This window comes from Rattus norvegicus, chromosome 17 (assembly GCF_021556685.1).
Source record: "Rattus norvegicus strain SHRSP/BbbUtx chromosome 17, alternate assembly SHRSP_T2T, whole genome shotgun sequence".
Classification (NCBI taxonomy): domain Eukaryota; kingdom Metazoa; phylum Chordata; class Mammalia; order Rodentia; family Muridae; genus Rattus; species Rattus norvegicus.
In genome coordinates, this window is record NC_141550.1 from 29,505,519 (window position 1) to 29,577,607 (window position 72,089).

General features: G+C 42.1%; 1 pseudogene across 1 annotated transcript; it reads right to left on the minus strand.

The window, feature by feature from the left end:
* Positions 1-26,024: 26,024 nt before the first annotated feature.
* Erp29-ps1 (endoplasmic reticulum protein 29, pseudogene 1) lies at positions 26,025-31,531 on the minus strand (annotated as a pseudogene). Its single transcript, XR_015641365.1, has 2 exons — positions 31,524-31,531; positions 26,025-26,821 (listed from the first exon to the last, which is right to left on the minus strand). The product of XR_015641365.1 is annotated as an endoplasmic reticulum protein 29, pseudogene 1 (transcript).
* Between the last annotated feature and the right edge of the window lie 40,558 nt (positions 31,532-72,089).

Below are 72,089 nucleotides of genomic sequence, written 5' to 3' on the forward strand. Positions count from 1 at the left end.
AGATAATAAATAGATTAGTTAAAGGATAATAAAAAAATCTGTGTGTCTATGTTATTCCTCTGTCCCATAAACACACACAAATATAAAATTTGTTAAATGTATCATTCAGCCCTGTAATTGTAGATCTTCAAATGGCTGAAGAAAAATGACCAAGGTCAGCTTGCAGAAATTAGTGAGGCATTGCCTCAAAATTTAAAAAGGCAGGTGTGTGTGTGTGTGTGTGTGTGTGTGTGTGTGTGTGTGTGTGTGTGTTAGAGAGATTTCCTTGCATGCATGAAGCCCCTGGGTTCAATTTGTAAACAAAATATGTGTGAACACAAAACACAGCAAGTAAATGATCCTCAGAGCCTAAAATGAAACAGAGCTGAAGTGAAAAAGAATCTATTCCAAGCCAACAGAACATCCTTCCCGACGGTAAAAGGCCCTCTTATTACAGAGACTCATTTCATAGAACATTCTTACTTTTCCTCATTGATGTGTGAAGACTTATGTGTCTATATTCAAGACACAAGTCTGAAGTGTGTTCCTTTTTGCTGGGCTTGGTTTATCTCTCTTCTAGCACTACCTTCTGTCCCCAAAAGATTTTAGCTGAGTCTGGGATCCTGCCTCCTCCAAAGGTCTCACTGCTGTGCATCCTGCTGGAGGTCTGCCCCCAGGCCAGGAAGATCACTTCCTGTTGTTCTCAGATGCTCTTTGTTTCCACATCACTTGTAAAACCGCAATCCACTGGAAACTCATTCTTCCTAGGAGGAGCCTCGAGGGCCTTTAGGTTTATTTTTATAAGAAAAATATCCTTTTTGCCTCTAACCTGTAAAAGAATAAAAGTAGGAGAATCTCACGTTAACAACATGAGCAACCAACACACTTCCTGGTGCTCCATTTCTCTTATATCTGTACATTTTGTATTTGTCCTTGCTCACCTTGCTGTCTCTCATTACAGATCTGCATAAACGAGATCATCAAGAACCAGGCAACACAGACAATACTAGGCTACCTTGAAACCTCTGCTAAAAGCCTGTAAGGACTAGCAAACTGTGTACTGGAGGTTTGCAGAGCTTTCTAGAATTCATTATGGATTGAAGACACTTCTCTATCTTGTACTTTTCTTCTTAGTTTTCCGAAAGCAAGCCTGAACAGAAACACTCTCCTATTGTCTGAATCTAGGACTCCTTCAGGCAGTTCTACATGGAGCCATGGGTCACCGCCTATTAGAGTCTCTGAAGACAATAGATGTTCTGGTTGGTCAGCATGTGAGTGCATTGCCTCTGGCCAGGGACAGCCCTCCTCTGGGCAGATTACTTACTCACTGGATAATAAAGCTGTTTTCTTCTTAGGATAGGAAGTTCCAACCTAGCTCTCAGCCAGCATAGATCTCAGCAGCTGAACTGGCTGCGTGTCCCTGAGGAATGGGGAGCTGTTCTCAGAATTTGTCCCCCTTTTCCTTTCTTCTCAGCCCTGCTCCGTGTGTTCTCTGCAATGATGCCCACTTTCTTTGTTATCCTGATGGGCCCAGCCATTGTGGGGTTGTTGGAAATTACTTTTCCTTTGACATATAATGACACTTTCTGCTTCATTTCTCTTTTTATGTCAGTTAAATGTAAACTTCAGTGGCTTTACTGGACAGCCATTTTGAATGGAAATAGCTCTGTTCATTTGAAAAAGTAGATTTAGCATTGAGCTTGGTGGTTGAAGTGGAAATTTCTGGTTCATTGGAAACTCAATTGTGTAATGTGATTTTTTCGAAAGCTGTCTTATGAAAAGATGTTATTGAGAATAGGCATGTGGTGCTTTTCTGGAAGCTGCTTGGTGAAAAGGTATGTGGTATTTTGCTGGAGCAGACACTTGAGAGAATACATGATATCTGGAAAGAGTATAAATATATTCCAACAGACAGTCTTCGACACTTTGGCATTGTTTCATCTCATTGGTCTTCTTTGGGTTTCTCTGACACTGATCTTCACTGACAACATTCTGGCATTGGTTCACCTTGCTGGTCTTTGTTGGACTTTGCTGGTGCTGGTTTTCACTGACAATGCTTTGTCATTGGTTCTCCTAGTTTTCTTCACTGATCTTTGCTTGTTGTGACTTTGTAGTAAACAACACACCAAAGAACATCTGGTGGTGTTCTGGCTGTGTCTTGCTGCTCCAGCAGACTTGTGCAACTCAGCAGAGCCTCAAAGATTCTTCTGGAGCAAGCTGCTGATGTTGATTCCTGTTTAGTGCTTTGCTAGTGGACTGGACTGCAGACAATGAAGTTTGTAATTGCCCCAAGAAGCTACTTCTAATAGGTCCATGTCCTCCTTGTCCTATTAGCCATATTTCTCCCCTACCTTTGGTTGGTGGCCTATAAGGAAGATTGAAACACTTAAAACATTTATTAAAGTAGGTTTTGAAAAATATAAGCCTACAGGGGGTATTGCCTATGATCCCAGTACAGTCTATAACAGCCTCCATACTTTAAAAAAAAAAAACCCAAAGTTCAAAGTCTCTTCTGAGACTCATCACAGTCTCTTAATTGTAACCCTATAAAATCAAAATGAAAAAGTAGATTACATACTTCCAATATACAATGAAACACTGAATATACAATATCATTACAAAAGAACCATAGTAACTACTAGATTAAAGCAAGTTCAAAAGCCAACAGGGCAAACTAAACTCTGCATCTCCAGGTCTGATGTCAAAGGACTCTTCAGATCTCCAAATCCTTTCAGCTTTGTTGACTGCAACATACTTCTCTCTCTTGGGCTGCAACCATGAGTCCTTGGCAGGTATCCTATGATTTGTCATCTCCAGCATTTTGGGGTCTCCAAGGCAGTCTAGCCTTCACTTTCACAGGTTCACACAATGGCCTCTCTGAGTCTCCATGCAGGGACACCCCTGCCACTTACCTGCCCTCAATGGTTTTCCTTGGCCACAGAGGGAGCTTTCATAACCACTTCCTTGCATCCTTGATTCTAAAAACAGAATCATGTGACCAAAGCTGACAAATTATTCTGCTTGCTGAACCTGGAACTTGGCCCCCTCACTCAGAACATTTTCTTCAGCTTTCTCTTCTAGATGGTACCTTTCACTGCTTAAGCTTTTCTTTTTTTTTTTTTTCTAACTTTTTTTTTTTTATTAACTTGAGTATTTCTTATATACATTTCGAGTGTTATTCCCTTTCCCGGTTTCCGGGCAAACATCCCCCTCCCCCCTCCCCTTCCTTATGGGTGTTCCCCTCCCAACCCTCCCCCCATTGCCGCCCTCCCCCCATAGACTAGTTCACTGTGGGTTCAGTCTTAGCAGGACCCAGGGCTTCCCCTTCCACTGGTGCTCTTACTAGGATATTCATTGCTACCTATGGGGTCAGAGTCCAGGGTCAGTCCATGTATAGTCTTTAGGTAGTGGCTTAGTCCCTGGAAGCTCTGGTTGCTTGGCATTGTTGTACTTTTGGGGTCTCGAGCCCCTTCAAGCTCTTCCAGTTCTTTCTCTGATTCCTTCAATAGGGGACCTATTCTCAGTTCAGTGGTTTGCTGCTGGCATTCGCCTCTATATTTGCTGTATTCTGGCTGTGTCTCTCAGGAGCGATCTACATCCGGCTCCTGTCGGTCTGCACTTCTTTGCTTCATCCATCTTGTCTAATTGGGTGGCTGTATATGTATGGGCCACATGTGGGGCAGGCTCTGAATGGGTGTTCCTTCAGTCTCTGTTTTAATCTTTCCTCTCCCTTCCCTGCCAAGGGTATTCTTTTTCCTCATTTAAAGAAGGAGTGAAGCATTCACATTTTGATCATCCGTCTTGAGTTTCGTTTGTTCTAGGGATCTAGGGTAATTCAAGCATTTGGGCTAATAGCCACTTATCAATGAGTGCATACCATGTATGTCTTTCTGTGATTGGGTTAGCTCACTCAGGATGATATTTTCCAGTTCCAACCATTTGCCTACGAATTTCATAGACTCGTTGTTTTTGATAGCTGAGTAATATTCCATTGTGTAGATGTACCACATTTTCTGTATCCATTCCTCTGTTGAAGGGCATCTGGGTTCTTTCCATTTTCTGGCTATTATAAATAAGGCTGCGATGAACATAGTGGAGCACGTGTCTCTTTTATATGTTGAGGCATCTTTTGGGTATATGCCCAAGAGAGGTATAGCTGGATCCTCAGGCAGTTCAATGTCCAATTTTCTGAGGAACCTCCAGACTGATTTCCAGAATGGTTTTGCCAGTCTGCAATCCCACCAACAATGGAGGAGTGTTCCTCTTTCTCCACATCCTCGCCAGCATCTGCTGTCACCTGAGTTTTTGATCTTAGCCAATCGCACTGGTGTGAGGTGAAATCTCAGGGTTGTTTTGATTTGCATTTCCCTTATGACTAAAGATGTTGAACATTTCTTTAGGTGTTTCTCAGCCATTCGGCATTCCTCAGCTGTGAATTCTTTGTTTAGCTCTGAACCCCATTTTTTAATAGGGTTATTTGTTTCCCTGCGGTCTAACTTCTTGAGTTCTTTGTATATTTTGGAAATAAGGCCTCTATCTGTTGTAGGATTGGTAAAGATCTTTTCCCAATCTGTTGGTTGCCGTTTTGTCCTAACCACAGTGTCCTTTGCCTTACAGAAGCTTTGCAGTTTTATGAGATCCCATTTGTCGATTCTTGATCTTAGAGCATAAGCCATTGGTGTTTTGTTCAGGAAATTTTTTCCAGTGCCCATGTGTTCCAGATGCTTCCCTAGTTTTTCTTCTATTAGTTTGAGTGTGTCTGGTTTGATGTGGAGGTCCTTGATCCACTTGGACTTAAGCTTTGTACAGGGTGATAAGGATGGATCGATCTGCATTCTTCTACATGTTGCCCTCCAGTTGAACCAGCACCATTTGCTGAAAATGCTATCTTTTTTCCATTGGATGGTTTTGGCTCCTTTGTCAAAAATCAAGTGACCATAGGTGTGTGGGTTCATTTCTGGGTCTTCAATTCTATTCCATTGGTCTATCTGTCTGTCTCTGTACCAATACCATGCAGTTTTTATCACTATTGCTCTGTAATACTGCTTGAGTTCAGGGATAGTGATTCCCCCTGAAGTCCTTTTATTGTTGAGGATAGCTTTAGCTATCCTGGGTTTTTTGTTATTCCAGATGAATTTGCAAATTGTTCTGTCTAACTCTTTTAAGAATTGGATTGGTATTTTGATGGGGATTGCATTGAATCTGTAGATTGCTTTTGGTAAAATGGCCATTTTTACCATATTAATCCTGCCAATCCATGAGCATGGGAGATCTTTCCATCTTCTGAGGTCTTCTTCAATTTCTTTCCTCAGTGTCTTGAAGTTCTTATTGTACAGATCTTTTACTTGCTTGGTTAAAGTCACACCGAGGTACTTTATATTATTTGGGTCTATTATGAAGGGTGTCGTTTCCCTAATTTCTTTCTCGGCTTGTTTCTCTTTTGTATAGAGGAAGGCAACTGATTTATTTGAGTTAATTTTATACCCAGCCACTTTGCTGAAGTTGTTTATCAGCTTTAGTAGTTCTCTGGCGGAACTTTTGGGATCACTTAAATATACTATCATGTCATCTGCAAATAGTGATATTTTGACCTCTTCTTTTCCGATCTGTATCCCTTTGATCTCCTTTTGTTGTCTGATTGCTCTGGCTAGAACTTCAAGAACTATATTGAATAAGTAGGGAGAGAGTGGGCAGCCTTGTCTAGTCCCTGATTTTAGTGGGATTGCTTCAAGTTTCTCTCCATTTAGTTTAATGTTAGCAACTGGTTTGCTGTATATGGCTTTTACTATGTTTAGGTATGGGCCTTGAATTCCTATTCTTTCCAGGACTTTTATCATGAAGGGGTGTTGAATTTTGTCAAATGCTTTCTCAGCATCTAATGAAATGATCATGTGGTTCTGTTCTTTCAGTTTGTTTATATAATGGATCACGTTGATGGTTTTCCGTATATTAAACCATCCCTGCATGCCTGGGATGAAGCCTACTTGATCATGGTGGATGATTGTTTTGATGTGCTCTTGAGTTCGGTTTGCCAGAATTTTATTGAGTATTTTTGCGTCGATATTCATAAGGGAAATTGGTCTGAAGTTCTCTTTCTTTGTTGTGTCTTTGTGTGGTTTAGGTATAAGAGTAATTGTGGCTTCATAGAAGGAATTCGGTAGGGCTCCATCTGTTTCAATTTTGTGGAATAGTTTGGATAATATTGGTATGAGGTCTTCTATGAAGGTTTGATAGAATTCTGCACTAAACCCGTCTGGACCTGGGCTCTTTTTGGTTGGGAGACCTTTAATGACTGCTTCTATTTCCTTAGGAGTTATGGGGTTGTTTAACTGGTTTATCTGTTCCTGATTTAACTTCGATACCTGGTATCTGTCTAGGAAATTGTCCATTTCCTGAAGATTTTCAAATTTTGTTGAATATAGGTTTTTATAGTAAGATCTGATGATTTTTTGAATTTCCTCCGAATCTGTAGTTATGTCTCCCTTTTCATTTCTGATTTTGTTAATTTGGACACACTCTCTGTGTCCTCTCGTTAGTCTGGCTAAGGGTTTATCTATCTTGTTGATTTTCTCAAAGTACCAACTTTTGGTTCTGTTGATTCTTTCTATGGTCCTTTTTGTTTCTACTTGGTTGATTTCAGCTCTGAGTTTGATTATTTCCTGCCTTCTACTCCTCCTGGGTGTATTTGCTTCTTTTTGTTCTAGAGCTTTTAGGTGTGCTGTCAAGCTGCTGACATATGCTCTTTCCTGTTTCTTTCTGCAGGCACTCAGCGCTATGAGTTTTCCTCTTAGCACAGCTTTCATTGTGTCCCATAAGTTTGAGTATGTTGTATCTTCATTTTCATTAAATTCTAAAAAGTTTTTAATTTCTTTCTTTATTTCTTCCTTGACCAGGTTATCATTGAGTAGAGCATTGTTCAATTTCCACGTATATGTGGGCATTCTTCCCTTATTGTTATTGAAGACCAGTTTTAGGCCGTGGTGGTCCGATAGCACGCATGGGATTATTTCTATCTTTCTGTACCTGTTGAGGCCCGTTTTTTGACCAATTATATGGTCAATTTTGGAGAAAGTACCATGAGGAGCTGAGAAGAAGGTATATCCTTTTGCTTTAGGATAGAATGTTCTATAAATATCCGTTAAGTCCATTTGGCTCATGACTTCTCTTAGTCTGTCTACATCACTGTTTAATTTCTGTTTCCATGATCTGTCCATTGATGAGAGTGGGGTGTTGAAATCTCCCACTATTATTGTGTGAGGTGCAATGTGTGTTTTGAGCTTTAGTAAGGTTTCTTTTACGTATGTAGGTGCCCTTGTATTTGGGGCATAGATATTTAGGATTGAGAGTTCATCTTGGTTGATTTTTCCTTTGATGAATATGAAGTGTCCTTCCTTATCTTTTTTGATGACTTTTAGTTGGAAATTGATTTTATTTGATATTAGAATGGCTACTCCAGCTTGCTTCTTCTGACCATTTGCTTGGAAATTTGTTTTCCAGCCTTTCACTCTGAGGTAGTGTCTGTCTTTGTCTCTGAGGTGTGTTTCCTGTAGGCAGCAGAATGCAGGGTCCTCGTTGCGTATCCAGTTTGTTAATCTATGTCTTTTTATTGGGGAGTTGAGGCCATTGATATTGAGAGATATTAAGGAATAGTGATTATTGCTTCCCGTTATATTCATATTTGATGTGAGGTTATGTTTGTGTGCTTTCATTCTCTGTGTTTTGTTGCCAAGACGATTAGTTTCTTGCTTCTTCTAGGGTATAGCTTGCCTCCTTATGTTGGGCTTTACCATTTATTATCCTTTGTAGTGCTGGATTTGTAGAAAGATATTGTGTAAATTTGGTTTTGTCATGGAATATCTTGGTTTCTCCATCAATGTTAATTGAGAGTTTTGCTGGATACAGTAATCTGGGCTGGCATTTGTGTTCTCTTAGGGTCTGTATAACATCAGTCCAGGATCTTCTGGCCTTCATAGTTTCTGGCGAGAAGTCTGGTGTGATTCTGATAGGTCTCCCTTTATATGTTACTTGACCTTTTTCCCTTACTGCTTTTAATATTCTTTCTTTATTTTGTGCGTTTGGTGTTTTGACAATTATGTGACGGGAGGTGTTTCTTTTCTGGTCCAATCTATTTGGAGTTCTGTAGGCTTCCTGTATGTCTATGGGTATCTCTTTTTTTAGGTTAGGGAAGTTTTCTTCTATGATTTTGTTGAAGATATTTACTGGTCCTTTGAGCTGGGAGTCTTCACTCTCTTCTATACCTATTATCCTTAGGTTTGATCTTCTCATTGAGTCCTGGATTTCCTGTATGTTTTGGACCAGTAGCTTTTTCCGCTTTACATTATCTTTGACAGTTGAGTCAATGATTTCTATGGAATCTTCTGCTCCTGAGATTCTCTCTTCCATCTCTTGTATTCTGTTGGTGAAGCTTGTATCTACAGCTCCTTGTCTCTTCTTTTGGTTTTCTATATCCAGGGTTGTTTCCATGTGTTCTTTCTTGATTGCTTCTATTTCCATTTTTAATTCCTTCAACTGTTTGTGTTTTCCTGGAATTCTTTCAGGGATTTTTGCGATTCCTCTCTGTAGGCTTTTACTTGTTTATTAATGTTTTCCTGTGCTTCCCTAAGTGTGTTCAGGTCTTTCCTGAAGTCCTCCAGCATCATGATCAAATATGATTTTGAAACTAGATCTTGCTTTTCTGGTGTGTTTGGATATTCCATGTTTGTTTTGGTGGGAGAATTGGGCTCCGATGATGGCATGTAGTCTTGGTTTCTGTTGCTTGGGTTCCTGCGCTTGCCTCTCGCCATCAGATTATCTCTAGTGTTACTTTGTTCTGCTATTTCTGACAGTGGCTAGACTGTCCTATAAGCCTGTGTGTCAGGAGTGCTGTAGACCTGTTTTCCTGTCTTTCAGTCAGTTATGGGGACAGAGTGTTCTGCTTTCGGGCGTGTAGTTTTTCCTCTCTACAGGTCTTCAGCTGTTCCTGTGGGCCTGTGTCTTGAGTTCACCAGGCAGCTTTCTTGCAGCAGAAAATTTGGTCTTACCTGTGGTCCCGAGGCTCAGGTTTGCTCGTGGGGTGCTGTCCAGGGGCTCTCTGCAGCGGCAGCAACCAGGAAGACCTGTGCCGCCCCTTCCGGGAGCTTCAGTGCACCAGGGTTCCAGATGGTCTTTGGCTTTTTCCTCTGGCGTCCGAGATGTGTGTGCAGGGAGCAGTCTCTTCTGGTTTCCCAGGCCTGTCTGCCTCTCTGAAGGTTTAGCTCTCCCTCCCACGGGATTTGGGTGCAGAGAACTGTTTATCCGGTCTGTTTCCTTCAGGGTCCGGCGGTGTCTCTGGCAGGGGTCCTGCCGCTCCTGGGCCCTCCCCCACGGGAGCCCAGAGGCCTTATACAGTTTCCTCTTGGGCCAGGGATGTGGGCAGGGGTGAGCAGTGTTGGTGGTCTCTTCCGCTCTGCAGCCTCAGGAGTGCCCACCTGACCAGGCGGTTGGGTCTCTCTCTTACAGGGTCTGGGAGCAGAGAGCTGCTGCGGGCCGGGATCCGCGGGTGTGGGACTTCCGGTAAACACAGAACGTGCCCGGTCCTAGAGAAATTCTGCTTCCGTGTGTCCCAAGCTCACCAGGCAGCTTTCTTGCAGCAGAAAATTTGGTCTTACCTGTGGTCCCGAGGCTCAAGTTCGCTCGTGGGGTGCTGCCCAGGGGCTCTCTGCAGCGGCAGCAACCAGGAAGACCTGTGCCGGCCCTTCCGGGAGCTTCAGTGCACCAGGGTTCCAGATGGTCTTTGGCTTTTTCCTCTGGCGTCCGAGATGTGTGTGCAGGGAGCAGTCTCTTCTGGTTTCCCAGGCCTGTCTGCCTCTCTGAAGGTTTAGCTCTCCCTCCCACGGGATTTGGGTGCAGAGAACTGTTTATCCGGTCTGTTTCCTTCAGGGTCCGGCGGTGTCTCTGGCAGGGGTCCTGCCGCTCCTGGGCCCTCCCCCACGGGAGCCCAGAGGCCTTATACAGTTTCCTCTTGGGCCAGGGATGTGGGCAGGGGTGAGCAGTGTTGGTGTTCTCTTCCGCTCTGCAGCCTCAGGAGTGCCCACCTGACCAGGCGGTTGGGTCTCTCTCTCACCGGGTCTGGGAGCAGAGAGCTGCTGCTAAGCTTTTCTTTAATTCTTTTTCACAAGTTGGAAACATAGTTACATGGGGCCTTGCCCTGAGGGCACAGTGCCTTTGCTCCAATTTTAATCAGTCATCTCTTTAAACTTATGTCTCCTTGAGCATGGAGCTTAGCTCCATTCCACTTCCTGGTGCTCCTTTGTCTCCTTGAACACTACATATTGTATTTTTCCTTGCTCAACTTGCTCTTTTTCATTATAGATCTGCATAAAAGTGGCCACTAATAATCATGAACACATCGGGAGAGGGCTGTCTTGAAGTCTCTGCCAAGGGCCGTTAATCCAAAACTCATAAATTTAGTCTCAGGCAGATTTTTTATTTGACAAGGGCAAAAAGTAACCACACACCCTTCGCCAAAATACCACAATGGCCTCTAGGCCACTTATTAATATTCTTTCCCACTGGAAAGGTTTGAGCTGAGCCCCTACAGTTCAGTTTCCCCTCAGTTCTGTCTTCCATGTTCCTACTAGTATGGCCCATTAAAACCACATTAAAACATCCTATGCTTTTTCCTAATTTAAAGTTCCAAAGTCCACATTCCACCAACAAGGCAGCATGAGCAGGCCTGTCAAAGCAATATCCCGCTCCTACTGACTTCTGTCTTAGCCACTGTTGTATTGCTGTGAAGAGGCACTATTATGATCAAGGCAACTCTAATAAAAGAAAACATTGGGGACTCGCCTACAGTTTCAGAAGTTTAGTTCATTATAGCAGAAACCATGGTGGCAAGCAGTCAGACACCGGAGCAGCAGTGGAGAACTACATCTTGATCTATAGGCAAAGAGGAATTCTGAGTTTGGCTTGGGCTATTGAAACATCAAAGTCCACCCACAGTGATACGCTTCCTCCAATAAAGCCCCACCCCCTAATTCTTTCAAATAAAGCCACTTCCTGGTGACTACGCCTTCAGATCTTTGAGCCTGGAGAAGCCATTCTCATTCAAACCACCACAGTGACTTTCTCCTACAATGAAAAACAAGTTTCTAAAGCTTGCTTCCAAGAAGGAACTAATAAATAACTGGGTTGAGGCAGGATAGAAAGGCAGGGAAAATTCTGGAGCCTTGGGAAAGGAAAGAAGCCCCGTACTCCAGTGTCTCGTTGAAGCCTCTCCCAGAACTCCCAACAATTAGCAACATTTGCTTCATACCCTTTAAAGTTAATGGACGTATCCTAACCTCTGTAAAAACCTAGGGGCTCCTGGTTTTATTTTATCACACTTTAATCCCATTCAACCCTAGGATAACTCTAGAAACTCAACTCCAGGAGAGATATTAAAAGTAAAGGCAAGGAGGGTTGCTTGAAAACTGGTTAAACAGAGAAATTACAAAATCTTTCAAACTCTTACAATCTTCAAAATCCTACATAAAAACACTAGGATATTGAAGCAGATCGAGCTTAGAGACGGCTACACCCATACTCTCAGGTTTGTCTTTCTTCCTGAAATTCTCCTGCTTAAAATCTATTAAAAACTCTTTCGATAAACTCCACCTCTGTTTCACACTGGTTCATCCTGAATTTTTTTCCTCTGGGGAAGACAAGAATTCCACTTTACTGGAATACCTCACTCTAAGATATCAAGGGAACTCCTTGAGCTGTTACTAGGGCAGTGCTGGGCCACAACTTCACCCTCTGATAAAGTCAAAGAGCGGTTTGTGCTGCCTCAGAACAAAGGCAAGAGAACTTCCCTGGGATGATTCTACTTCTAGCCCCCATCACAACTATGTGACCGGATCTTACCAGTCAGCAGCACAGCTTCCTCACAAGTTAGATGAAGGGACAAGGCAGCTTAAGTACCGAGACGATGGAGAAGCATTGCCAGGTGGCTGATGAAACCTCAGAGTTGTGGGATAGTAAGATATCATGTGACCAATAAAAGAAGGAGGGAAGGGAATCAACCTGAACCAGGTAGTACCTACACAGTTAAGCACTGCTAACTAAGTCTTCGTTCATTACACTGGCTTGTACATATGTCAGCTTTGGAAACTTTGCTTTCTTGTGCTAGAAACATGAGAAATCAGAACAGCTAGAAAGCCAAATACAGGGACAAAAGATGAGAGTGAACTCTGTTTGGGGAAACCTTGATCCATTCCTATATTTCCCCACCTCTCCTCTGCCTTAACTGAATAACTCTCCCTACCAAGAAAGTTTGCCTCCAAGACAAGGCATCCAGGACCAGCCATGCCAGTCTCTGCAGATGCCTGGCTTCCCCCTTGAGTGTGTACTTTGGCCATATATATGATAAACCTCCTGTAATTCTTGACTTTATCTCTGTTCTGAATTCTTTTGGATAGAGACAAGAATCTGAAACTCCAAACCTCCCAGACTTCAGGTTAGACTTTCAGTTCCAACATGGTAAACTCCTCAAAGAAGGGTACACACTGAAGACTAAAAAAGACTGACCCAGCCACACAGATTCATTTCAGTCTTAGCATTTTCCTGCTCAAATTGTACAAATATTCATGTTTTGTGTATGCGCATGGTTTTTGTTTTGTCTTCTTGTATATGTGCATTGGCATGTGTATGGGTGCCTGTGTACATTTGAGTGCGTGTGTGAGTGCATATGCATGTGTGAGTGCAAGTGTATGTATGAATATATGTATGAGTGCATGCACATGTGGAGGCAAGGCTCTCATTTGAACCTAGGGTATGCAATTCAGCTAGTCTAGTTAGTTGGCCTGCTCTAGGGATCCCCTGTCTCCACCCCTCAAACACTGAGATCATAAACAGACCAGTGCTCACATGAAGCGTTTGTGTGGGTGCTGGAGATCTGAACTCTGCTCCTTACACTTGTGGAGCATGCACTTTACCCACTGAGCCATCTCCCTTACCCCAGGAGGCATTCTTTTTAATAAGTTTACCATTGTGTGTGTGTGTGTGTGTGTGTGTGTGTATCATTTACAGTAATATAAAATCTGAATTGAAGCTTATTGGTAAAACTCAACGCATCAGGAAAATCCAAGTACAGAAAAATAAGTTGGATAACTATTGCTTGAACAACTTCAGATTTCACTTATTAATTTATTTTGTTTAAAACCAAATAAAATTCTGGGTTTGATGAAAATATCTATTGAAGTTCAATGTATAGTGGATATCATAGGGTTTCACCGCTGTGGAGAGACACCAACCATGACCACGGCAGCTCTTAGTTTTTGGTTGTGAGCCTACCCTTTAACAGCTGAGCTATCTCTCCAGCCCTACCATGCCAACTCTTACAAAGGAAAACATTTCGTAAGTTTCCTTATAAAGGAAAACTGGCTTATAGTTTCAGAGATTCAATCCATTAGCTTCATAGTAAGAAGCATGGTGGCATGCAGGCAGACGTGGTGCTGGGGGAGCCAAGAGTTCTTCACCTTGATCTGCAGGCAGCAGAAGCTGACTGTCTCACTTAAGCATACATATAAGACCTCAAAGCCCACCTCCACCGTGACACACTTCCTCCAAAAAGGCCACATCTACTCCAACAAGGCCACACCTCCTAATACTGCCACTCCCTATGAACCTATGGGGGCCCATCCAACAGCAAGCATTTTTGTTTCTTCTTCTAATGGAGAGTTTAAACACATTTATTTTTTAAAGGTCTCTGAAGATGTAGACTTCTGGGAGTGGTTATTATGCCAACACGCTCACTATGCATCTTCTGTGTGCCAGGGGTTGTGAATACAAAGACATACAAGAAGTGACTATTGTCTCTAGGAAGTCTACAGCTCATATGACAAATAACGCTTAAGAGACTAAAAAATATAAATGAATAAAAAGTGCAAATAATGGTTAAGACTATGCATTTTCTTTTCCTAATCATTTCTTTTCCTTTTAGGAATGTACTAAAGGGATTCTAAATTTTATAAGCAGTAATTGCCAAGAAAATATTTAAAAGAGACTAGATGTTGATTAAAGTGAGCGGACACCTATGCTTCTGTCACTCAAAAGCATAAAACTACTGCAGTGATAAAGTCAACTTGAAATCAAAGAAAACAGAAATGTGTGTGTGTGTGTGTGTGTGTGTGTGTGTGTGTGTGTGTGTGTGTTAGATGTGTCTATGTGAATAGGATAAAATAATATTGGATAGTTGGTAAAGTTGGAAAACAGTAATAGAGTGAATACTCCCTAAGTGACATTAAAATAAATACCAGATGAACTAAGGTTTAAAACTACCAGAGGACTAGGAAAGTTGTTTTCTGACCAACACACACACACACACACACACACACACACACACACACACACACCACCACCACCACCACCACCACCTCCAACAATAATAACAACAATGAATAAAATAATAGAGAACACAGACAAATATATTTAAGTAATCGTTGATGTGACCTTTTATACTTTAAAAGGTTTATCTATATTTTTACTCCCATGTGTGCATTTGAGTGAGTGTGTGCCCTGTGTGTGTAGGCATACTGGGCTGGTTAGAAGAGGATGCTGGAGTTCCTACAGCTAGGGTTACAGGTGATTGTGAGCTGCCCACACTTGGGCTCTGTAGGAACTAAATTCATGTTCTCTGAAAGACCAGCAAGTGCTCTTCAGTGCTGAGACACCTCTCCTGTCCCTCCTATGTGGCCTTCGACACAAATAAATTAAAGGAAAACTGATTTGACATCACAAAGAAAAATACATTTTAAGTATCAAGAAACCTAGATATTCCTAATATGTCCTAGAATAGGCAGATGGGTAGTTTGCTGGGCCTAAGAGTTGTGTCGAAAATGACTAAACAGGGGAAAGGAGGAATTGCCTGAGTGACAAATGCTGAATGTAGGTTGTGTTGGTGTGGGCACAGGCACACACATTTGTCAAAGCTCAAGGGACTTTATGTTTTGAATGGGTGCATTTTATTATGCTTTGGTTGACTATTTAAAGCCCTCTGAAAATAATTAAAAGGTGAACTACCAGGGAAGAGGTTAGTGGCATCTGAGGCCGAGATACATAGCCTTGTGACTAATAAGAACAGAGAGAGACCATGTGTCAAATGGGTCAAGTACATAAACAACAAAACCCAAAACTGACTGTGAACAATAATCACATGATAACAGATTAGATGCCAGTGATGATCTCACTATGCAAGCAGGCATGCAGATGTCAGCACCATCATGTTGGTGCAGAAGAAAAAAGTAATATCTCTCTTGTTGGTAAGTGGGGAGTTTAGTTCTGTGAGTGACATTTGGCATCACACAATATATAGAAGAATAATGTTCCAATTTGGAGTATTGTCAAATTTATAGATTTTATACCCTTAGTCTCCATCTCATCTCTGCTCTGACTCTATGGCCTGAACTTCTAATCTCCTATAATTCTTCCCTGATTCCCCTTGGTTCCCCCTCTTCCTTCACCACATTCCACATCTCTGTCTTTCACTCCTCCTGTAAATTTTTCCTTGTGATTCCTCCAACAGTGTCAGCTCAGTCCTCTGGTGAGTCCTTTTGAGTTTCCTGTTTTTGATGTCTCATTGGCTGGTAGGTGGATGGCCTAGGATGTCCTCTTTCCAGGTTTGGTGGTAGGGGTAGGGAGATAGAAGCCATAGGACCAACTTTTTCTCATCATTCGGGAAGCTAGCCTGGCTCCTTCAGATGATAGCAAGGGAACAAGCCCTGGTGTGTAAGCAGGTGGTGTCTCTGCTTGTACTTATGGTATGAAGGTTTAGATGTTTTTACCAAGAGCCCTTTCAGTTTACAATGTGGCAATGTTGGGAGGGAGCTTCATGGGCAATGGTCAACTTGAAGACTGGGCCTTCAGGAATAAGTTTGAGCCTTTCAGCCTAGGATATCTCTCTCCCTGTGCTACCTTTGCACTTTCCCTTTCCTTGTAGTTTGAAGCAGAGTAAAGGCCTCAACCAGATGTGGCCACCTTAGTTTAGACCTCCCAACCTTTCATAAAAATTTGTCAAAATAAACCTTTGTTTCTGTACACATTCTCAAGTGTTTATTTGTTTGTTTATTTTTGTACTGATGGTAGTCACTGAACTGCCTGGTTCTTATGAGGTGGTATAGCCTGACTACTTTTGTGTGGTGGCTGAGACATGTTGTCAGTGCTGGCTTGAGAACCAACTAAATGTCTTCATGAGAGAGAAGAGTGGAGATGGGTTTGGCAATCTCCCACACAGCATCCTTCATAATATATACTAAAAACCACCAAATACCCAAATGAGGAATGATCCAATCAAATCGAGTGCAGCCACATGGTAGACAGCATATTGCAGAAGGGCATCTAGTGAGATGTAGATACTTAATGAAAATGCAAAACAAGATGTTCTGCAGGGAGAAGCATTAGAGCCATGACAGAAAGACAAATGAAAAATGTTCCCTTTCCCCGCATCTGATAGAAACGTTGTAAGAAACACACTGTCTGACCCTCTCCACTTTTGTAAGCTTTGGACAGAGGCCAGAAGGAACTATTGTCTGTAATTAAAGTGCAAGTTTGTGTTGGCTCTGCTCTGTTACCCGTTACTGGGCTGACAATAGGTAAATTACTAAAGTTCATCAAGCCTGGTGTGTCTAGAAGGGGAATTAGAATCATACCTGCCTTGGAAAATTGCATGAACACCGAATGATATATTTATGTGAAGGGCTGTATGCAGTGCGGAACACAAAACTGCTTAATAAATGTTAGATAATAAGTCATGATTTCTATAAACAGAGAAAAGTAACAGATAATATTTTATTATGTTAATTTATGTGTTTATGCACACGTGTGTGGTTGTGTACATTTCACAGTACATGTGGGTTTTTTTTTTTTTTTCGTAGCTGGGGACCAAACCCAGGGCCTTGCACTTGCTAGGCAAGCGCTCTACCACTGAGCTAAATCCCCAACCCTCACAGTACATGTATAAAGATCAGAGCACATGTTCAGGATTTGGTTCCCTCCTTCCACAGTGTGAGCTCTGGGGATCAAACTCAGGTCACTAGGTTTGGGGACAAGCACCTGCCCTGGCTAAGCCATCTCATCTGCCCTTGATATTTTTTTAACCCATAGTTTGAAGGGTATAAATTTATAACAACATTTGAAGCCATTGATTGAGGAACTAATTGTATGACAGGGGTGGTTATAGCCATGGTTTCAGTTAGGCTTGTATTTTACAAATGCCAACAACACAATAGTGACAGATATTCTAGGGGCACCTCTCATTAAGACACCATGAGAAGCATTTATCAAACCAACAGGTGACATATGCCGAACAAAATGATCCAAAGTCCTGCCAGGGATTCTGCTTCTGGTTACAGGAACCAATTGTCTGGGACAACAATGCAAAACTGAAGCCACACACACCAAGCCTGGTCAACGGCCAATCAAGTTATCTAGTCAGGAACTCAATAATTTGGGTAGCCTAATTTTTTGTTGTTGTTGTTTGGTTTTTTTTTTTCTGTTTTTGTTTTTGTTTGTTGGTGGGGGGGTGTTTTTTTGGTTTTTTGTTTTGCTTGTTTGTTTTTGTTTTTGTTTGTTTTTTGAGACAGGGCCTTGTTGTGTAATGCTGGCCAGCCTCAACTAACTATATATAGTTATATAGAGACCAGTCTGGCTATGAAGTCACAGAGTTCTGCCTGCCTCTTCCTTCTGAGTACAGGGATTAAGGGTGTCTGCTACCATGCCTGGCAGTCTGACATTAAACATTCTTCTTTCTTTTTTTTTCTTTTTTTTATTAACTTGAGTATTTTTTATTTACATTTCGAGTGTTATTCCCTTTCCCGGTTTCTGGGCAAACATCCCCCTAATCCCTCCCCCTCCCCTTCTTTATGGCTGTTCCCCTCCCCATCCTCCCCCCATTGCCACCCTCCCCCCAACAATCTAGTTCACTGGGGGTTCAGTCTTAGCAGGACCCAGGGCTTCCCCTTCCACTGGTGCTCTTACTAGGATATTCATTGCTACCTATGAGGTCAGAGTCCAGGGTCAGTCCATGTATATAGTCTTTAGGTAGTGGCTTAGTCCCTGGAAGCTCTGGTTGCTTGGCATAGTTGTACATATGGGGTCTCGAGCCCCTTCAAGCTCTTCCAGTTCTTTCTCTGATTCCTTCAACGGGGGTCCCGTTCTCAGTTCAGTGGTTTGCTGCTGGCATTCGCCTCTGTATTTGCTGAATTCTGGCTGTGTCTCTCAGGAGCGATCTACATCCGGCTCCTGTCGGCCTGCACTTCTTTGCTTCATCCATCTTGTATAATTGGATGGCTGTATATGTATGGGCCACATGTGGGGCAGGCTTTGAATGGGTGTTCCTTCTGTGTCTCTTTTAATCTTTGCCTTTCTATTCCCTCCAAGGGTATACTTGTTCCCCTTTTAAAGAAGGAGTGAAGCATTCACATTTTGATCATCTGTCTTGAGTTTCACTTGTTCTAGGCATCTAGGGTAATTCAAGCATTTGGGCAAATAGCCACTTATCAATGAGTGCATACCATGTGTGTTTTCTGTGATTGGGTTACCTCACTCAGGATGATATTTTCCAGTTCCAACCATTTGCCTACGAATTTCATAAAGTCATTGTTTTTGATAGCTGAGTAATATTCCATTGTGTAGATGTACCACATTTTCTGTATCCATTCCTCTGTTGAAGGGCATCTGGGTTCTTTCCAGCTTCTGACTATTATAAATAAGGCTGCTATGAACATAGTGGAGCACGTGTCTTTTTTATATGTTGGGGCATCTTTTGGGTATATGCCCAAAAGAGGTAGAGCTGGATCCTCAGGCAGTTCAATGTCCAATTTTCTGAGGAACCTCCAGACTGATTTCCAGAATGGTTGTACCAGTGTGCAATCCCACCAACAATGGAGGAGTGTTCCTCTTTCTCCGCATCCTTGCCAGCATCTGCTGTCACCTGAGTTTTTGATCTTAGCCATTCTCACTGGTGTGGGGTGAAATCTCAGGGTTGTTTTGATTTGCATTTCCCTTATGACTAAAGATGTGGAACATTTCTTTAGGTGTTTCTCAGCCATTCGGCATTCCTCAGCTGTGAATTCTTTGTTTAGCTCTGAACCCCATTTTTTAATAGGGTTATTTGTCTCCCTGCAGTCTAACTTCTTGAGTTCTTTGTATATTTTGGATATAAGGCCTCTATCTGTTGTAGGATTGGTAAAGATCTTTTCCCAATCTGTTGGTTGCCATTTTGTCCTAACCACACTGTCCTTTGCCTTACAGAAGCTTTGCAGTTTTATGAGATCCCATTTGTTGATTCTTGATCTTAAAGCATAAGCCATTGGTGTTTTGTTCAGGAAATTTTTTCCAGTGCCCATGTGTTCCAGATGCTTCCCTAGTTTTTCTTCTATTAGTTTGAGTGTATCTGGTTTGATGTGGAGGTCCTTGATCCACTTGGACTTAAGCTTTGTACAGGGTGATAAGCATGGATCGATCTGCATTCTTCTACATGTTGACCTCCAGTTGAACCAGCACCATTTGCTGAAAATGCTATCTTTTTTTCCATTGGATGGTTTTGGCTCCTTTGTCAAAAATCAAGTGACCATAGGTGTGTGGGTTCATTTCTGGGTCTTCAATTCTGTTCCATTGGTCTATCTGTCTGTCTCTGTACCAATACCATGCAGTTTTTATCATTATTGCTCTGTAATACTGCTTGAGTTCAGGGATAGTGATTCCCCCTGAAGTCATTTTATTGTTGAGGATAGTTTTAACTATCCTGGGTTTTTTGTTATTCCAGATGAATTTGCAAATTGTTCTGTCTAACTCTTTTAAGAATTGGATTGGTATTTAGATGGGGATTGCATTGAATCTGTAGATCGCTTTTGGTAAAATGGCCATTTTTACTATATTAATCCTGCCAATCCATGAGCATGGGAGATCTTTCCATCTTCTGAGGTCTTCTTCAATTTCTTTCTTCAGACTCTTGAAGTTCTTATTGTACAGATCTTTTACTTGCTTGGTTAAAGTCACACCAAGGTACTTTATATTATTTGGGTCTATTATGAAGGGTGTCGTGTCCCTAATTTCTTTCTCGGCTTGTTTCTCTTTTGTGTAGAGGAAGGCTACTGATTTATTTGAGTTAATTTTATACGCAGCCACTTTGCTGAAGTTGTTTATCAGCTTTAGTAGTTCTCTGGTGGAACTTTTGGCATCACTTAAATATATTATCATATCCTCTGCAAATAGTGATATTTTGACTTCTTCTTTTCCGATCTGTATCCCCTTGACCTCCTTTTGTTGTCTGATTGCTCTGGCTAGAACTTCAAGAACTATATTGGATAAGTAGGGAGAAAGTGGGCAGCCTTGTCTAGTCCCTGATTTAAGTGGGATTGCTTCAAGTTTCTCTCCATTTAGTTTAATGTTAGCAACTGATTTGCTGTATATGGCTTTTACTATGTTTAGGTATGGGCCTTGAATTCCTATTCTTTCCAGGACTTTTATCATGAAGGGGTGTTGAATTTTGTCAAATGCTTTCTCAGCATCTAATGAAATGATCATGTGGTTTTGTTCTTTCAGTTTGTTTATATAATGGATCACGTTGATGGTTTTCCGTATATTAAACCATCCCTGCATGCCTGGGATGAAGCCTACTTGATCATGGTGGATGATTGTTTTGATGTGCTCTTGGATTCGGTTTGCCAGAATTTTATTGAGTATTTTTGCGTCGATATTCATAAGGGAAATTGGTCTGAAGTTCTCTTTCTTTGTTGGGTCTTTGTGTGGTTTAGGTATAAGAGTAATTGTGGCTTCATAGAAGGAATTCGGTAGTGCTCCATCTGTTTCAATTTTGTGGAATAGTTTGGATAATATTGGTATGAGGTCTTCTATGAAGGTCTAATAGAATTCTGCACTAAACCCGTGTGGACCTGGGCTCTTTTTGGTTGGGAGACCTTTAATGACTGCTTCTATTTCCTTAGGAGTTATGGGGTTGTTTAACTGGTTTATCTGTTCCTGATTTAACTTCGGTACCTGGTATCTGTCTAGGAAATTGTCCATTTCCTCCAGATTTTCAAGTTTTGTTGAATATAGGCTTTATAGTAAGATCTGAAGATTTTTTGAATTTCCTCTGAATCTGTAGTTGTGTCTCCCTTTTCATTTCTGATTTTGTTAATTTGGACACACTCTCTGTGTCCTCTCCTTAGTCTGGCTAACAGTTTATCTATCTTGTTGATTTTCTCAAAGAACCAACTTTTGGTTCTGTTGATTCGTTCTATGGTCCTTTTTGTTTCTACTTGGTTGATTTCAGCTCTGAGTTTGATTATTTCCTGCCTTCTACTCCTCCTCGGTGTATTTGCTTATTTTTGTTCTAGAGCTTTTAGGTGTGCTGTCAAGCTGGTGACATATGCTCTTTCCCGTTTCTTTCTGCAGGCACTCATAGCAATGAGTTTTCCTCTTATTACAGCTTTCATTGTGTCCCATAAGTTTGAGTATGTTGTACCTTCATTTTCATTAAATTCTAAAAAGTCTTTAATTTCTTTCTTTATTTCTTCCTTGACCAGGTTATCATTGAGTAGAGCATTGTTCAATTTCCACATATATATGGGCATACTTCCCTTATTGTTATTGAAGACCAGCTTTAGGCCGTGGTGGTCTGATAGCACACATGGGATTATTTCTATCTTTCTGTACCTGTTGAGGCCCGTTTTTTGACAATTATATGATCAATTTGGGAGAAAGTACCATGAGGAGCTGAGAAGAAGGTATATCCTTTTGCTTTAGGATAGAATGTTCTATAAATATCTGTTAAGTTCATTTGGCTCACAACTTCTCTTAGTCTATCTACGTCTGTGTTTAATTTCTGTTTCCATGATCTGTCCATTGATGAGAGTGGGGTGTTGAAATCTCCTACTATTATTGTGTGAGGTGCAATGGGTGTTTTGAGATTTAGTAAGGTTTCTTTTACGTATGTAGTTGCATAGATATTTAGGATTCAGAGTTCATCTTGGTGGATTTTTCCTTTGATGAATATGAAGTGTCCTTCCTTATCTTTTTTGATGACTTTTAGTTGAAAATTGATTTTATTTGATATTAGAATGACTACTCCAGCTTGCTTTTCAAACCATTTGCTTGGAAAGTTGTTTTCCAGCCTTTCACTCTGAGGTAGTGTCTGTCTTTGTCTCTGAGGTGTGTGTCCTGTAGGCAGCAGAATGCAGGGTCCTCGTTGCATATCCGGTTTGTTAATCTATGTCTTTTTTTGGGGGGGAGTTGAGGCCATTGATGTTGAGAGATATTAAGGAATAGTGATTATTGCTTCCTGTTATATTCATATTTGGATATGAGGTTATGTTTGTGTGCTTTTCTTCTCTTTGTTTTGTTGCCAAGACGATTAGTTTCTTGCTTCTTCTAGGGTATCGTTTGCCTCCTTATGTTGGGCTTTACCATTTATTATCCTTTGTAGGGCTGGATTTGTAGAAAGATATTGTGTAAATTTGGTTTTGTCATGGAATATCTTGGTTTCTCCATCTATGTTGATTGAGAGTTTTGCAGGATACAGTAACCTGGGCTGGCATTTTTGTTCTCTTAGGGTCTGTATGACATCTGTCCAGGATCTTCTGGCCTTCATAGTTTCTGGCGAAAAGTCTCGTGTGATTCTGATAGGTCTGCCTTTATATGTTACTTGACATTTTTCCCTTACTGCTTTTAATATTCTTTCTTTATTTTGTGCGTTTGGTGTTTTGACTATAATGTGATGGGAGGAGTTTCTTTTCTGGTCCAATCTATTTGGAGTTCTGTAGGCTTCTTGTATGCTTATGGGTATCTCTTTCTTTAGGTTAGGGAAGTTTTCTTCTATGATTTTGTTGAAGATATTTACTGGTCCTTTGAGCTGGGAGTTTTCACTCTCTTCTATACCTATTATCCTTAGGTTTGATCTTCTCATTGAGTCCTGGATTTCCTGTATGTTTTGGACCAGTAGCTTTTTCCGGTTTACATTTTCTTTGACAGTTGAGTCGATGATTTCTATGGAATCTTCTGCTCCTGAGATTCTCTCTTCCATCCCTTGTATTCTGTTGGTGAAGCTCGTATCTACAGCTCCTTGTCTCTTCTTTTGGTTTTCTATATCCAGGGTTGTTTCCATGTGTTCTTTCTTGATTGCTTCTATTTCCATTTTTAATTCCTTCAACTGTTTGATTGTGTTTTCCTGGAATTCTTTCAGGGATTTTTTGACTCCTCTCTATGGGCTTCTACTTGTTCATTTATGTTTTCCTGGAATTCTTTCAGGGATTTTTGCGATTCCTCTCTGTAGGCTTCTACCTGTTCTCTAAGGGGTTCTTCACGTCTTTGTTGAAGTCCTCCAGCATCATGATCAAATATGATTTTGAAACTAGATCTTGCTTTTCTGGTGTGTTTGGATATTCCGTGTTTGCTTTGGTGGGAGAATTGGGCTCCGATGATGTCATGTAATCTTGCTTTCTGTTGCTTGGGTTCCTGCGCTTGCCTCTCGCCATCAGATTATCTCTAGTGTTACTTTGTTCTGCTATTTCTGACAGTGGCTAGACTGTCCTATAAGCCTGTGTGTCAGGAGTGCTGTAGACCTGTTTTCCTGTTTTCTTTCAGCCAGTTATGGGGACAGAGTGTTCTGCTTTCGGGCGTGTAGTTTTTCCTATCTACAGGTCTTCAGCTGTTCCTGTGGGCCTGTGTCCTGAGTTCACCAGGCAGGTCACTTGCAGCAGAAAAGTTGGTCTTACCTGTGGTCCCGAGGCTCAAGTTCACTTGCGGGGTGCTGCCTACGAGCTCTCCATGGCGGCCTCAACCAGGAAGATCTGCGCTGTCCTTTCTGGGAGCTTCCGTGCACCAGGGTTCCAGATGGCGTTTGGTGTTTTCCTCTGGCGTCAGAGATGTGGGCAGAGTGCAGTCTCTTCTGGTTTCCCAGGCGTGTCTGCCTCTCTTAAGGTTTAGCTCTCCCTCCCAAGGGATTTGGGTGCAGAGAACTGTTTATCTAGTAGGTCTCTTCAGGTTCCGGTGGTGTCTCAGGCGCAGCGATCCTCCTGCTCCTGGGCCCTCCTCCACGGGAACCCAGAGGCCGTATACAGTTTCCTCTTGGGCCAGGGATGTGGGCAAGGGTGGGCAGTGTTGGTGGTCTGTTCTGCTCTGCAGTCTCAGGAGTGCCCACCTGTCTAGGCAGTGAGGTCTCTCTCCCATGGAGTTTGGGAGCAGAGAGCTGCTGCGGGCAGGGATCCGCGGGTTTGGGACTCCTGCTAAATACTGGAAGTGCCCGGTCCTAGAGGAATTCTGCCTCTGTGTGTCCTGAGTTCACCAGGCAGGTCGCTTGCAGCAGAAAAGTTGGTCTTACCTGTGGTCCCGAGGCTCAAGTTTGCTCGTGGGGTGCTGCCTACGAGCTCGCCGCAGCAGCAGCAACCAGGAAGATCTGCGCCGCTCTTTCCCGGAGCTTCCGTGCACCAGGGTTTCAGATGGCGTTTGGTGTTTTCCTTTGGCCGACATTAAACCTTCTTAATTACAAAAGACAGCATCCACCACTCCTTTCCAATTAATTTTGGCTTTGTGGGTCCCTGTTCAGGCACCAATTATGTTGTCTGAATATTCACATGGAAATGAAAGCACAAGTCTATTCTCCCTAGATAGGCACCCATTACAACCTAACCTGATGAGCCAATAACTTTACTGGGGTTGCTTACAAGAGTATGGGTTAAAGGTTACCTACAGGAGCATGTAGAACTCAAAGGCAGCGATATCACCAAAAAGTCCAGCCCAGCATGGATGGCAATTCACAAAGGATGCATCCCTGTGTTTTTTGTAGGACTTTCAGATAGCTCAGCTGGTGGGAAGGTCTTCTCTTTGTAGCACTCATTACTACTCACATAACTTTGAGAGGAGCCTATAAATCTCATAAGTTTCAGGAGCCTCCTGAGATTTGTAAGTTGTATGTACTTTCTGAGAAGTCTTCCTCCAGGAGGGAATGTTTCATTCTGGAGGAAATGACTACACAGCACTTATACTAGGGCTTAATCCCTGGGGTAGAAGTAAGGCTTTGGGAGGCAAGAGAATTTTGTGATTCATCCCCCCATTTCTACAGTTAAATGGGCCTGTCTACACTGCTGCTTGCCTTGAACTTGAACATCTTTGGCAACTGGCTTCCTTACAATATGCACCCTGTAAGTGAGCACTGTGGACCCATATAGCAGTCACAGAATCTCTCCTTCCCGAGTTATGGTCACAAGTTCTTGAAATAGTTCTGGTCTGCAGTGTGGAAAGTTAGATGGCAACTTTGTTGGAGCTGGGAACTTGAGTAACCACAGCAGATTTTTCCCCAACAGTTCTCAGAGATGTCACCCCCATCTTCCATGGATCACTCAGATCTTCTGAGTTCAACCAGGCAGGAGACCATGACTGCTGCCATCTCGGGTAACACTACTAGGGCTCTATCAGGGTTGATGGATAGTCTCACAGTGTCTTCCAGGATGGTGTTCAGTAAACCAGATGCTCCTGGTGGCCTCAGAGCAAAATGGTCTTCCTTTATCCTGTGTTATGTTTTGAATGAAAATGGACCCCATAGGCCCATAGGGAGTGGCATCATTAGGCTCTGTGGCCTTTTGGAGGAAGTGTGTCACTGGGTGAAGGGAGGATGTCAGGACGAGGGAACTTTGAGGTCTCTTTCTTTCTGTCTGTCTTTCTGTCTGTGTGTCTGTCTGTCTGTCTGTCTTCCTTCCTTCCTTCCTTTCTTTTTCTTTTCTTTTTAACCAAAACAAACTTTTATTTGATCAGAATTACCCCATCAAGGACCTGGGTAGTACCTCCCTCTATAGTGCCAATTCCTGTTGGGGCATAGGCATCTCGAGTCAGCACACAGATTCTCCACAGATTGGCTCTAGGGATGTCCTAAGTCCGATCTCAGCAGCATGAATGTCCAGGCAGACTCAGGGCACAGGTTTCGGGCTCAGGACTGCTTTGCTCCACTGCCCTTTCCACCCTACAGGGTCCCCACAGTCAGCAGGTAGCTCTCCCTTCCTGCTCTCAGCAAACCCTAGCTACCCCATGCCCCATCACAGCTCCTCCTTCTCAGCCCCGTTATTCTGGAAGGCAGTCAGGATGTTCAAACTCTTCTGAAGCTCTTCCTTCTTGCTGTCATTCATCTTGTTCTCAGTCAGCTTACTGATCTGGGACATCTCTGAGACCAGAAAGTCTTAACCTTGGTCCAAGATCCCATGATCTTCAGGTGCTGGCTAGCCCACTTCTTGTGTGCCTCCTTCATACCTGAGAGGCTGTCCTGCCCCTCTTTCGGTTTGCCTGGTGGGTCTCTACGCCAGAGGCCTCAATGAACTCACTTCCAGGGCATCCTATGAGGGCAGACATCCATCCAGGCATGCCGAGATAGGCTCCCTGCCCCTTTAGCCAATACTGGATGGCTTCAACCTTAACTGCCCCACTGTACGGGACAGAATTTTCAAAGTCCCCATCCTGGAAGAGGTAGAAGACTGGGTAGTTCTCTTTGTCCAGCTTGTACTTCTCACTTAGCTCCATGTTCAGCTTGCCACTGTAGTCTGAGATCCCCACCTCTGCCACCAAGAGATCATCGCTGGAGGCTGAGTTCTCAGCCAGATGCTTGAACTTGTCTTGCTTCTCTCCATAGGGATACTGGGTGTCAAACTTCACCAAGATGAATTTGTTTTTGGGAATGCCCCTGTAGAAAGTGACTATGTCCATGGGAAGGGAGCCCTTCGCGTGCAGGCCGCTGCCTCCATGCGCAGCAGAGAGTAGCAGGAGGCCCAGGAGAACAGACAGAGTGAGGAGAGTGAAACGGAATCGGCACGGTGGCAGCCAACATGGCAGGTTGTGGGAGCTTTGAGGTATTATAAGTTCAAGCTATCACACAGATCTTTTACTTGCTTGGTTAAAGTCACACTGAGGTATTTTATAGTATTTGGGACTATTATGAAGGGTGTCGTTTCCCTAATTTCTTTCTCAGCTTGTTTCTCTTTTGTGTAGAGGAAGGCTACTGATTTATTTGAGTTAATTTTATACCCAGCCACTTTACTGAAGGTGTTTATCAGCTTTAGTAGTGGACCTTTTGGGATCACTTAAATATACAATCATATCATCTGCAAATAGTGATATTTTGACTTCTTCCTTTCCGATCTGTATCCAATTGATCTCCCTTTGTTGTCTGATTGCTCTGGCTAGGACTTCAAGAACTATATTGAATAAGTAGGGAGAGAGTGGGCAGTCTTGTCTAGTCTCTGATTTTAGTGGGATTGCTTCAAGTTTCTCTCCATTTAGTTTAGTGTTAGCTACTGGTTTGCTGTACATATTTACTATGTTTAGGTATGAGCCTTGAATTCCTGCTCTTTCCAGGACTTTTATCATGAAGGGGTGTTGAATTTTGTCAAATGTTTTCTCAGCATCTAATGAAACGATCATGTGGTTTTTATCTTTCAGTTTGTTTATATAGTGGACTATGCTGATGGTTTTCCATATATTAAACCATCCCTGCATCCCTGGTATGAAGCCTACTTGATCATGATGGACGATTGTTTTGATGTATTCTTGGATTCGGTTTGCAAGAATTTTATTGAGTAGCTTTGCATCAATTTTTATAAGGGAAATTGATCTGAAGTTCTCTTTCTTTGTTGGGTCTTTGTGTGGTTTAGGTATAAGAGTAATTGTGGCTTCATAGAAGGAATTCGGTAGTGCTCCATCTGTTTCAATTTTGTGGAATAGTTTGGATAGTATTGGTATGAGGTCTTCTATGAAGGTCTAATAGAATTCTTAACTGAACCCATCTGGACCTGGGCTCTTTTTGGTTGGGAGACCTTTAATGACTGCTTCTATTTCCTTAGGAGTTATGGGGTTGTTTAAATGGTTTATCTGTTCCTGATTTAACTTCGGTACCTGGTATCTGTCTAGGAAATTGTCCATTTCCTCCAGATTTTCAAGTTTTGTTGAATATAGGCTTTTGTAGTATGATCTGATGATTTTTTTTAATTTCCTCTGATTCTGTAGTTATGTCTCCCTTTTCATTTCTGATTTTGTTAATTTGGACATACTCTCTGTGTCCTCTCGTTAGTCTGGCTAAGGGTTTATCTATCTTGTTGATTTTCTCAAAGAACCAGCTTTTGGTTCTGTTGATTCTTTCTATGGTCCTTTTTGTTTCTACTTGGTTGATTTCAGCTCTGAGTTTGATTATTTCCTGCTGCCTTCTCCTCCTGAGTGTGTTTGCTTCTTTTTGTTCTAGAGCTTTTAGGTGTGCTGTCAAGCTGGTGACATATGCTCTCTCCTGTTTCTTTCTGCAGGCACTCAGAGCTATGAGTTTTCCTCTTAGTACAACTTTCATCGTGTCCCATAAGTTTGGGTATGTTGTACCTTCATTTTCATTAAATTCTAAGAAGTCTTTAATTTCTTTCTTTATTTCTTCCTTGACCAGGTTATCATTGAGTAGAGCATTGTTCAACTTCCATGTATATGTGGGCATTCTTTCCTTATTGTTATTGAAGACCAGCTTTAGCCCATGGTGGTCTGATAGCACCCATGGGATTATTTCTATCTTTCTGTATCTGTTGAGGCCTGCTTTATGACCTATTATATGGTCAATTTTGGAGAAAGTACCATGAAGTGGTGAGAAGAAGGTATATCCTTTTGTTTTAGCATAGAATTTTCTATAAATATCTGTTAAGTCCATTTGGTTCATGACTTCTGTTAGTCTGACTATGTCCCTGTTTAATTTCTGTTTCCATGATCTGTCCATTGATGAGAATGGGGTGTTGAAATCTCCTACTATTATTGTGTGAGGTGCAATGTGTGCTTTGATGTAATGCTTCTTTTATGTATGTAGGTGCCCTTTTATTTGGAGCATAGATATTTAGGATTGAGAGTTCATCTTGGTGGATTTTTCCTTTGATGAATATAGAGTGTCCTTCTTTATCTTTTTTGATGACTCTTGGTTGAAAATCGATTTTATTCGATTAGCTTGCTTCTTCAGACCATTTGCTTGGAAAGTTGTTTTCCACCCTTTTACTCTGAGGTAGTGTCTGTCTTTGTCTCTGAGGTGTGTTTGCTGTAGGCACGGAAATGTTGGGTCCTCATTGCATATTCAGATTTTTCATCTGTGTCTTTTTATTGGGGAGTTGAGGCCATTGATATTAAGGAATAGTGATTGTTGCTTCCTGTTATATTCATGTTTGGATGTGAGATTATGTTTGTGTGCTTGTCTTCTCTTTGTTTTGTTGCAAAATGATGATTACTTTCTTGCTTTTTCTATGGTGTAGCTTGCCTCCTTATGTTGGGCTTTACCATTTATTATCCTTTGTAGGGCTGGATTTGTAGAAAGATATTGTGTAAACTTGGTTTTGTCATGGAATATCTTGGTTTCTCCATCTAGGTTAATTGAGAACTTTGCTGGATACAGTAACCTGGGCTGGCATTTTTGTTCTCTTAGGGTCTGTATGACATCTGTCCAGGATCTTCTGGCTTTCATACTCTCTGTTGAGAAGTCTGGTGTAATTCTGATAGGTCTGCCTTTATATGTGTCTTGACATTTTTCCCTTCCTGCTTTTAATATTCTTTCTTTGTTTTGTGCATTTGGTGTTTTGACTATTATGTGATGGGAGGAGTTTCTTTTCTGGTCCAATCTATTTGGAGTTCTGTAGGCTTCTTGTACGTTTATGGGCATCTCTTTTTTTAGGTTAGGATTAATATAGTAAAAATGGCCATTTTACCAAAAGCAATCTACAGATTCAAAGCAATCCCCATCAAAATTCCAACCCAATTCTTCATAGAGTTAGACAGAACAATTTGCAAATTCATCTGGAATAACAAAAAACCCAGGATAGCTAAAACTATCCTCAACAATAAAAGGACTTCAGGGGAATCACTATCCCTGAACTAAAGCAGTATTACAGAGCAATAGTGTTAAAAACTGTATGGTATTGGTACAGAGACAGACAGATAGACCAATGGAATAGAATTGAAGACCCAGAAATGAACCCACACACCTAAGGTCACTTGTTTTTGCAAAGGAGTCAAAACCATCTAATGGAAAAAAGATAGCATTTTCAGCAAATGGTGCTGGTTCAACTAGAGGTCAGCATGTAGAAGAATGTAGATCGATCCATTCTTATCACCCTATACAAAGCTTAAGTCCAAGTAGATCAAGGACCACCACATCAAACCAGATACACTCAAACTAATAGAAGAAAAAGTGGGAAAGAATCTTGAACACATGGGCACTGGCGAAAATTTCGTGAACAAAACACAAATGGCTTATGCGCTAAGATCAAGAATTGACAAAGGGGATCTCATAAAAATACAAAGCTTCTTTAAGGCAAAGGACACTGTTGTTAGGACAAAAGGGCAACCAACAGATTGGGAAAAGATCTTTACCAATCCTCCATCTGATAGAGGGCTAATATCCAAAATATACAAAGGACTCACAAAGTTAGACAACAGGGAGACAAATAACCCCATTACAAATGGGGTTCATGGATGTAGATCTCTCCTGAGAGACACAGCCAGAATACAACAAATACATAGGCGAATGCCAGCATCAAACCACTGAACTGAGTTCGGGACCCCTGTTGAAGGATTCAGAAAAAGGACTGAAAGAGCTTGAAGGGGTTCAAGACCCCATATGAACAACAATGCCAACCAACCAGAGCTTCCAGAGCCTAAGCCACTACCCAAAGACTATACATGGACTGACCCTGGGCTCCAACCTCATAGGTAGCAATGAATATCCTAGTAAGATCACCAGTGGAAGGGGAAGCCCTTGGTTCTCCAAGACTGAACCCCCAGTGAACGTGATTGCTGGGGGGAGGGCGGTAATGGGGGGAGGATGGAGAGGGGAACACCCATAAAGAAGGGGATGGGGAGGTGTTAGGGGGATGTTGGCCTGGAAACAGGGAAAGGGAATAACAATTGAAATGTAAATAAGAAATACCCAATTTAATGAAGATGGAGGAAAAAAAAGAAAAAAAATAAGTTCAAGCTAGTCCTATTGTGTCACTCTCTCCGATGCCTGCCAACCTGGCATCTCAGCTCTCAACTCTCAGCTACCTTTCCAGCAGCATGTTTGCCTGCCCTCTGCCATGCTTCTCACCATGATGAGGATGGGCTAAACCTCTTACGTGTATGGCAGCCATACTTAAACATTTTCCTTTATAAGAGTTGCCTTGATCATGGTTTCTCTTCCCAGCAGTAGAATTTTGACTTACACACTGTGATCTGAAGAACGGAGGGGGACAATGGTTGCAGCCATACCAAAAGGAAAAAAATTACCTAAATCCCAGTTATAACAGTGCTTGATGTCACAGCTCTGTATTCAAATAACCCTGAAGAAGGCATCAAGATGGCAGGAGCAAGGTGATTCACTGTCAGTTACCTGTGGAATTCAGAACCAGTGTCCTCTCTTGACCTTTACATACAGAGGTGCACATAACTTCTTAGCCTGTTTGATATATCATTTGCCATGTTTTCCACAGCTTTCCTCTAAAAACGAGATTATGAAGTAAGTGGTGCCTCTAATATTGTTCAGTAAACAGCCTGCATACCAGCCCATAGTGGTCCTGAGTATGTTCCTAATGATGTCCTTTCCTGGGTTCTGCTGTCTGTACAGCAGAATGACCAATGCATCAGAACTGCCTTCCAACTCCTGCCCCAGAAAAGGTTCAGCACCCCATTCCTTTCCTTCACCTCCTCCGGGGTGCTAATTAACTATGATAAAATTGGTAAGGAAGGAGAGAAGCTTCTAGACTCTACTCTCAGCAGCAACTAGTCAGCGGCTAGGCAGGATTTTTTTCTACTAAGTTTAGAAATGCCCATGCCTTCAGCAGCTAAAACAATTACAAGTTCTCCAAGGTAAGTTCCTCCTCTAGCTCCCTGCCGGGTGGCCTAGAACAGGACTCAGAGTCATCATGAGGTGCCCAGCCCCCACTCCTTCCTGACATCAAATTGTCTCTTGCTCCCTCCTGGAAGGACACCATCTGCCACAACTGTCTCCTCCATCTGTGTCTCCTTTTGCTTAAGGGACTTCCACTGGGAATCTGGAAATAGCTTCCTCGTTTCAATCATTCTCACAGGCCTTGTGGTCTTTGTGTCTCAGTGACAGACCATCTCAGGTTCCTACGGGGCTGTATGCCCACAGTGTGGGTGGCTGCTGTTAGGGTATTGTACCTTTATTCATTTCATAGTCACTGCTGAGCTACCTGCAGACAGTGTGCTAATTACTGGGTGGTAGGCAGGCAAGCATAGTGCTTGGAAACCACAGGCTTGGAGGGATGCCTTGGGGTTGCTCAGAGAAGCTTTCTGGAGATGCTGATGAACCACACCTCTATAGAGAGCTGATCTGGGTCTACCTCTCGTTACCTCTGTAGGCTTTAATACTATTTCTTTGGGAACTTCAGAGTACCAATCTTCCTTCAATACTTTGGTCTTCCAATTTTGACTCAGAAGGTGACAGCTGGGATCCTCCCTAGGGTCTTGATTTCATGTTTTCTGTGATGAAGCCAAAATCCAGCCTCAGTCACTGCCGTGTTGGTCAGCTTCCAGCATAGTTCTCTACTGACCTGGTGGAGTGACTTCAACATCACTTAACATTCTCATATTTGAAGTAAAAGGATGAGATCTACAGAGAGGAGGGAAGACTGGCCTCAGAATTGGTTCAACCCCAGCATCATTCTCCTGATGGCAAAATTGGTCAATACTAACTCTGCTTCCTCCTCACCTGGGCAGAAGAATTCAGAGGAGAAAATTATTGGAAGATGAAAGAGGGCTGCATGAGAACAAAGGGCATGCCACACATGCAAACATGCACACACTACGGTTCTCTGAAGTCTTTGATACAAAGGGAATTTGGAATCATCAAACCTGACTTTACAGCACTGAAGCAGGAGTGCTAACAAGAGCATGGTAGTCCTAAGCATGATATGGTGACAGATGTGATGACCACCAGCACTAGGCATGCAGAGACAAGACAATTACCAATTTTGAGGCCGTGGGCTATCTGGGTATAGATCTTTTTCTAGAATATGAGATCCGGGTCCCATCTCCATTATGAGAAAAAAAAAGCAAAATAAAATTGAGTGTGTACATGCCTCACATGCTCTCTAGCCTCATTTTCCCTGTGTATAATGGGATTGTCTCTATAGGGTTCAAGTGAGATGGCATGCATGAATTCTTTTGAAAATGTCAAAGACGGTGCAAATTAAAATACAGTGGTATAATGCATCCTGTAACATTGGAGGCCAGGGCCCAATACCCTAATAGGGAAGCAAGCTATCCTGTCTATAGCCATGAGCTCCTGGATCTCATCAAAATGAAAGGAACCATCTTGGAATTCTCTTAATATGACTATGACTCCTGTTCACCTCCTGGGCACATCACTGCATAAATCTTAGAATCCCGGCAGTGAAGATAGATGGGATGGGCCTTCTCAGTCCATTTCACCATTGGGCACTGTTGAAATACTGAATTCTTATTTACTGTCCCAAGAAGTGCCCAGACACTGGTAGCCAAATGAATGCACCTTACCTCAGTTATCAAACAAGTGAGTCTTTACTTGTCCTTTAACTTAGATACTTGGTGGTTATTACAGTTTGAATTTGGAATGTCCCTAGGGGCTCAGGTATGAAGTTTGCTTCCAAAATATTGGCACTAATTTTAGGGCTGTGGAACCCTTAAGAGGTAGGGCTCTACTGGCAGGAATAGAGCAATGCCTTTGAAGATTGTAGTTTCTAGTTTCTGTCCACATTCTATCTCATGGCCTGCTGTGATGTGAGCAAGGGCTCCCACACTCTCCTGCCACCATGAGCACAACTTTCCAGTATGTCTCCCCTGTCACAATGAACTGAAACCTTCTAATACCGTGAGCCCAAATAAATCTCTCCTCCTTTATGTTGTTTTTGTCAAAAATTGAAGTCATGGCAGAATGTAGCTGTATGGTACAAGGAGGTTAGAAACCATCAGGTCTCCATGTTAAGTGTCCTGGTGGGCATTCCAAACAGATGAACATTCTGGCTTCTGGGTAATGAGAAACCTAGTCAGCCACAGAAGCACTCTGCACACTGCCTGTCAGAGAGGATGGGGAAGGTGTTACTTCCAACTTCTGCCCAGGTCTCTTGACACATCAATCCTCTACCCCTTTCCTCCTCCACTGTCATCACCTACTTCTGTTCTCTCTCCATGCAGATCTCAAGTATTTCTTATTAAAGTCAATGACCTGTTCTAGCTCCTGACTCAGAATGGGCAGAGCTTGACACTTAGGCTAATTTGGGAATTGTAGAATCAAATGTATCGTTCTCTCTGCTCATACACCAGACAGATGGTCAGAAAGTCATCTAATGTGAGCCAATATACTTAAGCAATCTTGTTACTGCTGGGATCTCCATTGAGTACACTTACACATGCAGGTGTAAAGCCCATGGAAGTGTCCCGAGAATTCTCTTAGAAGCTAATAAGAGCATGCAGCAAGTCTGAAGGTCCTTACTTAATATTCATCTAGTCTTTCAGTAGGTAGACTCTCGCTTCCAATGAAGAATGCTCACACTTAGGTCTGCCATCTCAGAGATAAGTGGGCACTCTCCCATTGGAGAATGGACTGAGGTGTGGGAAGCCAAACTCCTGTATCAGTGAGAGCTGTTGGTAAAGGTGCCCCCCACTGGGGAGATGGTACTTTGATATTCAATCATTTCTTGGTCAGCCTAGGCTCTATAGTTTAAAACAATGAGCCAAAGTGAATATTAGCATCGAATCAACGAAGAGGCTGTTGATCAATTCATGGACTCTTGGGAAGCCCCATAGTAATCCACAGATAGAGATTTTGGGTCAGAGAGAGGGCTGCTAGAAGGATGACTGGTGGGTGCTCAGTGACCTGGAAGCCATTTTGAGATAAAGAATTCCTTCTTGTCTCTAGATGTCATGGAGCAGAGATCAGCTATCCCAGTGGGCCCACCCAAGTTCTATCTGCAGAATCTGGAGCTTTGTGTCACTGAGTTTCAGAGGGCTTTGCTATCTAGGGCGATGTGTCCAAACATGCTGTGAACACATTGTCAGTTCTGCAAGTGTAGAGGTTTCCCTTGTGAAATAGGATGTGCTCAGTAAGCATTTAACCAGAACAACCATAGGCATAGAGTCCCTCTCCAGAGCCTCTTCACTCAATATGTGCTTTGTGCTTCTGTCTTACACAGCTTCTTGCCAAATTTTATTTATGCATAATGCCAAATGTTTCTTTAGGTTATTTTTAGTGTATTAAAGACTTACTTCTTTTTTAAATTTTTTTTTGAGGCAAGGCCTCATGGAGTCCAGGTTGGCTTCAAACTTTGCTCTGTAGCTGTAGATGACCTTGAGCTCCTGATCTGTCTGTATTAGTCCCTCAGCTGCTGGAATGATAGGCTTGCATCCCTAGCCAGCCTCTCAGAAATGATGATATTCTGATGACTACCAGCCTATTGAAATAATAGATGACCCACAGAAACTGAACCACCCTCTCCCGTGGAATCTTACATCAGGAGAAGAAAAGGGTTGAAGTCCGGAGCCAGACAGAGGAGAAAGTGTCTCCTAGAAAGATGTCTCACACTTCTAAGATCTCATTAGCCTCTTCGCAGGAAGAGACTGTATGCCTGGACAGTGATATGTCATGGGTGGACAGGACTACACCTAAACCTAGACTGCTTACATGTTCCCATTCCCAGCTCTATATTTAAGCTTTACTCTCACTTCACAGCCTTGTAGTAGGACTGGATTGGGGGTGGGGCGATCAGTGGGCCTCTTAGATTTTCTTCCCAATATGGCTACACTGAATAAATATCCTTTTACTGACTTTGAAACTATTAATTTGGTTCAAATTGGCTTCTCAAGAACGGCTAGCCAAACCTGAATTCTCTGGATACAAAGTGTAACCCCAATTTCAGTACCACCAGCACATCCAGATATAAATTTATTTACATTGTGTGTATCCCAGGTCTTTAAGAAATACAGGGTGGTTGGTGGGGAACACTCTCATAGAAGAAGGGGGAGGGGAGAGGATAGGGGGTTTAGGGATGGGAAACTAGGATAACATTTGAAATGTAAATTTAAAAAATCTAGTGAAAAAGAAGCACTTCTGAGTGGAGGTGCAAGACATAGTTTCTGCTGCCTTCTCACACTGGCTCACCCGGTAGCCATCAGTGCTAATTGCAGGGCATGGAACACATGAATTATGAGAGTCACATTCTGGGGTGAGTATTTGCCTTGCCACCTTACAGATAAGGACATTGGGATGCAGAGAGAACATTCCACAACATTAAACTGGGTGAGCTGTAAAGATCATGCCCTGAATCTGAATCTAGTGCTTCCTAAAGCCTTTAGAAAAGATGGCAGAGAACCAGGCTTTCTTGGAATGGGGAACAAAATAGAGGCTAAGCAGAAACAGAAGGGTTCCAGGGCATGATTAACGAGACTCTTGTGTCTATGGTTGGGTCTGGGTAACAGACCTCATGTATAGATCCCAGGAGGACTCTGCATATCATATTGATCAAGTCAAGCTATCAACTAGATGGAAGGAAGAAAAGAAAAGCATTGGGATGACCTAAAGGCAGCCTCAAGGGATTGTGCCGATGTGCTCATCCAGGCAGCCTCAGAAGGGTTCCTGAAGGTTCCTTCCTGACCCACAATTTCAGCCAACACCTATTTGCTTCAAGCTCTATCAGAGATGTGGACATGCTGGTAGCATTGTCCCTGACCAGGACACCGCCATACATATGCATTCAGAGGTTCTCAGTCTCAAAAGCATTGGGAGAGATAGGCAGCCACTAGCCCCTGTGATGAGATAAACTTGGGGATTCTGGACATAGCTAAGTTCATAAGCAAAATGTTGGAGCCACCATAACACAATTCATAGGAGGAGACAAAGATGATTCCCTTTGGGAGAAGTCTGTCAAGTGCAATGGGGAGGAAGGGACTCCCATAGACACCAGTGCTTCAGCCATGAGCATTGAGGAGAAGTCACTAGAAGGAGGTCCTGCAGTAAAAGATGATATTTTCCTAGGCTCTGTCAGGTACGGAGGTATGTGAACTATGGTCCACAGCCATCTTGCTCTTCCACCTCCACCGTAGGACTCCCAGCTTCAGCATCCTGCCTTTGTGTTAGTGGATCCTTGGTCCTTTTTTCCATCCTTATGGCCTGATATTGAGTCCACTTACCTCTCTATACCTTCTTAACATACTACCCACGTGAGTCCCCAGAGCCTATTTCTTGGCCTGTTTCTGACCTGAGGGACCAAGGAAGCAAAACACCAGCCTCTGTGCCTCACTTACTCATCTATAAAGTGCGAGAGCAGTAGAATTTTTCCTTTGGGTTGTTTGAGGGATAGATAAGCTACCATAGGTGGATTACATCAGAGTGGACCTGGAATCTAGCCAGAGATAGAAGCTGATTATGACAGCTCCTATTACAGACAGTGGTGCCTACTAAGGTGCTCTGAGCAGGGCGTCATAGTCAAGGCCTTGCTTTACAATTTCTCTGGTAGTATATTTGGGAGTGAATTAGAGCAATGGTTCTGGGATGGTTGATCTTCATTGTAAATTTGACCGGATCTTGAACACTTAGAGAGTATGTCCTGGATATGCCATTCAGAAAGACTCACCCTGAACATGGGTGGTTGGAGGCCTAAAATGAATATAGGGGGAAAGGAGAAAACCATAGATGAGCTACATTGTTTCCCTTCCTCTGAGTTTTAGACCAACAAAATGTAAGGAGTCTGAGCCATGCATTCCTACTGCCATGAATTCTGCCATGCCTTCCCTAGCAGTATGGGCTCTATCTCCCAACCGTGGACAGAAGGAACCTTTTCTCCCATGAGTTGTTTTGTCCGGTATTGGTCACAGTAGTAAGAAAAGCAAGTAATACAGGAGCCAAGACTAAACAGAGGATTGTCATAGAATGTTACTATACTATTTTAAGGGCAAAAGGAAAGGGGCCTGAAGGCAATGGCAGCTGGAGTAAGAAAAGCCAAAATCCTGGGTACATTCTATGGCAGTTGATGGCCAGATGACAGAGAGGGAACCTAGGAGGGGATAGCTGGGAACTCTGGCATCTTGTCTCAGATGAACAAGACTTGGATGGCTTAAAACATAAGAGCTTGTGTGGGAGTATACTGGCTGTGTGGGATGGATACGACATCTTGTAAGTAGCTAGAGAAGGGCCATGGACACCCAGACTGAGAGCTTCAAGAGAGGATGCAGGTGGGGTGCAGAAGAATGTCCCATCACAGTAACTAAAGATGAGGGGAAGTTTGAGGTCCCTCAGGGAAATGGTCAATGAGAAGTAGTGACCAAGGACTAAATGTGGCAGGACAGAAGGATTGGCAAAGTCCTTACTTAGCTTGTCACTGTAATTCTATGAGTGCCTGCTGGTGACAAGCTAGCCCACATTTAGGGAGGCCTGGAAGAGACGTACAGATGACTCTGGCAGATTTCATGGGTTCCGAAGAGTGCAGAAGCTGGGTCACAGCTCACAGGATGGGGCTCCGTTCAGTCTCCTGGAGACCAACAGCTGGCATGAACAGTCACTCCTGGTGAGCCATCTGCAGCACAGCCCCTGAACTCAGCCAAAATAAAATCTGCACTGAAGGCAGGAGGTGGTTAAATTAAGTAGGTGGCAGACACTGTTCGATGACACTCCATCTCAATGACAGCTTAGCATGCTGCCCGGGTGGGATGAGCAGGTGGCCAGAGAGAATTCAGGCCAAGGAGTTGGGTTTCTATCCAACATTAACCTCTGATGCAACTCACAGCATGAACGGGACCCACTTTCTACTTCTGTCAACCCCAAGGGCCATGAAAAGGACATGGTCAGTGTGTAATAAATGGTCACAATGAATGTGCTGAATGGATATTGCAAGCAAAAATGGTGCTACTTTTTTCCCTTCAGTTGCTCAAGGCTTGGCATGCGGAAGGGTTTTTTTTTCTACTTCTTCAAATCTAAGACACCGAGTGAAGATTGTCTCCAGTTTCTGAATTTTGCCCCTAGTCAATGTTACACATTGGATTTGCTTGAAAACTTCACGAATCCATTTTAATGGATTCTCTCTGAAAATGCACTAAAGATGTTCACAGAAGTGGTTCGTCCCCTGAACCTCCCCACAGAGGGCAAGTAGAAAGTCTAAGTTGAACAGGAAGTGCAAGTTGAACCAATGCTGCAGGCCTCAAACTCCAGGTTTAGGAAGGGTTCCTGGCATCAGTCCTGTTTCCGGAAGCACAAGCTGAGAGTTTCTGGATGGGCAAGATGCATCTCCATCTGCAGTGCTCTCTGGTGACTCCCCTTGTTATCTACACAGGGCGCTCATCCTGAAGCACAGCTTTGCCCTCCTCCTCTATGTGCTGAGAAGAAAAAACACAAACAATTGCAGTGAGTGGATTTCACAACACCCACAAGACATTTTGTGGTTCCACCATGGGGGAGACTTGGTTTTAGAACACCCAACTGCATGTTGGATACTAGTAAAATGCTGAAACTCGGTTCATTCATTCCTTCATTCTACAAATCATTTGTTTAATCTCTAATCCTGTAAATGTTATTGAACACTGTGAATGTTTTAAGAATCAGAATGGAGATGTATTAATTTTTAGGTATTGAGATAAACACCATGATCAAGGCTACCTACGGAAGAAGAAGTTTATCTTGGCTTATAGTTCTAGAGAGATGACTTAATCCTGGCAGGGAAGCGTGGCTGAAAATGGCAGGCATGGACCAGCAGCAGGAAGCCAGCTGACTCCACCCTCCAGTGCAAACACATGTTGAAGGGTGCATACAGGAAATAGGGTAAAGCTATACATCTTTTAAGGCCCATGGTAATGGACTTCCATTAGCAAGACTGTGCTTCCTCATAACTTGTCTAGACAGTGCCACTAACTGGGGACCAAGTGTTTAAATGCCTGAGTCTTTGAGGAACATTTCTCATTCTAAGTACTACAGGAAGTAAACAAAGAAAATTATCTGTTATAAGTGGGATACCATCAGACAAAACGTGGTTTGTTTGTTTGTTTTGCGTGTGTGTGTGTGTGCGTGCGTGCATGTGTGTATGTGTGTGTGTGTGTGTGTGTGTATAGCATCATGTGACAAACATGAATAGATAGCATGTAAGCACCATCAGAAGAACATCAACAACAAAAAAATGAATAGCGCTTAGTGGGCACCAAACACTGTTCTAACACATTCATTTCACTCTCCCAAAAACTCTAACAAGTAAAAATAACTATTATCCAACTTTATGGTTGGGGAAACATCCTCTGGAGTTAAATAATTTACCTCGGGTTACATATCCCAGGCAGGGGAGCCAAGGATTTGAACTTAGTTTGAGAGCCAAACTCTTGATGCATGTTCTTTCCTGTTTTCTGCAGAAGCTAATGATCATGGCAACTTGAGACATAGCACAGGGAGTCATATTCATGCTGTGGAAGAAATACCCTTCATTGACCAAGGTAGTGGCTATAATGTCAACTAGCTGCAACTTGTCGTGGAAGCTGTCACCTTTCCACCATCATACTATGTGTTGAGGTTGGGTTTAATGTTTGTGTTTTGAAACCCACTTCATTCTTACTCTGTACATTCCTGGTAGATGAAGGTGCAACTCCCTTCCAAGACCAAGAGAGCTCAGCTGGGGCTCTTCAACCCTCCTTGTGCAGTATCCAATGGTGAGCACAGTGAGTGGTACCAAGAGGCATACCAGTTGGAGGTGACTATGGATATTTCAGGGTGCCAAGATTCTCTGGGTTTAAAGCTTGCAGTTGCAGACTTCTGAAAAGGAATGTCATTCATATGGAGAGTTTTTCTGAGGAATTGGTAATTGCTGCTACTAAATCCAGAATGCCAACTGATTTCTCTGCAGGTGAAGGAGAGACCTGCTTTCCCTGAGTATCTGTAATAGATCCAATAACAGGAAGTTGGTTTTATTTCAGAGTGGGAGGGCCTACAAATTAGAGAGCTGAACACAAGGAAAGGAGAGCAGCCTGGAGATACGGCAATATTCCTTGCTGGAGGTATTCAGGCATAAAGCAGTGTATTGATAGAGATGTCCACACAGAGTGCAAAACTGAAAAAAATGTCTACTCTTTTAGCTAAAATGAGTCTATGGTTCCATAGGCACTTTGCTGCCTGCCTCTCTTAGGGCCTGAGAACAGCCTAAGTGCAAGCTTAGTACCACATGCTTCTTGTTTGTGAACAAGTACACCCTAAAATAGCAGGACATGGTGATCACGCTAATTATCATCCATTGGGGGGGGTCAGTACTTTTAATCAGGGGCACTCTTAAGTGTTTTATGTATGCTAAAATATTTAATTCATATAACCAAATGCTTTGGTTTAGATTTTTTTATTAGTCTGTTTTGGTTTTTTTTTTTTTTTTGCATTGTTGTGAGCCAAATAGTTTATAGAAACAACTAAGGAGAGAAAAGATTTCTTTTGGCTCACAGTTTTGGGGTATTTCAGTCCATTGTGGCAGGGCTGAGCAGCTCAGGTGGCCAACAGTAGCAGAAACTATGGCAGAGGAATGGCTGTGTACATCATGGAAGACAAGGAAGTGTATAGAGCACAGGAAACAGTCTGGGTACAGCCTTCACAAGCCTGGTGACTTTCTTCTAGGTCTTAGCCAGGCCCTCACATCCTAAACATTCCAGTCTTTCTAAATGGTGCCACCAGCTAGGGACCAACCATTCAAACCACAAACCTATAGGCACATTTTATGTTTAAACCATGACATATCTGGCATGTTCCCAAAGGCCCATGAGTTAAGGGCTTGGTGTGTCCAGCTTATAATTCTAATGGGAGAAGGTAGGACCTCTGGAAGTAGGGGCCTCATGAGAGGAAGCTGGGTTGTTGGAGCTATGTCTGTGAAGGGAATGTTGGGATGCTGGTCCCTCTCTGTCTCTCTAGCTTTCTGACCACCATAATGCGAGCAGCTTCTTACACCATACGCTTTGTGCATTATGTGTCTCCTCTCCACAGGTTTAAAGGCAACAAGGCCAACATGTCATAGAATCAAACATGAAAACTGAGCCAAAATAAGTGCTTTTTAAAAAGTTGTAAGTTATTATCTCAGCTATTTTGTTACAGCAACAGAAAGCAGACTGCATACCACCAACGAGATCCACATTACTAAAATTTCTATTAGTTAGAAATGGGGAAAAATAAGTCACGGAGAATGTCAGAAGTTTCCCGGGGTACAGAAGTAGTAAGTGTGAAATCAGGACCTTGCATTCTGAGAGAACTATGTCCTTGATCTCTGAACTCCAGAAAATGCCACAATGTGCACAGTGACAAGAATGAGCATGCTTATTGTCATGTGTAACTTAAAAAGAAAGTACCCAAGCCCATTACCTCTACCAGGGCATCCAATTTCTTTGCTCAATGGGCATTTCACATGAACAGTTCTAGATATTAATTTGTGGTCAGCAGGAGTTGACAGACCCTATCTGGTGATGAGGGTGTTCCTGGGGGCAGAGGGAATGAAGTCACAGTGGGAGCAAGCTGAAGCTTGCTCTAACCAGCTCACAAGTGTTAATTGCACACATCCCTTTTCAACTCAGTAACCAGAGACTGCCTGTTGATAGCTGGAAATAGCCCATAGAGAAAAGACTCAAACAAAAAAATTGACAAGTACTATAAACCGTAATGTAATCGAGAAAGAGTTTTCTCAAGTTGTGGTAAATGAAACTGTCATACGCAACTTCGTCAAGTCTTCATCTCAGCTTGGGTTGTCCAAGAAAAGAGCTTCCTTCTTCTGGTACTTCCTGAGACATTTTCTCTCTTCCAGTGAGTGCCCTGAAGAGTCACTTGTCTTGTCAGGCAAAAGATGGCATGCTGCCCAGTTAAGGGCAGCACCCTGCTCATTTCAGCAAAACTTGGAGACTTTTTCTAGAGATGATCTTTTTATAATCACAGAGGAGCCCAAGGGGTACAATCAAACTGGTCCCACAGCAATGACTCTAGAGCATTGGTTTCCAATTCTAGATCTCCTGGGTGAACTTGAGCAAGCTAACAACACACTCAGTCATTGCCCAACAGAGCACAGATACCAACCTTCATTGGATACATCTTAGAAACTAAGATTTATTATCTCGAACAGTTTGGTTGTGTTAAGAGTCACTTGACAAAGCCAAACTAGGAGGTTTATTAGATAAACATTTGGAGATCTGTTGGTGGTATACACCACAGAGGAGAGGAGGAGAGTGATGGGCATGTAAGAAAGGAAGACAATGAAGAAGGAACAGTAAGAGAAACCATGAAAAGATAACACAGATGGATGGATGGTTCATTTTCTGTGTTGTCTTGACTGGACTGAGAGACACCAGATAGCTGGTAATGAATTCTTTCTAGGTCTGAATGTGAGGATACTTCTTGGTATCAGTGACATGCATAATGAATATTCACCTCACCAGTATAGCTAGTATCATCCAAACTGGGAGGGTCTAGCAGGGCAATAAAGAAGGAGGAATGATTATAACCTATCTTATAGACTCGAACAGCTATCTCCTGATGTTGAACATTGGTGCTCCTGGTTTTCAGGCCCTTGCTTCAATCTGGTAATTATACCATCAGCTCCCTGCTTTTTAGGTCTTTGGACTTAGATTGAATTACAAACAGCTTTCCTGAACCTCTAGCTTGAAGGTTGACGGAATTCTTGATTAACATACGCATGTGTGTCAGTCTCCACAATAAATTCCCTTTTGCATAGCTACACCTGGGTTTCTATCTATATATCTATAATTATGTAGCTCTATTATCTATCTATCATCTATATTATTTCTATTCTTTATATCTGCCACCTATCTTATCATGCCTGCATATTATTTATAGCTATCATGTACATCATTTATTATTTATAATAAGTATCTATGCATTATCTATGTAACATTATATTTATTATTTTATCCTTCCTTCATATCTATCTATCTATCTATCTATCTATCTATCTATCTACCACTTGCCTTCTACCAATTCACTTCTGCATTGAACCCTGATTAGTACATATAGTTTATGAGACTAGTGATGTGAATGATTACAATTTGGGCTGATCAACCCAATTGTGCACTTTATCCCACTGTGACTTGTTTATTTACTTAGATTTCTTGATCAAATTATCATACATACTTACTCCAGATAATAAATGTACAATTGTGCTGGTCCAGGGTACATCCAGTCCATCTGCCCTTTCTTCTTTCATATACAGAACTGCATCTCCCAACATCTGAGTGTAACTGGACAATGAGAACAATGATGAGATCACAAGGTGGGAAGAAAGAGACCCAATAGTATCTTCATTCTTTCTCTGGTTCCTCTAGATGTTCTACTGCTTCTGTCTCTGTCTCTATCACTGTCTCTATCTCTGTGTCTTTATCTCTCTCTCTCTCTCTCTCTCTCTCTCTCTCTCTCTCTCTCTCTCTCTCTCTCTCTCTGTTCCACTGAATTACTACTCTGTCAGAGATACCTCCTCTGATTGTTGTTTTTCTGTTCCAGGGAATTAGCAGCTTTCCTTCATCTTCGCCTTACAGCTCTCCCACCACTGTGTTACAAGTTCCTCAAACGAATGCACTAATGGAACTAGAACCAAAGGATTGGATATTTATTAAAGGAGAATTTATTAGGTTGGCTTAACAATATGGTATGGGTTGTCCAACAATAGCTGTTTTCACAGTGGAGAGGCTGAGAACCTAGAAGCTGTGCAGTCCAAACGATTGTCTCAGCAGCCCTAACCTGGCAAGAGTTCTCAAAGTCAAGTGTGCAGGTTGCTTCAAGAGAGCTGGAAGAAAGTGCAATGTGCAAGGATATCCAAATTCCTTTGCATCTTCGAGCATTTATCTCTTTACAGCTCCTTGATCTTCAAAATACCTTCATAAAGACAATTATGTACACCCTCATTCTACCACGTGTCCTGGGGAACAGTGACCATGACATGAAGACAAGCAAGTCTCTTGTTTGGGCAGCTGGTTCAGTGTTAAGTCTCAAACCAGCAACTCTTGACTTGATGTTCATATTATAGAAAACTGTAGAAAATCAAATGCTGTCCCTTCGGGTTAATTATATCTGATCATGACAGATACCAACTGTGAACTGGAGGAATGGCTCTTGAAGTCATGGAGCTCGCCAGAGAGATGGAAAAACCATGCTTCTTTTAGGAGCTGTTAGGAGTCTGGCTGACGGAACACTGAACACTGAAGTGGGCCAGGGTCAGCAGAGGCCACTCCAGTGTCCCCTGTAGAGATATTCCGAACCCTTGTGTGTCTTGCTTTTCTTTTTCTAACACTCCACATCAAAGCCATTGTTTCTTTACTAGCAGAAGTATTGTGTAAATTTGCCAGCCTCACAACTCTTGTCCTTGGGGGCCATTATAAAGGATTACTGGAAATGTATACACTGTGAAACTACCACAGTCATCAGATAAGAGAGAGGCCACTGAATAACTAAGAGGCAAAGTGTGAATATGCTAGACAAAGGCATGATTCATTTCCAGGGGGGAAATGGAACGAGAAGGCTAGCACAAGATCTCATTACGCTACTCAGAATGGAGCACAATTTAAAATGTATGAATTGTTTATTTCTGAGATTTTTCCACTTAATATTTTCATATTGCAGTTGACTTCAGGGCACCAAAACTGTGGAGAGTGAAACCTTGACTGAGGGGGATGACTGTATACATTAGCATACTGATTCATCTTCTCCCACGCCCATCTCTTCAACAGCTCCCAACTGTCCTGCAGACAGAAAACACAAAGCCTTTTACTGACGGCTCTTACCCAGTGGCTCTTAAGAGTGACTGAAAGATCTGCACACCAACCTCACCTGGGAGTTTGCTAGAAACTCAAACCTTCCAGTTCCAGGCCCCTCCACTCAGAAATCCTAGGCTAGGAACCTGCAGTTGGCATACTAACAAATCTTTGAGAAGACTCAGATCATACTGAGACTGAAATACCTTAGCCTAGATCAGTGGTTCTCAACCTTCCTAATGCTGCAACCCTTTAATACATTTCCTCATGTTGTGGTGACCCCTCCCCCACAAATTATCCTTGTTGCTTCTTCATAACTGTAATTTTGTTGCTGCTATGAATTGTAACATAAATATATGATAGGCAGGATATCTCATACGTGACCCCTAAGAAAGCGTCATTGGACCCCTGAAGGGGTTGAGACCTATAAGTTGAGAACCACCATCCTAGATTTATTTTTCCTTACCTTCTGTGACTTCCAAAATGGCCAGCTGCACCTAGGTGTGTTTATTTGGCTGACTTTACTCTCTCGCTCCTTGGGCATCTCAGATCTGAAATTTCTACCCTGTTGTTTAAGATTATTCTGACTTCTTGTCCCTCCCAGCTCTGCAAAGTTACTTGAGAGTGGCTTGTCAGAGCATGCACTATGAGCCTATACTCATTGTTTATGCACACACAGAAATGGAGTATCCACTTCCATTAGGTACAAGTCATTACTGTGGGAATGACTACAATGATATGTTTGCAAATTATCAGTCTTGATTCTCTTCTGTTGTCTGATAAAGATGTTGGGGAGAAGGATATAGGGCCTAGCAGGCAGAAGTATGGGTAGTGTTTCTTCTCCAGGGATACTGCCCATACCGTCTGGGTGCATCCCTGTTATCTGAGGTGGGATGGGTAGATGGTAGAAATTCAGAAACTGAAAAGGGTTAATACCTTTGAAAAAAATTGTAACAAATAGATCTTTCCTCTTCACAGTGCTGCCAAACAGTCAGGGTTGGAAGTTTTGGACCCAGAGTGTTTGGAGCACCAGAGTGGTTGGAGCACCATTGTGTTGCTATGGAGATTTTCCAACCTAGGAACTGGGATTCATCCATGGGCTCATTTAAGCATGAAAACAAAAGTCTCTCTCTCTCTCTCCCTCCCTCTCTCTCTCTCTTTCTCTCTGCCTCCTTCCTTCCCTCCCTCCTTCCCTCCTTCCCTTCCTCTATCTCCCTTTCTCTCTCTCCCCTCTCTTCTCTCTCTCTCTGCTGTCTAGGGGAAACTGGTAGAATCTTGACATGAATCTGGTCTCCTTGGCTCTCTAGCTCTCAACCTTATCAAAATTCTTGCTTTCCACTAAACTATGTTTATCATTCATCATCCACCTCTAAATTTTGTTGGTGATCACACACACACACACACACACACACACACACACACACGCACGCGCGCACACACACACACACATACACACACACACACACACACACAACTCCAGGGTTTACCCTTATGCAGTGATTGTACATTAACACACTCTCACTAAATATGGAGGCAGCTGTTTCCCTCATCTTTTCATGGCTTTCTCCATGGGAAGTTTGGCACCAGAAACTGTAGGTAATATAAATGAGTAGAGTGCCCCGCACAGTGAGTGACTGAATAGAGAAGTTTCTCTAATAGCCTGATTCAGCTCAGCTGTGAACAACATCTCAGCCATGAGCTACCTGTTGTAGCTACATTTTAAACCATTACATAGTGGATGGGGAGGGTTGGTGCCCAAGTGGAATATTTAGATGACTCTACAGCTCAATAGACTATGGAGACTCATTACTCAATCATAAAAAGCACTTTTGCATTTTAGATACAGATGGTACAAATATTGTAGCAATGTTTTTTATACCATGCATGAACCACAGCATGGGTGGGAGACAGAGAAACTCAACACAAACTTATTATTCAGGTCTTAACACAGCCATTCACCCTTCAGATCTTTACCCACTAAGATTCTTCACACAATATAATTTTTGTCTAAATGTTTTTACATCTTAAATACATAAATCTCCATGCAGAGCAGCCTGTGCATCTTGTATCACATCATTAAGATGCTGATAGCGATTATGGGGTAAATCAAGGACCATAAACATAAACCCAGCCTACATACTTACAAATCACTGCTTTATAGCCCTGTGTAAAATTCTTCTTAAACTCTATTTAAATACCTTCTACAAAGCAATGTTCTGATACAGAACTAAGGTTTTTGGAATAGTAGTTCACTGAAAACACTTGGTGTCAGGATAGAGGCTGCAAGGGCACTTGTTGCTATGGTGATTGTCATAGGCAAATTTTGTTCACTATGAAGGCCTTTCTACAGTCATGCATCAGTAACAATGGATTTGCTCTAGGAAAGGTATTGTTAGGGAGCATTATCATGGTGTGACTATCATGGGGTACTTACGGACCAAACAGTGTTCAACTCAGACTCTTATAATCGAGAGACGTGATCAAATTTTCTCATCATTAAGATACTGGACAAAGCATCTTAAAGGGGACTGAAGATGGCTCAGTGTGTAAAGGAGTTTGCAGTCAAGCCTGAGGAACTGAGTTCAATCACTCACACAGCAGAAAAAAGGAGAAAACCAAATCCTTTATGTTGTTATATAAGATACACACACACACACACACACACACACACACACACACACACACACACTAAACAAATGTTTGTAACTCTTAGGTAAGAAAGATATATTTTGTTTACTGGTTCAAAGTTTCCAGTCCATCCTGGTGGGGAGGGCACAGCAGAGAAGCAGCTCACACTGCTCCAATCCTGTGCAGGAAGGGCAAAACAGAGGAGCAGTTCCCACCAAAACTCCGGAATATTCTCACAGATACTTCTAGAAAGATGCTCTGCTAAGCTCCAAGGCAGCCATCAATCCAATCAAGTTCATATTCTACATTAATTACTCCCTGTAGTAAGCTCGAGACACCAAACAACTTTTTAAAATTTATTTTTATTTGTGGTGTGTGTGTGTGTGTGTGTGTGTGTGTGTGTGTGTGTGTGTGTGTGTACACAGAGGGCAGAAGAGAAGAGGACATAAGACCCCTTAGAGCTAGAGTCACAGATAGTATCGAGCTACTTGATTAGGATGCTGAGAACTGAATTCTGGTCCTCTAGAAGAAGTGTTCTTTACCACTAAGCCATTTCTGTAGCCCCAACTTGAGTTTTTAAATAAGTAAGAATATACTCTAGAATAATCATGAGCACATAAACGAGCACCATAGTAATTTATTGTCAAATACCAAGCACTGTACATAATTTTATCTGCTACAGCCTTATAAAACAGCAGCATAGTGGGACTGTTTATAAGAATATCACCACAGACTCACAAGTCAGACATTGAGATTGGCCACCGGGTGATAGGAACTCTTCAGATTTATTTTAATCTCATGGGAAACTACAATCATATATGTCCCAGTCAGGAAACTGTGGGTCTTATGAGTCACATGACTGAATATAGGGTTCACAAAAAGCTTTGAAAATAGAAAAACGTATCTGAAATGAAAAGAACCAAAATTAATTCAAAATCGAATGTGTGGTGAATCTGGGGTGGTTTGGGCAGCAGTTGCTCTTCTTGTGCTGTAGAATACCTCAGCCTTGATTTGAACACACACCGCAGATGCTTTGTTCTAGATAAAGATGGTGTTTTTCTATTGTCACTACTCAGCAACTAAGTATCACACTATTGATTATACTGTGGCCTTGTATTGTACTGTGCTAAAATACTTGATTTAAAAAATTCCATTTGAGTTGCTGATTTGACTTCCATAAAAATTTGTGAAATGAATTTTGGCTTGGAAGGACAGAATTTCCAGCTATTTCTGAAATGGCCTAAACATACTTGGGCCATATTTCACTGCATATTTATGTGAAATGGTGTTCTCACTATTGACAACCATAAACTCAACATGTCAATCAATTCTGAAAAGCACCGAAAATCTCTGGGTCCCGAGGTGTCAAATAGCCAGCTAAGATTTTATCCTTTATGCAAAAGTAAATATATCTATCTTATTAACATGTACATTTGATGAAGTGTTTAATACATGGTAAATGTATATGCTGTACATGATCTAAACCTTTAAGCGCATGCCATCCAAAAAGGTTTTTATATATGTGTGTAGAAAATGAGACCCAAAGTTGAATGGCACAATATAACTTCCAAATACCATGGATAAAAGAGTCCAGACCCTGCCAATCTACCTTCTCTTGGGAAGTTCAAATGGACGGTTTTCAAAATGACAAAGGGCCCTCCTGATACCTACTCATAAATGTGGATTTCACAAGCAGATAAATGACATGCTCAGTAGGAGATATAAATAAAAATAAGATTAAAAACAAAATTATTGCAAGAAAAGCTAGCAAGGATGGTACTTGATTGTATTTGACTGTGTGTTTCATTAACTTACACCTGAATCTTTATAACACAGAGTGCTGTAGGAACATTTGGTCCTGGGAGATCTTTAGTAGATATTTTTGCTGCCCCAGTGTACAGAAGTACAGTGTACTTCTTCCATTTTTCTCTCCACTTCTCTACTTCTCCGCACCTTCTCTACCTTCTCCTCAGCCTTCCTCTCTCCTTCTTTATATCCATTTCCCCTACCCCCATTTCCCATTCTCCTCTCTCACCTCTTCTACTCTCCCAGTCCCCTTGGGAGCTGAGAGTTTGGCTATTAGTTCTTCTTGGCTGATATTTCCTCTGTGAGAGGGTCCACTGCCATCTTCAAGGAATGACCCAGCCTACTACACCCATGATTGCTGGCCAATGGAAGATGGCCCAGAAGGGTAATCAAGTAGCACAAAGGTTAAGACAGGTCTCTATTTGTCCAAACAGGAGATGCAACATGAGCAGAGATTTTGTTAAAAAATGCCCACCCCATGGGTACAAGTAGCATCTCTACCATAGCAAATACTCATCTTGGGACAGTAACTAAAGCAGCTTAAGATGGATAGGTCTATTATGGCCCATAGTTCAAAAACATACAATCCTTCGTTCAGGGAAGGCACTATGGCAGGAGTGTGGGGTTGCTGATCACATTGCAACCATAATGAGGATGCAAAGATTGGTAAGTGCTGGAGTTCAGCTCTCTTTCTCCTTTTTATTTAGTCAGGCATCCCAGTCCATGGAATTGTGTTGCCCACTTTTAGAGTGGGCCTTTCTACATCAATTAACATTCTAGAAAACTCTTCACAGCCATGTGCAGAGTTGGGGGTTTGTTGATTAAAAGAACATGTCAAGAGGACAAACAAGATCAGCCTCTCCGTCTACCAAGATTCTCCTCTTCTCTATTCTGCATTCCTCAGTCCTTTTTAACTCTTCTTGGGGAGCACACCCATAGCAAATAAGGCACACCAAATCTTCATGTGAGACCCTATATCCTGGTACCCTGGCTTGGGACAAGAGCCACAGAGAACATCAAACTGTGCTCTCCAGGCTTGTGAGAAGGATATACTGTCCTGGGGAAAAACGTGATCTTTGAGCTCTAACTTTCTAATCAGAGGTACATAAAATGATAACACTGTGTCACTTGAAATATTAGCATCCCCAGTGAAAATAAATAGACAAAAAATTGAATAATTCCTGGTATCTTAAAAATAAATAATTCTTCCATAGTATGACAATAAGCACTTCATTATTATGACCAGACTGGTCATGGTTTGGGAGGATCTATTCTCTTCCTTTCCTGTTTTGTGGTCACTGGAAAAATTACTGCTTCTATTCACTTTGATCTTATAAAATGATGGAGACTCAACTCAGGTCATAATATCAGAGCATTCAATATTGTGGTATTTCTCATGTGAAAGCTAAAATGTAGAGGCCATGACCATAGTTGCTGCTGAGGGGTCATGGGGACTATTTGCATAGCTGCCAAATAGCAAGACAGGAATGGTGGGTAATTTTATGGGTCAATGTGGCTTGGCTAAGGAATCCCTAGAGAGCCACTAAAACATTATTTTTGACTGTGTCTATTAAGGTGTTTCTGAAAGAGATAGGGAACTGAATCAGTAGACTGGGTAAACATCATCCAGCCTACAGAGGCTCAAACAGAACAAAAATGTAAAAGATGCTATTACAATATTTTTCTCAGGGAATTTGTTTCTATTCACCATAAAGAGAGAATGGATAAAAAGACCAGAGAAAACATTTCATCCAAGTCGGTCTTGGTGAACCAATGAGTCTGTTAGAGTTATTTACAGAGACACAATTGACACAGGCAGCAACATCACCCAAAGGTACGTCACTTCAGAATGCCCTTCTACATATAGTCTGTCACTGCTTCTGTAACTTTGGAGACCAGCCTTTTGATGCTTCTACATTCTTTGTGAATTTCATGAGATTCCCTGCTTCCTGTACAGCTAGTCTTTCAATTCAGTTACTACCACTACATAAAAGGATTTACTCTTTTTGTGTGGGGGTGGGGATTTAGTTAGTTAGGTTTTTTATTGGATATTTTTATTTACAGTTCAAATGTTATTCTCTTTCCTAGTTTCCATTCCATAAGCTCCCTATTGCATCCCCATCCCTTCTTTTATAAGGGTGTACCCCCTCTCCGACAACCCCCTTTCCCACCTCCCTGCCCTGACATTTACCTACACTGGGGGTCCAGCCCTGGCAGAACCAGGGGCGTCTCCTCCCATTGGTGCCCAACAAAGCCATCCTCTGCTACATATGCATCTGGAGCCAGGGGTCTGTCCATGTGTAGTCTTTGGGTAGTGGTTTAGTCCCTGGGAGCTCTGGTTGGTTGGTATTGTTGCTCCTATGGGGTTGCAAGCCTCTTTAGCTCCTTCAATCCTTTCTCTAACTCCTTCAATGGGTACTCCATTCTCAGTTCATTGGTTGGTTGCCAGCATTCACCTCTGTATTTGTCACACTCTGGCTGAGCCTCTCAGAAGACTGCTATATCAGGCTCCTGTCAGCAAGCACTTCTTGGCTTTATCAATGGTGTCTAGCTTTGGTGGTTGTATATATATGGGCTGGATCCCCAGGTGGGGCAGGCTTTGAATGGCCATTCCTTCAGTCTCTGCTCCAAATTTATCTCCATATGCCCTCCTATGAATATTTTTGTTCCCCCTTTTAAGAAGGGGTGAAGCATCCACATTTTGGTTGTCCTTCTTGAGTTTCATGTAGTCTGTGGATAATATCTTGGGTAATTGGAGCTTTTGGGATACTACCCACTTATCAGTGAATGTACACTGTGTATTTTTTTGTAATTGGGTTACCTCACTCAGGATGATATTTTCTAGTTCCATCCATTTGCCTATGAATTTCATGAAGTCATTGTTTTTGATAGCTAAGTAGCAATGTGTTGTGTAGATGTACCACACTTTCTGTATCCATTCCTCTGTTGAAGGGCATCTGGGTTCTTTCCAGCTTCTGGCTATTATAAATAAGGCTGCTATGAACACAGTGGAGCATGTGTCTTTGTTGTATGTTGCAGCATCTTTACTATAGCTATGTCCTCAGGTAGTTTAATGTTCAATTCTCTGAGAAACCTCCAGACTGATTTCCAGAATGGTTGTAACAGCTTGCAATCCCACCAACAATGGAGGAGTGTTCCTCTTTCTCTACATCCTCGCCAGCATCTTCTGTCACCTGAGTTTTTGATCTTAGCCATTCTGACTGGTGTGAGGTGTAATCTCAGAGATGTTTTGATTTGCATTTCTCTGATAGCTAAGGATGTTGAACATTTCTCTAGGTACTTCTCAGCCATTCGAAATTCCTCAGTTGAGAATTCTTTTTTTTTATCTTTATTAACTTGAGTTATTTCTTATTTACATTTTGATTGTTATTCCCTTTCCCGGTTTCCGGGCCAACATCCCCCTAAATCCTCCCCCTCCCCTTCGATATTGGTGTTCCCCTCCCCATCCTCCCCCCATTATCGCCTTCCCCGCAACAATCACGTTCACTGGGGATTCAGTCTTGGCAGGACCAAGGGCTCCCCCTTCCACTGGTACTCTTACTAGGCTACTCACTGCTACCTATGAGGTTGGAGCCCAGGGTCAGTCCATGTATAGTCTTTGGGTAGTGGCTTAGTCCCTGGAAGCTCTGGTTGCTTGGCATTGTTGTTCATATGGGGTCTCGAGCCCCTTCAAGCTCTTTCATTCCTTTTCCTTCAACGGGGGTCCTGTTCTCAGTTCAGTGGTTTGCTGCTGGCATTTGCCTATGTATTTGCTGTACTCTGGCTATGTCTCTCAGGAGAGATCTACATCCGGCTTCTGTCGGCCTGCACTTCTTTGCTTCATCCATCTTATCTAATTGGGTGGCTGTATATGTATGGGCCACATGTCGGGCAGGCTCTGAATGGGTGTTCCTTCTGCCTCTGTTTTAAACTTTGTCTCCCTATTCCCTGCCAAGGGTATTCTTGTTACAGAAAAGCACACATGGTATGCACTCATTGATAAGTGGCTATTAGCCCAAATGCTTGAATTGCCCTAGATGCACAGAACACATGAAACTCAAGAGGGATGACCAAAATGTGAATGCTTCACTCTTTCTTTAAAAGGGGAACGAGAATTCTTCCTTCAGCTCTGTGCTCCATTTTTAATAGGGTTTTTTGGCTCTCTGGAGTCTAACTTCTTGAGTTCTTTGTATATATTGGATATTAGCCCTCTATTAGATGTATGATTGGTAAAGATCTTTTCCCAATCTGTTGGTTACCATTTTGTCCTAATGACAGTGTCCTTTGCCTTATAGAAGCCTTGCAATTTTATGATGTCCCATTTGTTAATTCTTGAATGTTAGAGCATAAGCCATTGGTGTTTTGTTAAGAAAAATTTCCCCAGTGCCCATGTGTTCCAGGCTCTTCCCCACTTTATCTTCTATTTGTTTGAGTCTATCTGGTTTTATGTGGCGGTCCTTGATCCACTTGGACGTAAGCTTTGTACAGGGTGATAAGAATGGGTTGATTTGCATTCTTCTACATACTGACCTCCAGTTGAACCAGCACATTTTGTTAAAAATGCTATTTTCTTTTCCACTGAATGGTTTTAGATGTTTGGATTCATTTCTGAGTCTTAAATTCTATTCCACTGGTCTATCTGCCTATCTCTGTATCAATACACACAGTTTTTATCACTATTCATCTGTAATACTGCTTGAAGTCAGGGATGGTGATTCCTACAGAAGTTCTTTTATTATTGAAGATAGTTTTTGCTATCCTGGGTTTTTTACTCCAAATGAATTTGCAAATTGCTCTTTCTAACTCTATGAAGAATTGAGTTGCAATTTTGGTGGGGATTGCATTGAATCTGTAGATTGCTTTTGGCAAAGTGGCCATTTTTACTATATTAATCTTGGCAATCCATGAGCATGGGAGATCTTTCCATTTTCTGAGGTCTTCTTCAATTTCTTTCTTCAGAGACTTGAAGTTCTTGTCATACAGATCTTTCACTTGCTTGGTTAAAGTCACACTGAGGTATTTTATATTATTTGTGAATATTGTGAAGGGTGTCATTTCCCTAATTTCTTTCTCAGCCTGTTTATCCTTTGTGTAGAGGAAGGCTACTGATTGGTTTGAGTTAAAATTATACCCAGCCACTTTTCTGGAGTTGTTTATCAGGCTTTGTAGTTCTCTGGTGGAACTTTTGGGGTCACTTAAGTATATTATCTTGTTATCTGCAAATAGTGATATTTTGACTTCTTCTTTTCCAATTTGTATCCCTTTGACCTCCTTTTGTTGTTTGATTGCTCTGGCTAGGACTTCTGGCATTGTATTGAATAGATAGGGAGAGAATAGGCAGCCTTTTCTGGTCCCTAATTTTAGTGGGATTGCTTCAAGTTACTCTCCATTTAATTTGATGTTGGCTAGTGCTTCTTCTGTTTCTATTTTGTGGAGTAATTTAGACAGTATCGGTTTGCTGTATATTGCTTTTACTATGTTTTGGTATGGGCCTTGAATTCCTGATATTTCCAGGACTTAACATAAAGGGATATTGAATTTTGTCAAATGCTTTCTCGGCATCTAATGAGTTTTTTTCTTTGAGTTTGTTAATATAGTGGATTATGTTGATGGATTTCCATGTATTGAACCATCCCTGCATCCTGGGGATGAAGCCTACTTGATCATGTTGGATGATCATTTTGATGTGTTCTTGGATTTGGTTTGCAAGTATTTTATTATTTTTGCATTGATATTCATAAGGGAAATTGGTATGAAGTTCTATTTCTTTGTTGGGTCTTTGTGTGGTTTAGGTATAAGCATAATTATGGCTTCATAGAAGGAATTGGGTAGTGCTCCTTCTGTTTGTATTTTGTGGAGTAGTTTAGACAGTTTTGGTATTAGGTCTTCTATGAAGATCTGATAGAATTCTGCACTAAACCCATCTGATCCTTGGCTTTTTTTTTTTTTTTTTTGGTTGGGAGACTTCTAATAATTGCTTCTATTTCTTTAGGAGATATGAGATTATTTTGATGGTTTATTTGATCTGCATTTAACTTTTATACCTGGTATCTGTCTAGAAAATTGTCCATTTCCTCCACATTTTCCAGTTTTCTTGAATATATGCTTTTGTAGTAGGATCTGATGATTTTTTGAATTTTCTCAGATTCTGTTGTTATGTCTCCCTTTTCATTTCTGATTTTGTTAACTGGATACATTCTCTGTGTCCCCTGGTTACTCTGGCTAACCAGACCTATCTTGTTGATTTTCTCAAATAACCAGCTCCTGGATTTGTTGATTCTTTGTATAGTCCTTTTTGTTTCTACTTGGTTGATTTCAGACCTGAGTTCGATTATTTCCTGCCATCTACTCCTCTTGGGTGTATTTGCTCTTTTTGTTCTAGAGCTTTTAGGTGTGCTGTCAAGCTGCTAATATATGCTCTCTCTAGTTTCTTTTTGGAGGCACTCAGAGCTATGAGTTTTCCTCTTGGCACTGCTTTCTTTGTGTCCCATAAGTTTGGGTATGTTGTGCCTTCATTTTCATTAAGTTCTAAAAAGTCTTTAATTTCTTTATTTCTTCCTTGACCAAGTTTTCATTGAGTAGAGTGTTGTTCAACTTTCATGTATATGTGGGTCTTCTGTCATTTTGGTTGTTATTGAAGACCAGCCTTAGTCCGTGTGATATGGTAGGATGCATGGGATTATTTCAATCTTCTTGTATCTTTTGAGGCCTGTTTTGTGACCAATCATAAGTCAATTTTGGAGAAGATACCATGAGGTGCTGAGAAGAAGGTATATTCTTAAATATGTGTTAAGTCCATTTGGTTCATAACTTCTGTTAGTTTCTCTATGTCTCTGTTCAGTTTCTGCTTCCATGATCTGTCCATTGATGAGAGTGAGGTGTTGAAATCTCCCACTATTATTGTGTGAGGTGCAATGTGTGCTTTGAGCTTTAGTAAGGTTTAATGAATGTAGGTGCCCTTGCATTTGGGCCATAGATAGTCAAGATTGAGAGTTTATCTTGGTGGATTTTTCCAGTGTCCTTCCTTATCTTTTTCAATAACTATTGGTTGAAAGTCAATTTTATTCAATATTAGAATGGCTACTTCAGCTTGTTCCTTGGGACCATTTGCATGGAAAAATTTTTTCCAGCCTTTTACTCTGAGGTAGTGTCTGTCTTTGTCACTGAATTGTGTTTCCTATACACAGCAAAATGCTAGGGCCTCTTTATGTATCCAGTCTCTTAGTCTATGTTTTTTTATTGGGGAATTGAGTCAAGAGATATTAAGGAATAGTGATTGTTGCTTACTGTTATTTTTGTTGTTAGAGATGGAATTATGTTTGTCTGGCTCTCTTTGTTTTGTTGCAAGAAGAGTACTTTCTTGCTTTTTCTAGGGTGTAGTTTCCCTCCCTGTGTTGGAGTTTTCATTCTATTGTGCTTTGTAGGGATGGATTTGTAGAAAGATAGTGTGTAAATATGGTTTTGTCATAGAATATCTTGGTTTCTTCATCTATGTTAATTGAGAGTCTTGCTGGATATAGTAGCTTGGGCTGGCATTTGTGTTATCTTAGGGTCTGTTTGACATCTGTTCAGCATCTTCCATAGTCTTGTGAGAAATCTGCTATAATTCTGATGGGTCTGCCTTTATATATTTCTTGACCTTACTGCTTTAAATATTCTTGCTTTGTTTTGTGAGCTTGATGTTTTGACTATTATGTGACAGAAGGAATTTCATATCTCCAATCTATGTGGAGTTCTGTAGGCTTCTTGTATGTTTATGGGCACCTTTTTCTTTAGGTTAGGGAAGTTTTCTTCTATAATTTTGTTGAAGATATTTACTGGCCCTTTAAGTTGGGTGTCTTCGCTCTCTTCTATACCTATAATCCTTAGGTTTGATCTTCTCATTTTGTCCTAGATTTCCCAGATGTTTTGGGTTAAGAGGTTTTTGCATTTTACATTATCTTTGATGGTTGCATCAATGTTTTCTATAGTATCTTCTGCTCCTGAGATTCTTATGTTGCTCAGACAGTCCCCAAACTTCCTATGTAGATGAGACTGGCCCTAATCCCGTATCAAAACTCCAAGTCCTGGGATTATGGATATGTTCCACTACCCCTGACTCAAGTACACACCTGACACTTTTTTTCTTTGCTCCTCCTCCTGCCACTTCTCCTTCTCCTCTTTTTCTTACTCCTCTTTTCTTTCCCCTCCTCTTTACACTCCTCCTTCCTTATCTTCCTCCTCCTCCTTCTCTTCTTCTTCCTTCTCCTTCTGTATAGGTGGTAGTGAGAGATAAGATGCAGTTTTTTAAAAGGACGAATCAGGCTGGCCTTGAATCATTTGTGTGGCTTGGGAAGGTTCTGAATTCCTTGTCCCTCTGCCTCTATTTCCCAAATGCTGGAATTCCTTGTCTGCAGTTTTATGCCTGCCTCAGAATTATTCCTTCTATCTGTACTGTACCTTCTCATGCCTGTAGACATTGATATTCATTTCTTGGGCCTATGGAAACAGAATGGGTCTTACTCCATTGGTGCCCTCAATTCTCAGGCCTCACAAATCAGACCTAAAATACACTGTGACTGTCCTGGACTAGACTTGCAAAGAGCCAATGTTTGGGTTTATTGACTTCTATAATGACACATGCTGATTTTTACAATTCTCATATATATATATATATATATATATATATATATATATATGTTTCTGTGCTAGACATTTTAATCATTGTGGTGAAAGACCTGACATGTACAGTTTAAAGGAAACTTACCTAATTTGGCTATCATTTTAGAGGTTCCAACCTGTAGTTCTTGGCTCCACTGCCTCCAAGTCTTTGGTAAGGCAGAACATTATGGTAGGAAGAGCATGTGACACATGTGACAGAAGCTAATTTCCTCAAAGCAGACAGGAAATAGTGAAAGGAAACACATAAAAGGGAGCATGGCAAGACATAACAAAGACACGGCCCCAGTGACGTCCTTCCTCCAACCATAACTTTCTATCCTCCATAATTTTAACATGTCTTACTTGTTCTATTCACATTGTAATTCTATCAGTGGATTGGCCTATTTCTATTCACATTATAATTCTATCAATGGATTACTCAGAGCTCCTAGGAACAAGTCACTTCCCAAGATCCCATCAGCTGGCAACAAGACGTCAACCCATGAGCCCATGAGGGATATTTCATATTCAATCTGATGTGTAATCTATTTCTCTGTTGGACTTGTTTCCTTGGAATGCCTGAGTAATACAAGGAGTTATTGAGTGAGTCAGATGTGAGCGTTCCACATCATTTATTAATAACACTGGCCATGGTGTCACATTAGCAAACCTTGCAGGAAGCAAGGGCATCCAGGACTGGAACAGACATAGCATAACTGACAGACATTACCACCCCAGCATTTGCTGGTTTTGTGACCTGACTCAATTAGTTAAAAGTTTGAGGCATCGCATCTGTAAGCCATGTAAAGCAGTATCTATGTCAATAGATTGTTTAGAAGCTTTGCTGTGAGGCCCAAAAAGCACTTGGTTCTGAATATGAAATCTCAGCAAGTAACGACGATTCCCCCCGAAGGAGGGGTCACATTCCTGGCTTAAGACTCCTGAAGTGGATAGAGACAGAGTCTTACTGCAGCCCAGCCTGGAACTCCTGGGTGTCCTGCCTCAGCCTCCCTTGAGCTAGAATTAAGAGTATGCTCTACCACATCTAACATAAAAAACCTTTAAAACAAGGTTTATTTAAATAAACTTTAAAAATAAAAGTTCCACAAAGATTGCAATTGAATATGAACTCCACTGTTTCAGAGAGTTCTGCCCATTGTCTATGCACATGCGTGAAGCCAGGTGTACTAGAATGCACACAACCATATGTGTCCTCCTCGTCCACCCATTACTGTGTCTCTCACACACAGCTCAGCACACTATTATTTTTGTCTACTCACTTTTGACAGTTTACGTACATTGTTTTTCTATTCTTTCCCTGAAGACAACATATAGGGAGTGTCACCCAAATTGGAGAGTGGTACAGACTTCCTAGGATAACGATTGACTCCAAAACACCATAGGGCTCTCGGACTCTTCTAAATCGTAAGCCAAACCTGTCAGCCACCCTCTTAGAACCTATTACGAGGTTTTGCTTAAATGTTAGTCAGTATGAGTTTGTCTCCTAGGTCTGTAGCCCAGTGTCTCTGGGGGGGACCTTACCTTCTCTGTTTGCCTCTTTTCCTATACTACTTAGCTCCTCGTGCCTCCTTTAAGGACAGCTTTTCTACTACTGCATTATGGACATTTGAACCAGACTGTTCTCTGTTGTGTTGGCTAACCTGGATTATATATTCAACATGTACAATAACTGATCCCACCACATGGTGGGATACTACCCTTCATCTATGACAACCAAAAATGTCTGCAGGGATAGCCAACTGTCTCCTGAGAAGCTAAATGAGCCCTGATGTCAGACCGCTGGCTTAAAATCTTGCTCTCATGGATTCTGGGCGTTGACTCTTTCCTACCTACAGCCCCAGAGTGGCTTTTCCTACCATCACTCCCCCTGGAAGTTTAGTCGCCATAGAAATGAACTGTATTACTGATGTCTAAAATAGAGCACCACTGCTGTGAACAGACAGAGCAGGGCCATTTTTTTTCTCCATGTGATTGCAAGTGGGATTAGAAAGGCAAGGTCTGATAATGGAATATGCCCATACTGTTCCCAGTCAGCATTCTGCATCTGAGAAATGGAAGTGGTAAGAGAAGCGCCCCCTTGCAAGGCTGTGGTGGTCACCGAGACTCTGTTGGTGAGCTTTGCATTGCTGTGAAAAATATCAGAGCCAAACTGTCACAAAGGAGGATTTCTTTTGGCTCACAATTTTAGAACTTTCAATCCATGGAAAGATGTTCTGTTGTGTCTGGACCATGATGAGGCAGTCCATTATGGAGGAGATGGCACCATGGAACAGAGGTGCTCACCTCATGGTAGCCAGGAAGCACAGACAGAAAAGGACAACACACCCTTCAAAGACATGTCCCTGGGTGACTGCCTTCCTCTAACTTGCCCCCAGCTTTCATTATTTTTGATAAGCTTTCACTGTGTTGTTGTCCTTAACAATGACAACAGCAGATGCCACAGGTATTTGATAAAACAATGGGGCACATGGTTTGGGGGAGTGTAATCAAGGCTGCTGGGGATCCTAGAGCCGAAGGCTCTGACCTCACATTGCGCTCCATGACTTACTTGCTTATATGTGAGGATATGAACCAAGGGCTGTCTGGAAAACAGTAAACTAAGACCCAAGGTTGAGATGGATTGGCCACTGGGTCAATACTGGAGGATAGCTGGGAAATCTTCAACCACAAACCTGCTTAGCTCACACTAGGCAAGTCAACATCAGCCTATAGTGAAAACAAAGCTCTGTGAAGTTCTGCACGGGGACATCAGCGAAGCATGGGCTCCACCAGAGAAGCAAAAACAGATTCCCAAGCCATGAGGGAAACTGGGAATTATTTTAACTACTGGATCTTTTATTTGTTTATTTTCACAGGAATTAGTTGGACATTCAAAAGAAAAAAAATGAAGTTTGCCTGGGCAATTACTCAAATAGGGATCGCATAGCATCTATGCTCATGACTGAGCTCAATCTACCTCCAAGGTGGGTATCAGAAAATAAATCAGACTTTATGTGAGGATTCCTGATTTAACTTTCATATATAATTCAATCTTTTGTAAATTCAATCTTATATATCTATTAATATACATTAGAATCTCAGAAATGTAATTAATTGGTTTCTGATTGCTTTGTTTTCCTTTCAAGGGGTTGCCTGTACACTTTCTGCATTCCATGTGATACACACACACACACACACACACACACACACACACACACACCAGAGAAAGAGAGAGCGTGTGTGTGTGTGTGTGTGTGTGTGTGTGTGTGTGTGTGTGTGTGTGTGTTTTCCTGTGGTATCTATGGAGGTGGTTCCTTGACCTGCCAAAGATACTAAAACCCACAGGTGCTTGAGCCCAGTATATGGAGTAGTGTGGTATTTGCACAGAGTCTATATATGCTCTCTCACATATCTAATGTAATGTCTAATATAATAGTTATTATATTTTTAAAAAGTAGTGACAAGAGTCTGCAAATATATAGAACAGGCACAAGTTTATTTTTAGAATATTTTCAACCCACAGTTGGCTAAATCTCTATAGATCAAAACACAAAAATACCAGTGGATGGTTTTACATATAAAATGTAAAATTATACATAAGCTGAGTACAGTGGTATACATCTATAGTCCTAGGTGCAAGGGAGCCAAAGCTGGAGGGTTGCTGGATGCAGGAATTCAAAGACTGTGAAACACAAGGAGACTTTGTCCAAAAAGGAAAGATGAGACAAACAAACCCTCATATGTAGACACCATAGGGCAGAAGCTGTGACAAAATGGCGAAAGAATGAGCAGAGGGGATATAGCCAACACTGCTTCTTTCCGACGTATCTGCCACTTAGATATCTGCATTCCTTCATCAACCTGGTACCATCTACACTCTCCCCAGAACCTTAGGACTCTGTTTAAGAAAAAGAAATCCAAGGACAGAGAGGTTTCGTGTCTCCTGTAAGATCTCATAATCATAGAAAGATCTTGAACTTGAGTCTGGACTTGGAACTCTCCATGTTTGCTATTAAAATCTGTGGAAAGTTTGCAGGGAGGACAGACTCCTGCATTCTGGATAACTGAGAAGGCTTGGGGAAAGGAGAGACTTGAACATGGGACTTAAGAAGTGGAGATAAGGGAAAGGCAGGAAAGAGTGAGTTAGTGACACTGTAGGCCAGTGCCTAGATACAGATGGACCAAAGACAGACGAAACCCTGATAGCCTCTGTCCAAAGCCAGGGCTGTTTCTTCCTTTTGCTGTATTTGTGATTGGCACAGGGGAGGCTCCTAAATGCCAGACTAGACAATGAGACTTTATCTTTAACAAGAGCCCATGAAGATTCAACTTGATGATAAAATCACATTAACAGGTGAAAGGAAGATTCCAGAATAAAGAGAAAGGTCAAGTTGAATTTTTTCTTTTGTTACACATACATAGGCATGTCCCTTCTCTTTCTTTCCTCCACTCCCACCCTGCCATGTATCCCTGTTACCCATTCTGACTTTTATATACCTCCCTGGCAGGAAACACATGATCTAGTGACCTTTGTGACTTAAGCAAAGGCTTTATAGAGAACAGTCTATACAGTCTTGTGTCTGTTAGTAAAAATGGCTCTTTGCTCTGATTCTCTTGGCAGACAGCTGCAGCTTGTTTTTCTGGGGCCTTCCTTTCACCTTGTATCCAGGTAACTTAACATTTATTTGCTGAATCATATAGACTGTGAGGCAAAATGCCTTTACTTTGCCTTTTCACATTCCCTCTATGCTCTGCACTAGGATGAGGAGGGTAGGTCCCCAGTGGGAGAATCTCCTGAGGCCTGCTGATGGGGTAGAAGAAGCTGTGATGACTGTTGGCCTGCAAGTTCCTTTAGTCCCTGAACTGTCTGGCTGTTGGCCTGTGTCAGAGCTGGGCTCTCATCCAGATGAAGGCCTGGTTTAGACATCAGCAATAGAATGTGCTTTCCTGTTACATCTGTGGATGAGATGCTGGCCCAGCCATACAAACTTATAACAGATTGAACGATGGTCTCTGATGGGCAGCCCATTCTGGAGGGGCCATGCATGTGTTTCTGTAGTACATCTGTGATGGTTTATATTGATTTTAAATTTGACATGGTCTAGAATTACCCAGGAGACAATTCTCCAGGCACATCTGTGAAGGATTTCCTAGACAAGTTAATCAAGGTAGGAAGGCATACCCTAAATGCTGAACAGGATAGAAAGGTGAAAATGAGCTGAACACCAGCATTCAACACTCTCTGCTTCCTGACTGTGCATGCCCCAAGCTTCTGCTGCTCACTATGTCTGCCTTGCCATGGTGGATGGTACCCTTGAACCTTGAGCCTAAGTAACCCTTCACCGCCCCTTACGTTGTATTTGTTGGGGTATTTTATGGCAGCCACTGGAGAAGTAAATAATACAACACCTCAAAGATTGAACATTTCTAAGAGTGTAATACACACATAGTGTTGTGCTGGCTTTTCATGGTACAACTGTGAAGTTCCTCCCCCTGATCAGTAACAGGTAAACCACTAAAACTCGGGACCTACTTCTTTCCCATCATTCTTCCCTCCCCCACAAACTAGTAATTAATTCCTGTCCCTTACCTGCAAGGCAATTTCTTTCACACCTGGGTCCTCTCACCCACTCAGAGCTCCCATGCCCAGTGGCTCACCAACCAACCTCCTGGCCTGGCTCTGCCTATCCCTTACTGCACTGCCCACCCACAGCAAACAGCATGGATGAAAACCACAGGTAAAATGTTAGACAGGGGCTTTGTGGCTTCTGTCCCCACTGCTGGCAATCCTTTCTGATATCCCTGGCCTTCGTGACACCGCATGGATTTCTGACATAGTCGTGAGCCTACGGATGCTACCATAGCAGGTGAGCATTCTTTGTATGTGAGATTAGGAGTGGATTCCAGATTAGCTTGTCACATCTTTCCTGTGCACTGTCGGGCACCAGAGAGCAAAGTCAGAATTCTGGCCATTTCCTGGGGCACAAAGCTAGTTATTGCTGGGACTCAGCCAAGCTCCCTGGTTTTCCATCAGTGTATTCCCCAGGGTGCTCATTAAGTTAATATGCAGTGTCACCTGCACCCATCCCTTCTCCATTCCTATGATTCTTGTCCCAGTCCGTGCCTTTCAGTGTGGTTTATAAGGCTTTCTTTGAAGATGGTGGACGAAGACAGGCTTTCCGTCACAGGGACTTGAAAACTCTATGGGATGAGCCCCAGGCTACGCAGGTAGAAGTATTTGAATCATTATGTGAGTGTCCTTATGGTCTTGGGAGGGGTGTCTAAAGCACATACTCTTTGAATAAGAATCACAATGGAAAGAGATAAAGTGTAATGAACTTTTGTGGGGGGAATAGATCTCTCTCTCTCTCTCTCTCTCTCTCTCTCTCTCTCTCTCTCTCTTCTGGCTAAAAACAGAATCCACAACCTACAAAGTGTTTTTTCGAAAGAACAAGCTGGTCTAGAAGGTGATCTCACCTTGAAGTTAAAAGATGGAATCATCAACTCTGCATAAACTAAACTTCTCCAAGTGAATATGGGTGAGGCATGCCAAAAAGCCAGCAATCTGCTCTCATTGGTTTCATAAAGCAGTAATGTTTTACCATTGAAATAAACAGTGAAGTCACATAAAAACAGTGCTGGTGTGGCCTGAGTTGGGGGTCTCTCTGGTTCCATGCATGCGCAGAGCAGCTTCCACAACAGATAACTTTTCATTTACCATATCCTGTTGGTTCTGTTCCCAGGAAGATGCCTAAATGGTAGAGACGAGGGTCCTGGTTCCTGCCTGCTCTGGCTTCACTGGCACATTAACCTCTCTCTGTGATGACCATACCTCTTCCAGGCTGTTCATGATGTTCTGCCTGAGGAGGCGCTGTCCGTGCCATCTACCTCACAGCCATTGTCAGTGTAGCTGGTTAAAAACCCAAGGGCATTTCCTCTCTGGTTCTCGCTTTCTCTCAGATGACCAGTTATCTTCTACATGGTACTGGGCACAGCCTAAGAAGGGACCCTGACTGTGGTCCATAAGGCTTTCCTCAATGAGGTATTGCTGGAGGAAAGTTAGCAACTAAAGGCAGTCTGCTGGTGACACCTGAAGCAGCTGGAGGAGAAAGTCCTTCTGTTCCAGAGGAAGATCTGTAGCTCCCGACTTTTGTGTAGATACTGTGTCGGTGTGGGACTATGATGGACTCGTGTGCAGATACTGTGTTGGTATGGGGCTATGATGGACTTGTGTGCAGATACTGTGTTGGTATGGGGCTATGATGCTTCTTGAATAGCATGCAGCTGTGAAATCGCTAGAATACACAAGTAATATTAACATGACCTTGACTTTCAGCTTCATTTGTCTCTTTTAGGGAAGTACACATTGTGAATGGACTGTTTATCCAAGCACTAATTACTCCACTGGAGACTAAAGCCTGACCAGTCAACCCTCACACTCTCTTCTACTTCCTCCTGCCTGTTGACACTTTCCTTTCTGACTGTCCGGGGCTATCAAAAGCAGGGAGGCAAGGGCCTGTCACACACAGCTGGCTTCTGCCAGAGGCCCCATGGGTGGGGACAAATAGCTGTCTCACTGCTTCCTTTGACTTCCGCAGCCCTTTGCCCTTGATTCCTGGGCTATAATCAGTTTCTCACATCAATAGCCACTGTATTTTCTCAGGACCTCTTCCCAAAAAGTGGCTACAAAATTATAAAAAAAAAAGACTGGTGGCTCACAACAGGGCTTTTACCACACATTTCCTAGGCCACCTATAAGCAACCCCAAAGGAGAATATTCAAACTGCACCTGAGTGGACACTGAGCACCTCACCTAACACTCCCTAGACCCCATGTCACAGAACCAACATTCTCTTGGTAGCTGAATTCACAACTCAGACAATATTCCCCAATTCTTCAACAGTAAAAGCTGGGGATCAAGCCAGGAAGGGATCAGACTCCCTGCTCTTGTGCCTGAGCCCCTTTGTGCATGTCTGTACAACATTCAGCTCTAGAAATGTTCCACTCTCTTTTCTCCATCACACAAGCACTGCCTAAGAGTACCCTTGTTGGTGACTCATCCCTCCTGGCACAGGAAAAAAAGAGCCCTCCTCCCATGTCCTCTTGGTTTAAAGGGAACCTCCCCTGGAGGCTGTTGCTTTAAGTCCAGAGAATGTTCAAGCCGTATGAGACCTGAAAAGGAACTTCGTTCTGCATGTACATTAAAGTAGGTACTGTCACCACAGGGGAAACCACAGGATAATCAAGGCTCACCTTGTAGAAAAACATTCTTTGACTGTGGAGTCAAATTTCCCTTCAACTAGAATGTACTTTAAAACAACAACAACAACAACAACAACAACAACAACATCCTAAAAACAAACAAACAACAACAGCAACAAAAACCCACAACAATACGATAGAGTGCAGATTGCAAATTTTGGGTAAATTTGAATTTATAGACAAAATTGTGATATGTTGAATATTTTTGGACAATTACCAGTTCTTGAATTCACACTCCCTGGTTATTGTGGAAAAATTCAAGAGTCACTGCTTAAAGAGTAAGCTATCACCCTAAAGAGTGGAAAGTGGGCTCCGCAGGAGGTTTTTGCACAGCTAGCTTTCTGGCAGCATTATAGACAGTAGTCAGAAAGTGGAAGATGCCTAAGTGTCCATCCATTATGTTACATGGTGCTGTGAGCAGGCAAGAATATGGAGGGAAGATTCAGTCTAGCTCATGGTTTAAGGTTACACTCCACCATGCTGGGGAAGGTATGACTGGGGCATGATGCAGCTGATCACATGGTGTCACCTGTCAGGAAGCAGGCAATGAGGAATGTTGGCACTCAGCTCTTTCTTCTCATAGCCATCCTGGATCTCAGCCTACGGATGTTTCCACCTGTACTCAGGGTCGGTCTTCCTTCCCAGGTTAACCTCTCTAGCAACACCCTCATAGACACAACCAGAGGTGTAACCCTCATAGACACAACCAGAGGTGTGTTTTTGCACTGATTCAGTCATGATGACAGTGGAGATTATCCATCAAAATAAATAAATATAACAACACACATGCAGATGCACGTACGCACAATAGAACATTACTCAGATTAAAATGGAAGACATTTTGACTCACATGAGTAAACCTTGAAGACATTATGTAAAGTACCATAAACGAAACACCAAAGGACACATAACATATTCCACTCACATGAGGTACTCAGCAGAGTCAAATTAATGGAGATAGAAAATAGGTTGGGATTGTCAGGTTGGGGGGCATGGGTGAGGAATGGGAAACTAGAATGTAATGGGCATGTAGTTTGGGTTCAACAAAACACAAAGAATTATGAAGCTGGGCAGCAATGATGGCTAACTAGCATGTGAATGTATTAGTTCCCCTGAATAGAAACATCTTAAAAGTCAAATTTTCATGTGACAAATTTTATTTTATGTATCCTATACTAAAACAGAGGTGCATGAAGAATAGCAATGGATTTCACATTCAGCTTGTCCAGTTGGTCCCATGCACTGCCAGGCAGCAAAGAGCAAGGTCAAAGTCAGCCATTTCCTGGAGTACACATCTGGCTAGTGCTGAGCCTGAGTCAGGTTTCCTGACTAACAGTCCTCTCTCTCTTCCCAGTTTATTATCGGTCATTGTTTTCCTTGATGATAGGCAGTGTGGAAGTGGCTAGGGCAGCAAGCAAGGCAATTCAAATGATGCCCTCATTTGAATCCACTCTTCTTCCCATTTTTATGATTTTGTCTCTCTTCCCCACTCCAAGCCCTACCATCTGAGTTACTGAAATAGTCCATAATCAGTCTGACTCTGGGTGATGAATTCAGATGTTCAGAAGCTGAAGAGGGTCAATCAACCACTGGAGAGTCTAATAGAGGTTCTGTTGCCAGGAGATGTGAGGGGGCATCTCCGTGGCCCCAGCAATTCCCTGGGCCTTTTGGCATCTATACATAAATCAAGAAGAACTTGGATTGAGAGCCATAGTTTCACCAGGAAAGCGTGCCACAGTCTGTCTCTGGACTTCCCTCTGCTTTATGTTGAAGGTAGATGAATAGGGAAGGAAGATTGCATTTGACATTCTTTTCATTAGCCCATTAAAGCCAAATCCTCCCATCAGCCATTCAAGGTCAATCATTACTGGTTCTTCCGCCCAGTGAATACTATTCATCCCTTGAGGCAAAGGCTACCTCCTCCTTAATATCTCTTTATCATCTGTCTTTCTTCTAAGTCCTACAGCCTCTGGGTCTTAGTTAGGACACTTCCTATTATTGCTTTGTATTTTCCAGTTCATAGGCTGTTTCTCTTTCCGCAGACAACTCCTGAGGGTTGGCTAGATGCCCCATTCATCTTCACAGAGCACTTTTCATAATGGTGTGCTCTGTCACCATAGCAATGACATTGATGGATAGGCTAGTCAAATTAAACAAGCTTTCTCATATCAATAGACTGATCAAATGGAAACCTTATATTCTATGACAGTGTCTGGACAAACATGGATGCTTCTACCCAGGAATACAGTTTTATTGTGCATTTGTGTTTCCATGTGCTTGGTATAAAGTTTTACTCTCACTCTGCATATTGAACTGAAATTTCATAAACTTAATAAATGTGTACAGCAAGAGCCTGTGGTTCTCTGAGCACATACAACAAGGAGACATTTATAACGTATTACAACATAAAGACCAGCACTTTCCTTTTTTTAAAAAAAATATTGAAAAATCCCTAGAAACATATAAACAATAGATATTCAACACCTCTTCAGTAATAAAGCAAATAAGCAATAGGAAAGCTGGAGAGAGTGCAGAGGGAAGAAGGCAAGACTTGATTAAAAAATAAAAATGAAGCTTTGCAATTTGGCTACCTTTGGCCCCAGACTGGATCCCAGGCCACTCAGTTACGTAATGCACTGCTAACTCCATTTCCTCCCCCTTTGTTCCACTTCCTCATCTGCTGCCCCTTCTCCCTATACTAGGCCTCTCTGCTATCTGGTCAACCCTATCCACAAGTGACCCACAGACTGTCACTCCAAAACTGAAGTGTAATAGACTCTCGCTAAGTGTAGAGAATGTGTGTAAGGAGTTCTTTAGCTATGCTTTCATTAAAAAAAACCACCAAAACATAAAGAAAGAAAGAAAGAAAGAAAGAAAGAAAGAAAGAAAGAAAGAAAGAAAGAAAGAAAGAAAGAAAGAAATAAGTCAAAGAGAGATGAAAGAGCCAGGTCACCACAGGAAGAAACGAGCTATCTTTATGAAAGCAGAGAGCAGGTTCTAGAACTTTCCACCAGAGTGGACAGTTGATGACTGCCTTATGCTAAAAATTTACAGGGATTTTCTCTTAGAGTAGCATAGAGAAGATAGTCATAATTTGAAGAAAAAAAGAAGTTTCATGAGCAAGAAGGAGTATGTGTGTGTGTTGTGTGTGTATACGTATATATGTATATGAACTATATGTATATGTGTATACACACTCTCTCTTTGTTCCTCTATTTGTTCGTTCTCTGTGTGTGTATTCTCTTTTTGTTCCTCTAATCTCTCTGATCTCTCTCTCTCTCTGTGTGTGTGTGTGTGTGTGTGTGTGTCTGTGTGTGTGTGTGACTTCATGGCAATGCTATGCATCAAATCCCAGACCTCACACTAGGGGTAAAAGTCAATCTTGATTATCTTGACAAGGTTTAGAATCACTTAGGAGACACTTAAGAATATTTATGAGGATGTGAGGAAGTGTGCTGAGAAGTTTGACTGAGAGCAGCAGACTACCCCTTGGATGTGGGCAGCACCATCCATGGGACTGTGGGAACCAGGATTAAATAAAAAAAAATGGGAAAGTGAGCTGAGCACCAGCCTCCACCACCCTCGTCTTCCAACTGCAGGCACAATGTGACCAATGATGTCATTCTCCTGCTGCCACATTTTCCCTGCCATGAGACAGTAGACCCTCAACCTGTGAGCTGAAATAAATCCTTCCTCCCTTAAGTTGCATTTGTCATAGCACCAAGAAAAGTCAATAATGCTCTAGACATATGCTCTTCAACTGAGACACAACCCAACACTTAGTATGTCTTTAATAGAATTGAGCGACAACACTTTATTGTGGAGATTGGACGTTAGTTTGACTTGGCCACATCGGTCTGTATTTGTGGTACTTTTGTGCTTGTTAAGAGTGTGGACAATGATGATCTTGGATTTCCTGTCCTCACTCCATAAGCCAGTGCATAGGAGGAGCCCAAAGCAATGACCTGTAGGGATCAGAGGTTATAGAGCTTGGGATGACTGTGATGGTTAAACTTCATTGTCAATTTGGCACCCCTCGGTAGAGGAAACTTCAGTTGAAGAATGCCTCCATCAGATTGCCCTGTGGCATACCTGTAGAGCATTTTGTTGATTTGTAATTGATGTAGGAGGCCCTAGCCCACTGTGAGTGGTACCATACCTAGATGGTGGGCCTTGGTTGTATAAGAACCATAATTGAATTGAAAATGGGACCAATCCAGTAAGCAGCATTCCTCAATGGTCTCTGCTTCAGCTCCTGTCTCTGTGTTCCTATCTTGAATCTCTGCCTTATCTCTCTCCATGATGGACTGTAATCTGCAAGCTGAAATTAACCCTTTCCTGCTCAAGTTGCTTTTGGTCATGGTGTTGATCACAGCAAAAGTAACCAAATTAGAACAGTGGTGGTTGAGGATCCTTAGACATTTCCATTTACAGTGCAATAAACAGAGTGGTCATTGGACAGTTGCCTACTTACTGGTGGCCATAGCACACCATGCCTCCTTGTCCTGTTCCATAGAACCACCAACCCTGTAAGAAAGCCAAGGCCTTTGTCTTTTGAGCATGTTAGACCCAAAAATGATACCTTAATACTATTGGTGGGTGTAATGGGTCAAGTTCATGTTTAAAAATTATATTGTATAGCTTTATGTTAATCTCAGTTATTATGGGCTAGTAGTATCTTGCGCCAAACAATGTTTAAGGGACCCATGGGTGTGTGTGTGTGTGTGTGTGTGTGTGTGTGTGTGTGTGTGTGTTTGAGAATTCTGTTCAGATCTACAGTGCACTTGAAGGGGCCTCAGTGGAGGTGAGGCAGTTAGGCTAATCCCCAGACTCTAAGGGATAGATGTGCTCCTGAGTATGTGCTTGGATATTAGAAAAGAGCTGGTTACCAACGGGTTTCTGCTAGTGTCTTTGCTAATTTCCTTAAAGATTGAACATTCTTTGTCTCATTTAACCTTTTACTGAAGCAAACAAACAAACAAAACACTAGTATATTTCATTTACATTTCCCACAGTCCTCTCCAGAGAGCCCCCATGTAATGAAA